This window comes from Rhinopithecus roxellana, chromosome 8 (assembly GCF_007565055.1).
Source record: "Rhinopithecus roxellana isolate Shanxi Qingling chromosome 8, ASM756505v1, whole genome shotgun sequence".
Taxonomy (NCBI): Eukaryota; Metazoa; Chordata; class Mammalia; order Primates; family Cercopithecidae; genus Rhinopithecus; species Rhinopithecus roxellana.
This window is the reverse complement of record NC_044556.1, coordinates 53,921,552-53,993,640: the sequence shown is the minus strand read 5'-3', so window position 1 is coordinate 53,993,640 and position 72,089 is coordinate 53,921,552. Positions and strand designations below refer to the sequence as shown.

Sequence of the window (72,089 nt, the reverse complement as noted above, 5' to 3'; positions counted from 1 at the left end):
TATTTATATTAAAAAAAAAAATAGGTGGGGCACAGTGGTTCATGTTTGTAATCCTAGCTCTTTGGGAAGCTGAGTTGGGAGCATCACTTGAGCCCAGGAGTTCAAGACCAGCCTGGGCAACAAAGTGAGACCCCCATCTCTACAAAAGACACCAACAAAAAAAAAAATAGTTAGATGTGGTGTCACGCACCTGTAGTCTCAGCTACTCAGGAGGGTGAGGCAAGAAGATTGCTTGAGCCTGGAAGGTTGAGGGTGAAGTGAGATGTGATTATGCTACTGCACTCCAGCCTGGGTAACAGAGTAAGATCCTGTTTCTCAAAAAATAAAATAAAATAAAATAAAACAAAATATTTATTTAATTGGTAAATTCTGTCTGCCTAAATTCCCCTAACACATTTTCTGCTGGATAGAGGCAAGGAGAAGTAAATGGTAGGCCACTTTGACACCCCCTAAAACACACACACACACACACACACACGCTAATATCCCTTACACTGCATTTATTTGTTTTGACATCATGTAAAGATTAGGAATATTTGGAAAAAATACTTCAGAGATGTAATGGCTCTTTTTCAAATATGTGCAGGGATTTCACTTCTTTAAGGAAGTCTTTCTTGAACCACACCCTGTGGTTCAACTTCATAATTTGTTGTGATGTCAACTTCATAATTTGTACTACCATAGCATCATAGCAATCTCAAAGTACAGATATGTACTTTGATTATAATTGTGCCTTAGCATTTATTAGTGTAATTACACTTGAATGTGGCCTCTCCTCTAGCTTCATTTGATCATGAACTGTTTCTGGCTTGGTCACTATTATATCCCCTGTATCAAATATGTTGCCTGATACACTGTAAGAGCCCAATAATTATTTGTCAAGTGCATATGTAACCACCCAATGGGATCATCTTGCCCACTGCTTAGACAGAGCCAATTTATCCAAACAGGGGAATTGCAATAGAAAGAGTTCAATACACGTAGAGCCAGCTAAATGGAAGACTGGAGTTTTATTATTACTTAAATCAACCTCCCTGAAAACTAAAAATTTCAGAGGCTAGGGCTTCTCAAGCTTAATTTAGTGGGCATGGGACTTCAGAAGAGGGAATGCTGATTGGTTGGGGATGCAATCATAGGAGTGTAGGAAACAGTCTTTTTCTGAGTCTGCTTCTGGGTGGGGGCCACAGAGGAGCCCCTGGTCTAGATGGGGCCATCTGGTTGTCAGAAATGCAAAAGTCTGAAAAGACATCTCAAAAGGCCAATCTTAGGTTCTACAGTAGTGAAATTATTATTATTATTATTATTTTTCGAGACGGAGTCTCGCTGTGTTGCCCAGGCTGGAGTGCAGTGGCGCGATCTCGGCTCACTGCAAGCTCCACCTCCCGGGTTCACGCCATTCTCCTGCCTCAGCCTCCGAGTAGCTGGGACTACAGGCCCGCCACCACGCCCGGCTAGTTTTTTGTATTTTTAGTAGAGACGGGGTTTCACCATGTTAGCCAGGATGGTCTCGATCTCCTGACCTCGTGATCCACCCGCCTCGGCCTCCCAAAGTGCTGGGATTACAGGCTTGAGCCACCGCCCCCGGCAGTAGTGAAATTATTTACAGGAGTAATTGGGGAAGTTGCAAATCTTGTGACCTCCAGAATAATGGCTGGTAATCATTTAACTGTGCTTACATCTTAGCAGAATTCAGGCCCCTCTCATCCTCGTAATCTGGTGGATTTTCATTGTTTTTTTTTTAAACGGAGTCTCCCTCTGTCACCCAGGCTGGAGTGCAGTGGTGCAATCTCGGCTCACTGCAGCCTCCACCTCCCAGGTTCAAGCAATTCTCCTGCCTCAGTCTCCCGAGTAGCTGGGATTACAGGCGAGCACCACTACACCCAGCTAATTTTTGTATTTTTTAGTAGAGACGGGGTTTCACCATGTTGGCCAGGCTGGTCTCAAACTCCTGACCTAGTGATCTTCCCACCTCAGCCTCCCAAAGTGCTGGGATTACAGGCGTGAGCCACCACACCCAGCCTTTCATTGCTTTTACAAAAGTGGTTTAGTTTAGGGAAGGGCTATTATAATTTAAACTATAAACTAAAATTCTGCCCAAATTAGTGTGACCCATGCCCAGGAATACCAAGGGCAGTTTGGAGGTTAAGGCAAGGTGGAGTTGGTTAGATCAGATCTCTTTTACTGTCATAATTTCTCGCCATTATGATTTTTGCAAAGGTGGTTTTAGAGAAAGGAACGGGTGGTTCAAGTGGTAGTATTCAGAAAAATGGGCAGAATCACAAGGGAGGCAGATATTCCACCCCCACCCCTCGGTTGTCCATACCCAAATCCCTGGAACCAAGGAACATGTTGCATTACATGGCAAAAGGGATTTTGCAGATCCAACTAAAGTTATGAACTTTAAGATAGGGAGGTGATCCTGGATTTTCCCTAGGGATGAGGATGTGGGGAACATTCAGTTACAGAAGCCTTTAAAGCAAATAGCTTTTTCTCTTTTTTTTTGAGATGGAGTCTCACTCTTGTTGCGCAGGGTGGAGTGCAATGGCGCAATCTTGGCTTACTGCAACCTCCGTCTGCTGGGTTCAAGCAATTCTACCTCAGCCTCACGAGTAGCTGGGATTACAGGAATGCGCCCCCATGCCTGGCTAATTTTTTTTTTTTTTTTTTTTTTTTTTTGTATTTTTAGTAGCGACAGGGTTTCTTCATGTTGAGTCAGGCTGGTCTTGAACCCTCGACCTCATGTGATCCGCTTGCCTTGGCCTCCCAAAGTTCTGGGATCACAGGCGTGAGCCATTGCACCCAGCAAAGCTGAGAACTTTTATGGCTGGGCACGGTGGCTCACACCTGTAATCCCAACACTTTGGGAGGCCAACGGTGGCAGATCACGAGGTTGGGAGTTCGAGACCAGACTGGCCAATATGGTGAAACCTCGTCTCTACTAAAAGTACAAAAATTAGCCAGCCGTGTTGGCATGCGCCTGTGGTCCCAGCTGCTCAGGAGGCTGAGGCAGAGGAGTTGCTTGAACCTGGAAGGTGGAGGTTGTGGTGAGCCGAGATCACGCCACTGCACTCGGCCTCGGCGACAGAGCATGACTCTGTCTCAAAAAATAAAAATGAAAAAAATAAAAACCAGAGAACTTTCTCCAGCTGGGGTCAGAGAGAGGTGGCAGAAGGTAAAGTCAGAGATTCAAATCATGAGAAGAACTCTACCTGCCATTGTTGGAAGAGGCCACATAGAAAGCATGAAAATAAATGTGGGCACCCTCTAAGAGCAAAGCCTGGCCCTGGCCTGACAGCAACAAGGAAACAGTGACCTCAAGAAACTGAATGTGGCCAACAACTTGAACAAGTCTGGGTGTGTATTCTTCCCTAGAGCCTCCATTAAGGAGTGCATTCCATTAAGGAGTGCAGCCTTGATGTAAGCGTTTTGTTTTTTTTTTTTCTTTTTTCTTTTTTCTTTTTCTTTTTTTTTTGAGACAAAGTCTTGCTCTGTTGCCCAGGCTGAAGTGTAGTGGTGCAATCTCGGCTCACTGCAACCTCCACCTGCCAAGTTCAAGCTATTCTCCTGCCTCAGCCTCCCAAGTAGCTGGAATTACAGGTGCCTGTCACCACACCCAGCTAATTTTGTATTTTTAGTGGAGACAGGGTTTCAACATGTTGGCCAAGCTGGTCTCAAACTCCTGACCTCGTGATCCACCTGCCTCGGCCTCCCAAAGTGCTGGGATTATAGGCGTCAGCCACCGTGTCTGATTGATTTTAGCCTTTTTGTACCCTAAATAAAGGACCCAATTGAACTTACCCAGCTTCCTGATCCAGAGAAACTGTGACATAACAAATTTGTGTGGTTTGAAGCCACTACGTTTGTAGTATTTGTTAGAGCATCCATATAAAACGAATACATCCATCCACAGAACAAAGAGATTTTATAACATTTCTATCTGACAATACCTAATTCATGATTTCATTAGCTCTATCTGTCAGAGATGTTGAAGAAATGATTCATGCATTGGTTGGGAGGTAGGATATGATGACTTAGGAAGTTTCTTCCAGGGACCTGGTGCAGTGGGTCGCGCCTGTAATCTCAGCACTTTGGGAGGCCAAGGTGGGCAGATTATGAGGTCGGGAGATCGAGACCCTCCTGGCCAACATGGAGAAACCCTGTCTCTACTAAAAATACAAAATACACCTCCACCTCCCAGGTTCAAGCAGTTCTCCTGCCTCAGCCTCCTGAGTAGCTGGGACTACAGGCATGTGCCATCACGCCCAGCTACTTTTTTGTATTTTTAGTAGAGACGGGGGCCAGGATAGTCTCCATCTCTTGACCTCGTGCTCCGCCTACCTCAGCCTCCCAAAGTGCTGGGATTACAGGCGTGAGCCATCGTGCCTGGCCCATTATTGTCTTTTTGAGATGTTACTCTGCAGTATTTATCTAAATGGGTGCTGGACAGAGTATTTACTATTTTGGAAAATAAATTGTTGGATATATGAATTCAGTGATTAAGAGTATGAAATTTGTAGTAAGAGAGATGTGTTTATATTCAAAATCTGCCACTGGTTGAGACCTTGAAAAAGCTGCTTAACATTTCTCAGCCTGTTTATTGAACTATAAGATGAAAATAATATCAGGGCCGGGTATGCTGGCTCACGCCTGTAATCCCAGCACTTTGGGAGGCTGAGGCGGGTGGATCAGGTGCTTGAGACCAACCTAGCCAACATGATGAAACCCCGTCTTTACTAAAAGGACAAAAATTAGCCGGGTGTGTTGGCACAAACCTGTAGTCCCAGCTACTTAGATGGCTGAGGCAATAGAATTGCTTGAACCCAGGAGGCAGAGGTTGCAGTGAGCTGAGATCAAGCCACTGCACACTGTACTCCAGCCTGGGTGACAGAGCAAGACACTGTCTAAAAAACAAACAAACAAAAAAAACCAAAAACACAAAACAAAACAAAAAAAAAAACAACAAAAATAATTATTAAAAAATGATCTTAACTTTTGTGGTAAAAAATGTTAAGCACATAATTGAAAATATTTTACATTGTTAATTTAAATATAGGCTTTCCTTATTCTAATAATTATCCAAATCAGCTATAATCAGGTGCTATATCAAAGAGTCATTCCAGCCTGGGCAACAAAGCAAGACCTTTCTCTACAAAAATTTAAAAAAATAAAAATTAGCCAGGTGTGGTGGCATGCACCTGGAGTCTCAGCTACTTGGGAGGGTGAGGCGGGAGGATCACTTGAGCCCAGGAGTTTGAGGCTGCAATGAGCTGTGATTGAGTCACTGCACTCTGACATGGGCTATATAGAACAAGAAAAAAAAAAATTCACAGCTGCCATTTGGAAAGTTCCATTTACTGTATATTTTCATATTCCTAAATTACTTTTTAGCAATTTTCTATTGTGTACTAAATTGTGGCCTAAAGTCATGTTTTTTATGGCTAATAATAAATAACAATTTTAGACAGTTATTTAAACAAAATGGCTACCTCCAAACCAACCATCACAATGTTTCTTTAGTAGTTACAGTAGAATCTTATAAAACCTACCATTAATGGAACAAGGTTCAATGACAAATAAATGAAGGACAAATTAATCTTTAAAAATATAAACAAATGCTGGGCACTGTGGCTCACACCTATAATCCCAGCACTTTGGGAGGCCAAGGCAGGCGGATCACGAGGTCAAGAGATCAAGACTATCCTGACCAACATGGTGAAACCCTGTCTCTACTAAAATTACAAATATTAACTGGGCATGGTGGCACGCACCTGTAGTCCCAGCTACTCGGGAGGCTGAGGCCGAATTGCTTGAACCTGGGAGGCAGAGGTTGCAGTGAGCTGAGATCACGCCACTGAACTCCAGCCTGGTGACCGAGAGATTCTGTCTCAAAAACAAACAAACAAAACAAACACCAAATATCAAAAAAAAAAAATTAATAATTGTAGATTTCCATCATGATGTAATTTAATGAGATAATCTGGCGAGGAAAAGAAAAAAGTCTGTATGTCCATTTCAATAAAAAGGATTTATTTTATTCTTGGGTGGCCTGTTTATATTTTATGCATTCATTTTAACTGTTGAGAATACAGTGCAATGAAATATATTCTATCAAAAGAAGAATCTAGATTGTCTCCTTAAAACAGCCTTACGGTCAGAAGTTACTTCAGTGAGATGCCAGAAAGGTCTGGGCTCATGAGCAAACCCCAGGGCGTCTTTTCAAAAACTTGTGAGAAATGAGCTCAACTGGGGCAGGGTGTGGTGTGCTACGTGAAGTCAGGATTTCAGAGAAGACACTGTTCCTCTCTCTCCCTGGGGAGGAACACTGCCAAGGATAGTAAATAAGTCTTTTAAAAGTATTTAGACTTTTTACTCTATAAGAAAAAATACTAGTTTGAATAGGAATTGTTTTATGTGCCAGGCTCAAAAGGTGATTTCCTTCCTTCTTTCCTTCCTTATTCCTTCTCCCTCTCTCCCTCCCTCCCTTCTTTCTCTCCTTTGTGTTTCAAGTTTTAATATTTATAATATCTGTAAAATTAAAAAATAAGAATCTATTTTATTCTTTTAAAAATACTAAAAGCTTCAGGTCTTTAACTGATTTTTTTTTTTTTTTTTTTTTTTTTTTTTTTTTTTTTTTTTTTTTTTTTTTTTTGCTTTTAATCTTTCTTTCATCACAAAAAGGAAGATAAAAAAAAGAGTCTCAAGTAACACCAGCTTGGCTACTAAGGGACCCTTTGTGCCCCTGCTGGGTCAGCAAGACCAATCAGAACAGTTTGATCACATAAGGGGCAGGTACTGTAGGAGGTGCAGGCCTGTGATATTAACTGTCTGTATTTTGTCCCACTTTATAGGCAGAGAAGATAAAATGGTGGCTTTTAAAAAATCCTTCAGGGGATCTGGCACAGTGGCTCACACCTGTAATCCCAGCACTTTGGGAGGCTGAGGTTGCAGTGAGTCAAGATTGCACCACTGGACTCCAACCTGGGCAACAGAGCGAGACTCTGTCTCAAAAAAAAAAACCAAAAAACAAAAAACAAGAAAAAGAAAAACCCTTCAAGAACTCCTCACTGGCCTCAGGACAAATTATAAGCTCCAGTGTGGCTGGAGTCTGGTGAACCAGGGCAGGCTATGGAGAACTTTAGGGAGAAGTTAGAGAAGGAGCGGGCCAGGTGGAGTGGGACAGCATAGATGACCTTGTGAGTCATTTGATGATTTTGCATTTTATTCTGGTTGAGATAGGAAGCCATCAGAGTGTTTTGAGCACAGGGGTACTATAAATCCACAGATCATCATTCTGGCTGTTGTATTGAGAATGGCTTTAAGAAGGGCAAGGGGTCTGGGTTTGGTCGTTGACGCCTGTAATCCCAGCACTTTGGGAGGCTGAAGCTGGAAGATCACTTGAGCCTGGGAGTTTGAGACCAGCCTGGGCAACAGTGAGACCCCATCTCAATTAAAAATAAAAAAGAAAAAAAAAAAAAAAAAAGAAAAAAAGGGAAGAAAGAAAGAAGAAAAGATAAAAACAAGGGAAAGGGTAGAAGCAAGACCAGTTTGGAGGCCATTAAGTAACCCAGGTAAGAAATGATGATGGGAGAAAGTGATAGTGAGAATTGGTCAGATTCTAGATGTACTTTGAAGATAGAGCCTATGGGATTTACTGTAGATTGGATCTGGTATGAGAAAAAGAAGTGAAGGATGACCCTAAGATTTTTGGCCTGAGAAACCATAGAGATAGGGAAGACTGAGGGAGGGAAGCAGGTAGTTTTGGAGGTGTATAGGAATCATTTGGGAATTCAGTTAAAGACATGTTAATTGTGTAAGTAAGTATTCAAGGCCATGCATGGTGGTTTACACTTGTAATCCCAGCACTTTGAGAGGATGAGGCAGGCAGATAGCTTGAGACCAGCCTGGGCAACATGGCAAAACCCAGTCTCAATTAAATTTTAAAATATTAAAGAATTCAAGCCCCAGAGTGATGTCCTTGAGTGAGCAAGAAAGGATGGGATCTAGCTCACAGGTAGAGGGATTGAACCATGGACAGTTTATCCTAAGCACATAGAGATAAGATAAGAATATGGGTGCAGATACAAGTACATGGGAGGGTGTGGTGGTGGGAACTTGTAAAAGTTCTCTTCTGATTGCTTTTGTTTTCTCAATGAAAGAAGCAAGGTTATCTGTTGAGAGTGAGCATGGGGGAGAAGATTATAGAGGCCTGAGGAAAAAAAAAAGACGTGAAATAGTCATCTAGGAGGATGGTAAAATGATATTTCTCTAGAGTAGACTACAGAAATATAGCATATCATATTTCTGTGGTGTTCATGAATTTAAAGTCAGACCAGTCAGCATGATTGCACATTTTTCTCCAATATGTTCATCTACCTGAGTATTCTGGTTCAGGGTCTCTCACAAGGCTGCAATCAAGGTGTTGTTGGCCCAGGGCTTACCTGGGTTTTTTGTTTCAAGGTCCCACCAGACTGTAGTTAAGATGTCAGCTTCACTGCATTCTCACCTAGAGGCTTGACTGGAGTAGACTCCAGTTCCAAGCTCCCTCTGTTTCCTTGCATTGCAGGATTGCAAATTTCAGGGTTTTGTGGTTGTTGTTTTGTTATTGTTTGTTTGTGTTTCGTTGGCTGGAGGCCACTCTCAGCTCCTAGAAGCTGCAAGTTCTCTGCCATGTGGTCCTCTTCACAGGCCATTCACAACATGGCAGTTGGTTTCCTCAAGGCCAGCCGAATTGTGAAAATAGTTTGTTGGCAAGAAGGAGTTTTACATAATGTAACATGATCTTGGAATTGACATCCACTCACCTTTGTCAAACAGCATACTGTATTCAGGGGAGTGACTATCTCCTTTTCCATATTCTGTTAGAAGCAAGTCACAGGTCCTGCCTGCACTCAAGGAGAGGGGTTACACAAACCCCCTCCAAATGCACACCATTCTGTTCTCAATACCTGACACTCACAAAGCCAAACTTAGCAAATATATATATATATACGTGTGTGTGTGTGTATACACACATATATAGGATTTATGTGCCAGGCCCAAATGGTGATTTAAGTCCTTCCTTCCTTCCTTCCTTCCTTCCTTCCTTCCTTCCTTCCTTCCTTCCTTCCTTCCTTCCTTCCTTCCTTCCTTCCTTCCTTCCTTCCCTCCCTCCCTCTATCCTTCCCTCCCTCCCTCCTTCTCTTCTCTCCTTTCTTTCCATCATGAAGTTCTATATATATATATATATATATATATATATATATATATGCACACACACATGTATATAGTGAGATGGAGTCTTGCTCTGTCACCTAGGCTGGAGGGCAGTGGCACTATCTCGGCTCACTGCAGCCTCTGCCTCCTGGGTTCAAGCAATTCTCCTGCCTCAGCGTCCCAAATAGCTGGGACTACAGGCACCTGCCACCACATTTGGCTAATTTTTGTATTTTCAGTAGAGACAGGGTTTCACCATGTTGGCCAGCCTGGTTTTGAACTCCTGACCTCAAGTGATCTGCCCACCTCAACTTCCCAAAGTGCTGGGATTATAGACCTGAGCCACTGTATTCGGCCAGCAAATATAATTTTTTAAACAAAAACTTACAGATCTCTTATTCGGTGTCAGAAACTGCTCTAAACACTTTATAAATATTAATCATCACAGCAACTCTAGTCGGTAGGTCTTATTATTAAGTAGGTCTTATTTCTTTTTCTACCTCGTTTTTTTTTGTTGTTGTTGTAGAGACGGGGTCTCACTATGTTGCCCAGGCTAGTTCTCAGATTCCTGGGCTCAAGGAATTCTCCTGCCTCAGCCTACTGAAGTGCTGGGATTATGGGTGTGAGCCACCACGCCAGGTCTGATAGGTTTTATTTATATATGCATTTAAGAATCAAGGCATGGAGACATCAGTTAACTTGTTGAAGGTCATAGTAACTGCAGAGCCAAGACTCCAACTCTTGTAGTCTGGCTTCAGAGTTCATATTCTTACCTATTATGCTAAGCAGTTAAAGACAAATTAAATGAAAAAATAAATGCTTTGGGGAGAAACAGGAAATAATTACCCAGCACCTCTGAGAACCCGAGTAAGTTTTGAAACAAACACGATTTGTAATTCAATTTTTTTCTTTTTTTTTGTTTCTGTAATTCAATTTTGATGTCAAGCCAGTTGCCACTGCCAGAGACTTTTATTGCAACATTGGTTTTTTTCTTCCACTAATATTCAGTAACATAGGCCAAGGGGAGATATGGGGTCTGGAGCAAAAAATGTTGAGGAATTTTTTGCTGTGCCTAACATATTACCTGGAAAATAAAAACAAAGTTAATTTGTTGTCTATTCATAAAGAAGGAATAGGCAACCAGGAGATATCTCCAACAAAAATAACTTGTGGTATATTGTATGTGTGAGAAGGATAAGAGATAAAATGCACAATAAATTCAGACATGTTCACTTAGAGTAGAGCTGAAAAACTGTATTATGAAAATCATATTCTGAGAAATCATCCACATCTGAGAAATCATCTTATGGAAGGTCAACAGCCCAGCAGAGATGGATGGCTGAACAATGACAAAATAGGTGGAAAGGCAGGTTTAGAATAAAGTATGCTGCCCTTCTGGTTTCAATGCAGGTCAGATGCCATTCTAGGCTAGGTTTTTGAGGAATTTCCCTTGGAGAGAGTAATACTGTGTGGCTGCCCGCCTTAGAAAGATCCAGTGAAAGCCAGGTGTATAATCTCAACACTTTGGGAGGCCAAGGTGGGTGGATCGCTGGAGGCCAGGCGTTCGAGACCTGCCTGGGCAACATGGTGAAACCCCGTCTCTACTAAAAATACAAAAAATTAGCTGGGCATCATGACGGGCACCTGTATCCCAGCTACCTGAGAGGTTAAGACAGGAAAATTCCTTGAATCTGGGAGGCGGAATTTGTGGTGATCTGAGACTGTGCCACTGCACTCCAGCCTGGGTGACAGTAAAACTCCATCTCAAAAAAAAAAGGAAAGATTCAGCCAACTGGACTCTCAAGAATATGCATTAAGTATTTGACCTAGGACTCATAATGGTTACAAGCCATTTACCTTTAAGAGAAGAAAATATATTGGAATCATTGATTATGGTGGTTGAGGTTTTTAATGACTGGGTTATTTTTACACTCATTACCTTCAGAGGAACTCTGTTATGTGGCAATAGATTGACTTCTGATCCTGCTGTTTTTTCTTAACTACTCGTTCTTTCCTTCAGTTAATCTCTTACGAGAAATTTTGTCTCCTTATCTATGAATTAAGGGAGGTGAACCAGGTAATTTCCAGTTAACAGCACAGGAATAAAATTTCAAGTCCACTCCTCCACACTATAAAAACCATACCTCAGTGTGGAATCCTGAGGTTGTGTACCTGCTCTAATTAGCACACAATGATACTCTTAATTTTTCTTTTCTTTTCTTTTTTTTTTTTTTTTGAGACAGTGTCTGGCTCTGTTGCCCAGGCTGGAGTGCAGTGATCACGGCTCACTGTAGCCTCAAACTCCTGGACTCAAGTCATCTTCCCACCTCAGCCTCTGGAGTAGCTGGGACCACAGGCACATGCCATCATACCTGGCTAATTTTTGTATTTTTTGTAGAGGCAGGGTTTTGCCATGTTGCCCAGGCAGGTCTCAAACTCCTGAGCTCCAGCTATTGGCCCACCTCGACCTCCCAAAGTGCTGGGATTACAGGTGTGAGCCACTGCACCTGGCACACCAACACTTTCTTGCCCGCTTTCTCTCCTGTTCATTCCATTTTGTTATTTATGTGATTCTTAGGTTATAATCAGTTTTGAGAGGTTGTACCTTTACTCATCTTTGTATATCATCCCCAGCATCCCACACACTGTAGATGCACAAATATTTTTCTGACAACTTAACCCTCTGAAGGACTGCATATACTTTAGAAGGGTGTGGAAAACACTGGGCAAAAAAAAAAAAAAAAAAAAAAAAAAAAATTTGTCATTTAATAGAGTGTACTGATCATTCCACAGAATTTCAAAACACACTCTGAAGTACAGAAAATTTATAGTGTGGAAGAAGTGGTAAGCTAAGTCAGGATGATCTCTTGGGAGAATGAAGTACTCATGTCCTAGGAAACTGTCAACAGGAAAGTCAAAACGCTAATCCCACCCCACCCATTTGTTTGAGGCTCTCAGAAACAGTGATCTCATGAATGCTCAGGCCTTGCATTGAACAGAGCCTTGAGTTGAGCCAGACTTTCTCCTGGTGTGTTGTCTATACAGCTGGAAATAATCTGGACATTTGCAGAAGTTCAGTGGACTAGCTGAGGCCATTGTACTCAGGACAATGGAGGGAAGACTCCTCTAGTGTATACTTGCTAATACCAGCCTACTGTTCAAAAAATCTTGGTGGAGCCAGGCAAATCGCAGCACTTTCGAAGGCAGAGGTGAGCGGATCACTTGAGGCCAGGAATTCAAGGCCAGCCTGGACAATGTGGTGAAACCGTCTCTACTAAAAATATAAAAATTAGCCACATATGGTGGCACATGCCTGTAATCCCAGTTACTTGGGAGGCTGAGGCATGAGAATCACCTGAACCCAGGAGGTGGAGGATGCAGTGAGCTGAGATCGTGCCACTGCACTCCAGCCTGGGCAACAGATCAAGACCCTGTCTCAAAAACAAAACAAAACAAAACAAAAACAAAAAACCCTGGGTGGTGGATCATTACTTGTTGTACTAAGCAAGAGAGTGTGGTCAGACTGGCACATATCTGTCATGACTTCAGGGAAGAACAATCAAGGAAGCAGCTTTTTAAGTTGTTAGCATACCTGCTCTTCTGAAATTAAAAAAAAAAAAAATTCTCCTAATTATAAAACAACTTCCTCTGGAGCATATTTAGAAAATAACCCCTCAAAATCATCCAAAAGAATATAAAAATCACCATAATTCTATTGTCCCTAAAAGACAAAACATAAAACCTACTCTTGTATGTCTTGAATTTTTTTGTTTGTAGTAATGGCCCTCTTAAAACATCTCTCCTGTAATCGCGGTATGATTCTGGTTTTTTTTTTTTTTTTTTTGAGACAGAGTTTCACTCTTATTGCCCAGGCTGGAGTGCAATGGTGCAATCTTGGCTCACTGCAACCTCCACCTCCTGGGTTCAAGTGACTCTTCTGCCTCAGCCTCCTAAGTAGCTGGGATTACAGGTGCTCACCACCATTCCTGGCTAATTTTTTGTATTTAGTAGAGACGAGGTTTTGCCATGTTGGTTGGGCTGGTCTCGAACTCCTGACCTCAGGTGATCCACCCACCTCAGCCTCCCAAAGTGCTGGATTACAGATATGAGCCACCTAGCCCAGCCTGATTCTATATTTTTAATAGAGGACTATTTCATTTCACTTTTTTCTTTCTTTCCTTCTGTCTTTCATTTATTCACCTAACATTTATTTATTTATTTTTTGAGATGGAGTCTCACTGTCACCCAGGCTGGAGTACAATGGCACCATCTCAGCTCACTGCAACCTGCACCTCCCGAGTTCAAGTGATTCTCCTGCCTCAGCCTCCTGAGTAGCTGGGATTACAGGCGTGCACCACCATGCCTGGCTAATTTTTGTATTTTCAGTAGAGACAAGGTTTCACAATGTTGGTAAGGCTGGTCTTGAACTCCTGACCTTGTATTCACCTAATATTTATTGAATAGCTACTGTGACTAGGCTTTTTCTCTTTTAATTCTCTTTCCAACTCCATATTTCAATTTTGTAGATGAGGAAACTGAAGTTCAGGGAATTTAGGTGATTTTTTTCCAGGTCTCACAGCTTCTATATACCTGTTCCTTTTTTTTTTTTTTTTTTTTTTTTTTGAGATGTGGGTCTCACTCTGTCGTCCAGGCTGGAGTGCAGTGGTGTAGTCTGGGCTCACTGCAACCTCTGCCTCCCAGGCTCAAGTAATTCTCCTGCCTCAGCCTCGCAAGTAGCTGGGACCACAGGTGCATACCAGCACACCAGCTAATTTTTTGTATTTTTGGTAGAGACAAGGTTTCTCCATGTTGCCCAGGCTGGTCTTGACCTCCTGGGCTCAGGCAATCCACCTGCCTTGGCCTCCCGTGTGCTTGGATTACAGGTGTGAGTCACCGTGCCCGGCTCTATCTATGGATCTCTCTATCTCTCTTATCTATCTAGATGAAATATTATCTTTTGGAACACCAAGCTGACATCATAACACTGCTGAAAATACATACCTTTCGGTAAATATTCCATTTTTGGTGTTTCAAATTTTACAGCTTATTTAATAGCAACCCTTAAGTAGATATATCACTTTTTTTTTTTTTTTGAGATGGAGTTTCGCTCTTGTTGCCCAGGATTGAGTGCAATGGCACCATCTCAGCTCACTGCAACCTCCACCTCCCGGGTTCAAGTGATTCTTCTGCCTCAGCCTCCCAAGTAGCTGAGATTACAGGCATGCACCACTACACCTGGCTAATTTTGTATTTGTAGTAGAGACAGGGTTTCTCCATGTTGGTCAGGCTGGTCTCAAACTTCCGGCCTCATGTGATCTGCCCGCCTCAGCCTCCCAAAGTGCTGGGATTACAGGCGTGAGCCACTGCGCCCAGCCAGATGCCTTACTTTCTAAGTTCTTTACCAACAGATATCTTACTTTCTAAGTTCTTTACCTGAGTACAAATACCTTGGTCTTTTTCATTAAGGAGGCAGCAAGAGTTAGAAAAGGTGATAGTGTTACAAGTAGGAAAACACATGAAAGCCTCAACCCAAAGGCTGCGTATCAAACGGCAGCCTCTTGTGAGGAGTGAGGCTGTCCTTTGCCTCCTGCCTCTTTCCCAAACCTTCTGGGTGTCCTTTGGGGAAACCTCTTCATTCCTTCATTCTTTCCCTCCTCTGAGCTCTGAAATCCTTTATTTGTGCATTCACTATGACGCTTATGACTCTGCATTGAAAAAGAAACATCTCTCCTATCTCTATTATTGCACTATAAAGCCCTTTAGGACACAGAATCTTTTGATATCCTAGGGTGTCTATCACGAAGTTTAGCACAGAGCAGCCAAATAAACATACTTTGAGCAAACATCAGTTTGTTCTTTTTTGAATGCTGAACATGTGCCAGTTTGTGCTTAAGAGAATAGTTCAACTTCAGAGACATCCAGATATAAACATGGAGGGATTCCAGGCAATGCCCTCTCTGTACAGGTTTCTGTGCTCTTCATCTAAGCCTCCACTGTATCCAACTAGAAGGCTGAGAATCACAGAAAAACATTTCCCTATCATTATTCCTGTACTAAGGAGGCATCTCCCTATCATTATTCCTGTACTAAGGAGCACATTATTCCCATACTAAGAATGCCACCATAAACAGGACTTGCTGGTGGCATTTATAGCTTCTCAGGTGATGTGGCATTCTGACCAGATGCCAGAAGGCTTGCAACATGGGACAGATATGCTGTTCTGTGCACTGTCACACCTTTCCTGGATCCTTTCCCTTCAGAGCTGTGTGCTCTATAGGTTAAAGATTTCCTTTTGTGTTGGACTGGTAATGAACAACTCCACTGTTGGTTGTATTTTAAAATTTTATATAATTTCAATCTTACTTGCAGAACAGTATAAAGTTCTAAATACCCTTTAAATTAACTAATTGTATTTTCCTCCATTTACTTTATTATTTACTTTGCCTCCCAAATTTCTTCCTTGCCTACCCCCATGTGTGTATGCACATATATTTCTTTCTGAGCCTTTTATTTATTTATTTTTTGAGACAGGGTCTCACTCTGACACCCAGGCTGAAGTGCAGTGGCATGATCACAGCTCACTGTGGCCTCAACCTCCTGGACTAAAGTGATACTCCTGCCTCAGCCTTGGGAGTAGCTGGGTCCACAGGCACATACCACCACCATGCCCAGCTAATTCTTGTGTTTTTTTTTTTTTTGTAGAGATGGGGTTTTGCCATGTTGCCCAGGCTAGTCTCAAATTCCTACACTCAAGTGATCCTCTCACCTTGGCCTCCCAAAGTGTTGGGATTACACGCGTGAGCCATCGCTCCTGATCTTTCTGAGTCATTTAAGAATTGCAGACATCATATGCTTTTACTCCTAAATATTTTGGTATGTCTTTCCTAGGAACATAAACATTCTTTTACATAACCATAGCACAGTGACCAAAATCAATTTATTTAGTCATTTGTTCATATCCGCAACATACATGAAATAGCTCCAGAATTTTTTCATTTGATCAAGTATCTTGTGTGGCTTTCAGGCATCTTTTACAACTCTCCTTATACAGGTTTTGCACATTTTGCACTGAATTTATACTTAATTTTTTTTCGTTGCTGTTATAAATGGGATTTTCTCCACCATCATGTCTTCTAGATGTTATAATGTGTGTATATGAGAGCTACTGTTACTGATTTCTACATGTTCATTTTATAACTTGCTACCTTACTGATATGGTTTGTCTCTGTGTCCCCACCCAAAACTCACCTCCAATTGTAATAATCTCTATGTGTCAAGGGTCAGACCAGGTGGAGATAATTGAATCATGGGATGGTTTCCGTCGTAGTGTTCTTGTGATAGTGAGTTCTCATTAGATCTGTTTTTTTTTGGAGACGGAGTCTCGCTCTGTCACTCAGGCTGGAGTGCAATGGTGAAATCTAGGCTCACTGTAACCTCCGCCTCCCAGGTTCAAGCAACTCTCCTGCCTCAGCCTCCTAAGTAGCTGGGACTACAGGTACATGCCACCACACCCGGCTAATTTTTGTATTTTTAATAGAGACGGGGTTTCGCTATGTTGGCCAGGCTGATCTCAAACTCCTGACCTCATGATTCACCCACCTCAGCCTCCCAAAGTGCTGGGATTACAGGCGTGAGCCACCGCGCCTGGCTGATATGATGGTTTTATAAGGAGCTTCCCCCTTCACTCAGTGCTCATTCTCTCTCCTGCTGCCCTGTAAAGAGGTGCCTTCCACCACGATAGTAAGTTGCCTGAGGCCTCTGCAGCCATGCAGAACTGTGAGTCAATTAAACCTCTTTTCTTTATAAATTGCCCGGTCTTGGGTATCTCTTGATAGCAGTGTGAAAACGGACTAATACACTAATCAAAATTTTATGGTTTGTTAGTCTTATCGTTGACTCTTTAGGGTTTTCCAGGTATTCTCTCTTGTCATTTGCAAGTCAAAGAAGTTTTACTACTTTCTAAAATTCTCAAAATGTATTTTTAACATTTTATATATATTTTTCGAATTCATAAGCCTCTTATGATTTCTGTTGTCTAACTTCATTAGCTGATACCTTTGGTGTAATGTCAAAAAATCATAGGTAGAGTGAGCATCGCTGCCTTGTTTTCTTCAATCGGCTCTTAAAAGACCATGTATATAAAAAGTATTTTGAAGGACAGATATAACTCTAGTGTGAGAAATTTCTGGACATTTAGCTGGCAAGATGAGATTATGGCCCCTCTTATGCCTACTAACCGGAATAACAAACAAACAAATGAAACTTCAGCAAAAAAGGGTAAAAGTACAAATTCGATTTTATAGTAGTTCATTAAAAACATTTGAGTCAGACCTCAGTTCTACCTTTTTTCTTTAAAGGATTACTAACTAATAATTTTGCTCTTTACTCAGTCATTCATCTAAGACTTATAGAATGCCTATAATATTCCAGACACTATCTTAGGTTCTTTCTCACTTTTTATTACACCCATGTGAAATAGCTATTAGCTTCATTTCATAAAAGGACATTGGAGTTTGGAGTCGTTAAATGACTTACCCAAAGTCACACAGTTAGTAAGTATAGACTGATTTTGAATCTGGGTCTCCTAGTTTGAATTTTTATAAGTACTCAATAATAAATAATAACTAAAAGTTATTGTTTACTGTTTTACATACTTCATTTATATCGATTGGTTTAATACAACCACCAAATGGCATTTCCATCTTTATTGTCTGTTTTTTATAGATGAGAAAACTGATCGCACAAGTAGCTTGCCAAAGATCACAAGCAATAAAGAAGCTGAAATTGTCTTTGGATCCCGTGGTTAAGAAACCAGTCACTACACTGTAAACCAATCACTACAGTATTCTTCTTTCAAAGAAACGAATGAAGTTCTAGGATCATGAGAGATGGAGAGTATTCAATCTCCTGAATGTAAATCTACAACCATTACTTACCAAGTTTAAGTTTTTCTGTTGTTACTTGAGGCAGTGGGTGATTATGCAACTGGTAAAGGGAACGAAAAGGCCTTTGCACTCAAGAAAGTAGAAGGCGCCTGAATCTCTTTATGATAGGTGGCATGTTAAATCTAGGTGTTTTCGTATTTCAACATATTCCGCTTCTTGCAAAAGCTGCAAAATGCAACACAACTTTAAATGTAAACATAGCTTCCAAGGGCACAGTGCTGAACATACAATAACCTGTGTGTGCACACCCACACTAGGTTATGTAACAGGACTGTAAATACTGGTCCTGGAAAGGCCTGGGAGGTCATCTAGGCCCTCCGCCATCTTTCTGCAGAGTACTGAAGCCTAGCTACGTTGTCTGCACTCACAAAGATGACCCCGGGCTTATACTACCTTAGGTTACCTAATACCTTTGCTTGCATTTCCTCTCTCCTTTCCTGTCTGCTTGTGCAAAAGAAAAAAGGCCTGGGCCGGGCGCGGTGGCTCAAGCCTGTAATCCCAGCACTTTGGGAGGCCGAGACGGGCGGATCACGAGGTCAGGAGATCGAGACCATCCTGGCTAACATGGTGAAACCCCGTCTCTACTAAAAAATACAAAAAAAACTAGCCGGGCGAGATGGCGGGCGCCTGTAGTCCCAGCTACTCGGGAGGCTGAGGCAGGAGAATGGCGTAAACCCGGGAAGCGGAGCTTGCAGTGAGCTGAGATCCGGCCACTGCACTCCAGCCTGGGCGACAGAGCGAGACTCCGTCTCAAAAAAAAAAAAAAAGAAAAGAAAAAAGGCCTGGCTTCACCTTCTTGGGAGCCAAAACACAACCAGAGAGCGAGTTTGGAGCTCGGTCAGGCATCCTGCGAACTGCACACAAAATAACTAGCCCAAGGTCAGAGAGCGCGCCAGGCCCGCCCTGAAAGTTCCTCCGCAGGAAAATCCGCCGCTCTTTCCCAACCATCCGCTTAGGTGGCTCGGAAATCCGCCACCTTGGGGACACAGCTCCCCGCCCATCTCTGTGGCCCGCTTGTGCCTCGTGGCGCTGGGCCAAGAGGCTCGGGCTCGCACGTCTCAGTACAACCTAGAGACGTCAGGAGTCCTGGGACCCAGTAGGCGCTCTCTGCCGGCCCGGGCGTGGCCCCTCCTAGCGGACCCAACTGATATCCTCCAGGCTCAGCCAGTGCGCTGGAGGGACGGGGCCGCCAGCCGACTGCGCTCCAGGACTATCCCCATTGGGCCAGAGAATGAGTGACGCACTAGGCCCCGCCCCGCCCCCGGCGGGTTACTCTTTTCATACCCGGCCCCCGTCCCTAGCTCCGCCCCGGCGCCCCTGGCTGCGTCCGCGTCGTCATCTGCGCCCCGGACGCTGACGTGTCTGGGCGGTCGGCTTCCACTCCTCCCGGCGCCGGCAGTCACTCGTGGCGAGAGGGGCGGGGTGGCCTGGGCTGGCGCTCCCCTTGGCCCCCGCTCCCGGCCCGCCCCGCCGCCGCGGCTCCCCGGATGAGGGTATATATTCGGAGTGGGAGCGGGACGCCGATGAGTGGCCGCGCGGAAGGAGCCGGAGACAGGCGTAGCTGCGGTCGCGCAGAGGAAGGTGAGGGGCTCCCAGCCCAGCGAGGGGACGGCGGGGCCCTGGACCTGGGCGGGCGGAGGACCTGGCCCCGCTGCACACAAGGCCACGCGCTCAGACGTGGACACGCGTCGCGCGAACGTGCACAGCGCGGGCAACCGAGCACACACACACCCCAGCCCGTGCGCCCCTCAGTCGCACCCGGTCCTCCGCCACCCGGCGAGAGGGTGTGTGGGCTGGGCAGCCGGGTGGATGGCGGGGCCAGGGATGGAATGATCTCGCCCCAGATGGACTGGAGGCTTTGTGGGAGGAGGTCTGGGCCAGTGTCTGGAGTCCGAGGGGGTTGTGTAGGCGTGTGGGGTTGGGAGTGGGGCCTCTCCCGTGTGGGCAGTAGAGACCTCGAGGCTCTCAGGCTAGGGCATTGTGGACAGTTATACCAAGTATGGGGGCCTCCAGTGGGACAGGAGATCGTTGGAACTGTCAGTTGGAAGCGAGTTCGTGTATCTTGAATATATGAGAAAAAGAATTGAGAGCTCTGACAAAGATGGGATACATTTGGAGGACAGGACAGTGGGACAAAACCTGTTTGCTTGCCACTTTTTTCTTTCTTTTTTTTTTGGTTTGGTTTGCCATGATACTGGTAGTGAGAGAATTGAAATTTCTGGGTTTCCCCTTGCTTGGCCAAACAGAAGGATGGTATTGGAGGGCTAAGTACATATGTGCTGAACATATGGCTGCTTGAACTTTGGCCTGACGCTGTGCTACACTTACTTCTACATGGTTTATGAAATCTGGAATCAGGTAATAGGATTATGATCATATGTGTGTGTCATTTGGTATTGCAAAAGTTTAAGGACTTTTAGGTGAAATTCACTGGGTGTGGACCCAAGAGTTCGCCGGAAACTCAAGGCAGTTGTCTATTCCTTCACTGTTAGTCAGTTGGCTCACTTAGGTGGAGCTAAGAAAGACTTCTTAGGCTGTGCTGCCAAGCATTTATAGGATTCAGTTGGGGGTTATGTCTCAACGCTGATACTATGTTTTAAAAGCTGTAAAAGGTTTACTTAATCATTTCGAGGGCATACATATACCAGCAGAGATAGGGGCCGGGTGGGGGAGGCCAGAAAAGGAGGGAGAAATACTGGATTTCTTTAATACTGGTATTTAATTTCTAATAAAAATATTTTGGTAATGGTAGATTATTGCCAAATTTGTCATATATTTTGATGCAGATGGATTAGGCTGTGGGCATGTACCAAGTTTTGTTATAATTTCTAGAGCAGATTTTCAACTTTTTCAGTTTTCGGTTGTCAAAATAAAAATTCTTGTCTTTTAACTCTTCTGTTCATTGCTGCTTACCATTACACACACGCCTCTAAACATCATTAATGGGAAATATGGTACTATTTTTGTGGCATGAAGATGCTTACATCTGCCTCAGATAAATATAATAGATGAATTGTGCTTGTCTAAAACTCAAGTATGGTTGTTACATTATAAACATTATACAACATGTAAATGAGTACATGTGACCAGTGGTTTAGGTCCAGATATCAAAGTGTAACCTATGAGGTACCTTTTTTTTTTTTTTTTTTTTTTTTTTTTGAGATGGAGAGTCTCACTCTGTCGCCAGGCTGGAGTGCAGGGGCGTGATGTCGGCTTACTGCAACCTCCACCTCCCCCGTCCAAGCGATTCTCCTGCCTCAGCCTCCTGAGTAGCTGGGACTACAGGTGCGCACCACCATGCCCAGCTAATTTTTGTATTTTTAGTAGAGATGGGGTTTCACCATGTTGGCCAGATGGTCTCCATCTCTTGACCTCATGATCTGCCCGCCTCGGCCTCCCAGAGTGCTGGGATTACAGGCATGACCCACCGCGACCGGCCCTATGAGGTATCTTATTTGCATGGATTCATTTTTCCAAGTGTCTGAAGGTGGAGGAGTATCTAATGACCTTTTAGAAAAGTTTGGTTTATATCTTAAAATGTTATAATAATATGTGTATGCCTTTTAGCAGACAGAGCACTCTTTACTCTTGACTCTCTTGAAGGCATGTGAGAAAGGTTGGTTGTCTTATATTCATGAGGAAGTATATGCACAGGGAGGTAAAATGATTGCATAGAATCAAATGATGGAGAAGGACCAAGAACAGGGACTTCCTATTCTTTGGTTATCTGGTTCCTTGCTGATCTTCCTATTACAATGTACTCTCTTAAATCAGAGGCAAAGCAGTAGCATGAATGAGGTCTTGGGAAAAACTACATTCCTTGGAAAATAATTTAATATAAATCTGTTCCTCTCAAGTGTCTTTTTTAATGTGATTTTTTAAAATTAAAAAATGATAGCATCATGACTCTTGAAACCTATATAAATCAATAGGAATGCCTTTTAATACGAACATTGAAAGCTAAGTGTTGTTATTACCACCTCAGAGAACACACAGATGTAGGTTCTCTAGATCTGAGCTTGTAAATGGTGTTTGATGTTTAATGATCCTGGTGAGGTAGATACTATTATTAATCTCATTTTACAGACAAGGTAACTGAGGCATGGGGAAATTAAGTGGCTCAGCTGAGCCTAGAATTGTGCTCTGAACTACCATGTGTATTACTTTTCACTGTTCTCGTAGGAGAAGACAAGTATCTTTAGTACCTACTTTTTCCCTCTGTCCCTCACGTCGAAGCAATTATAATGCAGTGATGATTCTTTACAGTGACCCTCAGATTTATTCCTTTCACTCTTATTTTCTCTGCCACTAATCTGGTTCAGACCTTTGGTATTTCATACCTGCAATTGTCTTTTAACTTCTTTTCCTGCTTCTAGTTGTCACTCCTTACAATCTATTGTATGCCATTGCTCCTTTCTCTGATCTCTTTAAAGCATGGTAACGCTGCCCTGTTTGAGAATCTGCTGTTCACTTTCTATTACTTATTCTCTAAAGTCTAAATTCTTTTGGTTAGTTTTCAGACTCTTGATGATCTAGCCCTACCCCAGGCCATTTTATGTCATTTGTCATACGTTAACCTTCTTACTGCTTTCCATCCCACACATACTTGCTCCTTATGGCCACCAGGCTCTGCTTGTTTCCTAATCTTTTATTTTTTTGAGATAGAATTTCCTGTCGCTGAGGGTGGAGTGCAGTGATGTGATTACGCTTCATTACAGCCTCGACCTTCCGAATTCAGGTGTTCCTCCCACCTCAGTCTCCTGAGTAGAGTAGCTGGGACTATAGGCATATGTCACCACACCTGGCTGATTTTTGTGTTTTTTGTGGAGGTGGGGTTTTGCCATGTTGCCCAGGCTGGTCTTGAACTCCTGAGCAGAGGTCTGTGCTGGGAATACAAGTATGAACTACCATGCCTGGCCTCTAATCTTATCTATGTAGTCTGCCCAACCCTTAACATACGGCTAGATCGTGCCTGTTTGTGAACTTTCTAGAAAACACCTATCTCCTGTTGCATTTGTCTATATTGGGCAAGTAGATTAAATATTTCCTCATTTTCTTATTTTTTAGCACAATGAAGTTTAACATTTTACTATATTATCACAGAATATAGCTCTTTAGAAAACATTTGTCTTATTCACTGATTGTTATATGTATATTGCTTGTCTCTTTAAGGAGGACCCAAGTTTTTAGTGAGTAGAGACAATAGATGTGTTATTGCTTCTTTGCAGAAGTTGCTAATGAAATGAAATGTATTTTTCCTTATTATAGGTAGTTCTGTCTTCCTGAATATTTCGGTATACTGACTACAACACTTAATAGTATTTCTATCAGTAGAGATACAAGGAAAACATTTAAATGTAAAATAGTCAGGTGTTCTTTCAGTGGTAGCTTAGTGGTCAGAGGACTAATACAGAGACAACTAAATGTGGTAAAGAGTGTGAGCCATGTCATCAGGCTGCCTGGGTTCCTATCCCAGCTCCACTCATTTGTTAGGTTGCTTAGCCTCTCTGCCTGTCTTCTCAACTGTAAAGGAGTGGTAATAATAGTGCCTATGCCATAGAGTTGTTGAAAATTAAACAAGACCATGAAGGTAAAGTACTTAGAAGTGCCTGGTGCATATTATTGTCTTACAGGTTTGATCTCTTACAAATATTGAGTGATGGAAAAGCAGAAGTTAATTTTTTTAACATCAAGTTTTAAAAACATTCTTATTTTAGAGGGGAAAACCCCCCTCAATTTTGGAGGTTGAATTTTGACGTGCCATTAATTATTTTTCTCTTTTTGGTTTATAGGTACCTACATTACACCCCTATTTCTACAAAGCTTGGCTATTAGACCATTATGAACATTAATGACCTCAAACTCACGTTGTCCAAAGCTGGGCAAGAGCACCTACTACATTTCTGGAATGAGCTTGAAGAAGCCCAACAGGTAGAACTTTATGCAGAGCTCCAGGCCATGAATTTTGAGGAGCTGAACTTCTTTTTCCAAAAGGCCATTGAAGGATTTAACCAGTCTTCTCACCAAAAGAATGTGGATGCACGAATGGAGCCTGTGCCTCGAGAGGTATTGGGCAGTGCTACAAGGGATCAAGATCAGCTCCAGGCCTGGGAAAGCGAAGGTACTGGGCATGTACATATTTCTTCTGAAGTTTATTTGAGATATACTAAAATTGTTCAGGTAGCTGGATCATGTCACTAATATTTTGATTCATACTACATTAAACCAGGTGATCTAGCAGAAAGTGACAAAAATTGTCTTTTTATTTTTGATGCTCCATTCAAGGCTTCTCTCACTCAAGTCTTAATTTGTCTTCAGTCTCTTTCCCTCCTTAGTTTCCATACTTCTGCTAGATTTCTTTTCCCGAAGCACAAGTTAAATACTTAAGTTTAAGCTGGCTTAATTTTTTTTTTTTAAGACAGAGTCTCACTCTGCTGCCCGGGCTGGAGTGTAGTGGGGCAATCTCAGCTTACTGCAACCTCTACCTCCTGGGCTCAAGTGATTCTCCTGCCTCAGCCTCCCGAGTAGCTGGGATTATAGGCATGCACTACCATGCCTGGCTAATTTTTGTATTTTTAGTATAGACAGGGTTTCACGATGTTGGCTAGGCTGGTCTTGAACTCCTGACCTCAAGTGATTCGCCCACCTCAGCCTCCCAAAGTGTTGGGGTTACAGGTGTGAGCCACTGCGCCTAGCCCAGCTGGCTTAATCTTTAATGCCTTAACCTGACCCTAACCCATATTTCCAGTCAACATTTTAGCTGAACCAAATAATTCACCTTTCCCCGAAATAATTCACCTTTCCCTGCCTTTGCTTATGTTTATCCTTAGCTTGATGTGCCCTTTGCCCTTTCTCTACCTAGCTAGGTCACCTTGTAAGGTCATTTCTTGGAGTTGTACGGTGCAGTAGTTCTGCCACTTGGGGAACTTACACTCATTCATTAAGGTTCACTACACATAATATTTGATCTGTGACCTTTTCTTCTGTGTCCCAAGTTAGAATTAGTTGTTCATGCTTTTATTTCATTCTAGCTTATCATAAGAGGTGTTTGTCTTCCTCAGTGCATTGTAAATTCTTGAAGAGCAGCCCATGTACTAGTTGTCTCTGCATGTTACGTAGCATTTAGAACAAGAGTTTTATAGTTATAAGTTGATCAATAAGTGTTTATTGAATTGCCCCAATGCTTTTCATTCTAAAGCATGTAAAAAAATCTGTCCCCTTAACCTAATACTAATTTGTGCTTTTGAGAATGACAAAATAGCTCAACTGTAGCTTTTGGTGTAGTTGAAAGCTGTGCTTTTTATAACCTATTACTCCTTTGTAAGTAAAATGTTGACTAAATATTGTAGATGATTCCCTGAGTGTTTGTACATGATCCTTGTCACATCTGGGCCTCATTTTCTCAACTGTGAATGAGAGCTTGGGCAAATACTTTCCTTAACTTTTTAAAATACATTATTTTATTGCAAAAATATTATTGAAATAACAGATTGCCCATCATCTCATCAAAGCTATATTTTTATTTGCTCACATTACCACCCAGTACTTGATTGTATACTTACTTTTTTGTTTCTTTGTCCTTTTTTTTTGAGACAGCCTCGCTTTGTTGCCCAGGCTGGAGTGCAGTGGTGTGTTCCTCACTCACTGCAACCTCTGCCTCTTAGGCTTAAGCAATACTCCTGCCTCAGCTTCCTGAGTAGCTGGGGTTACAGGTGTGAACCACCATGCCTGGCTAAGTTTTTGGTATTTTTAGTAGAGAGGGGGTTTCACTATGTTGGCCAGACTGGTCTCCAACTCCTGATCTCAAGTGATCCGCCCACCTTAGCTTCTCCAAGTACTGGGGTTACAGGTATGAGCCAGTGTGCCCGGGCAGATTGTATATATATTTGATTTCATAGATGTGTAGTAATGCTATACATACAATCTTGTAGTCTGTATTTATAACATGGCTATTTTTATTTTGTTTTCCACTCTTTGGCATCCCCTCACCCCTTGTAAAAAGAAAGATTACTGGCATTATCAACTTGCTGTATACCTCTCTCTGTCTTTCTCCAGGCTCACAAATTTACTGATTTTCAAAGGGTGTTCCAAAGAACCCAAGGGTTTTCACTGTTGGAGAAGCTGCCTCTTATAGGGAGGGAGGGAGGGAGCAGATACTAAACTGGTAGGTCTTCAACCCCTTTGTTCTCCACTAGGAGTAGTTCTACTTTTTTCTGTTCTGTGTATTTGATCTTTACGTGAGGTTTTATTTAAAAGAGTTTAGAGGTTTAAAAACAGTTTGAAAATAATTGGATCTTCTTCAAGGAGGTGCTTTTCAGATGTAAAATGCTTGGTGGTAGCTAACCTAGCTTTTTACCTAGGATAGGGCTCTGCCACTAAGATGTGAGAGAACGATGCCTAGATGAGTGCTTGTGAATGAAGAGTTTCAGTGATACCATGACTCCTGTTACTTTGGATTCACTAATCCTTCCCTCCTTTCCTGGGTTTCAAAAAGGCTACTATTCCAAACCAAAAACCACACAGGCCTTTCTTTACCCTCTAGTATCCCAGTTGCCTATATTTTTCCTTGGGATTTTAATGGGATGAAGTATTAGTAGTAACTCTTACGGAAAGTCAAAGCTTTGACCTTGTGTAATGGGGAACATAAGCCACAATTAAGATATCCTATAATTTGAGTCTTCTTTATAGCCTTTTTGTTGGACTATGTGAAGCCAGTCTACTTTTATGACTTTTCATGTAAACTAAAATCCGGAACTATTAGAACCAAGTATAGCATAACACGGTGTAAACTTCCTTTTGGCTTAGTGTCAAGGGAAAGGTATTTATCTGTAGCTTAAACAGTAAGGGTGGAGAAGGAGACTTTATGTTGACATTATATCCTTTTCACTTAGCCAGAAACTATCATGTATCTGCAAATTCATAACAAAATGAAGTTTCTGCAGTAAGTTATCAAAGGGAAGAGAAGCCATTGCGAAGATCATGGCATTGTATTTCAGGTAGTAGGAAGATCCTGGTAATTGTATCAGGGACAGTTTTTATTTCCCCACACCTCCACCTCCTCAGATTGGGGGAATGAAAGCATTGTCCAGTAGTTGCAAAGTATCTGGTGGTTATTCAGATGATAATGGACATTTTTACAACTAGAGTGGAAAATTATTTATTTCTGAAGGATGAATGTAAGTGACCACTGTATTCCTTGTTAAAGAGAGATCTTGCTTTATTTCTTGAAGTTTTCTAGCCAGTTGTAGAAAAAGGAATGTAGAGGAACAACTAGAAAATCTTTATTTTACAAAGCTGAGATCTTGAAAGAGAAGTAATTACCAGCTTTGAGAATGTTATTTTAGTAAAGATACACTGGGAAAACCTGTTTGCTTGATAAAAATTCCCATTTATTAAAACAAATGCATGCTTATTTGAACACAAATCTACCAATTTTATATTATAATATCTAATTAGTATTCAGTCTTAGCCTTTTTTGCCTATGAGACGTTTTCCTGTTAATCATAATGGTGCTTCTCTACCATATAGCACTATAGTAGAAAAGTAAGTGGATTGTTTAGAAGAAATGCATTCTTAACATTATCTCCCTCTACATTTTCTGAAATCTAGGATACTGATGTTTTTAATAGATTTGTTTTATTTTAAAAGTAATACAGCTGGGCACTGTGGCTGACGCCTGTAATCCCAGCACTTTGGGAGGCTGAGGCAGGAGGATCATGAGGTCAGGAGACCGAGACCATCCTGGCTAACATGGTGAAACCTCATCTCTACTAAAAATACAAAAAATTAACTGGGTGTGGTAGCAGGTGCTTGTAGTCCCAGCTACTCGGGAGGCTGAGGCAGGAGAATGGTGTGAACCCAGGAGATGGAGCTTGCAGTGAGCTGAGATTGCGCCACTGCACTGCAGCCTGGGCGACAGAGCGAGACTCCATCTCAAAAGAAAAAAAATAAATACATATTTATTTTAGAGAAATGGGTAAATACTAAAAATTACAAAGGAAAAAATACAAATCTCTGTGATTCCACCATCCAGAGATACTCACTAGTAATATTTTACAGTATTTCCTTTCGCACACACACACACACATGCATATATTGGGATTGTGGTGCGTTGTATAGTTTGTAGCCTGCACAAGAATTTATCATGAAAAATGTCAAGGATATTTTGAAACATATTTAGCGGCAAATTCAGTACAGTGAACCCCCCATAAGCCACCTTAATTAAAAATTGTGAAAGTTTTGCTCCTTTTGCTTTCTCTCTCCCTCTTTTTTTTTTTTTCCTTTGCTGCAGTATTTTCAGGCAAATCCCAAACATCATGTTATTTTTATCCTCATATCATACCTAATGAAATTCTTCTAATGTAATCTCTGCTACCTAAAACTGGTTCAGATAGAGATTTTCCTGATTACTCTGCTTTTTGTGCTTACTATTTTGGGGAAATACTGTAGTTTCAGCTATAATGTGATTAAAAATTAAAGACTTAAATTATTCTAACTTTCTTGGATAGCTTTCCTTTATTTGAAAGGCTAGCAGTTGAATAGCCTGTTTACCCAACTCTACTTGTCCTGGAGTTCTGATAATTTAAATGAAAGTTCTGACAGTGCTTTACTCCAAAAGGACCTGTGCTGTCTTCTTTGTTAAAGTCTACAGAAGGAACTAGTCTAAGTAGAAAGTTATCCAGGAAGCATTTGACCTCTGACAGGCCACTGTAAACTTTTCTGTTTCTTGTGAATGTTATCAGAAAAAGTGCTTAGATTCTCTTGGGCCCACAATGCAGGACTCTCCAAGGAGAGAGATATACTCCAGCCCTGGACATGTGTCAGTCTGGCTTTCTTTCTTTCTTTTTTTTGAGACAGAGTCTTACTCTGTTGCCCAGGCTGGAGTGCGGTGGCACGATCTCGGCTCACTGCAACCTCTGCCTCCTGGGTTCAAGCAATTCTCCTGTCTCAGCCTCCCCAGTAGCTGGGATTATAGGCGCCTGCCACCACACCCAGCCAATTTTTGTATTTTTAGTAGAGATGGGGTTTCACCATGTTGGCCAGACTGGTCTTGAACTCCTGACCTCAAGTGATCTGCCTGCCTTGGCCTCCCAAGTGCTAGGATTACAGGTGTGAGCTATCTCCCAAGTGCTGGGATTACAGGTGTGAGCCACTGCACCTGGCCACTTTTTTCAATTTCAGTTTCAGTTTTGCCTGTGTTGAGTTCCCTTGTGTAGGAAAATTAACCCTTATGTCTTACCATGGAGAGATAGAAAGGGTGATACAGTGTTGAACTTTTCAGTGTTTTTCAGTATTTCTGCAGAGGTAGATTTAGGATAGAAATTTATAATTTCCTAATTGTCACTTGGGTTTAAATACATTTATAATTAGTTAACATTTTTCAGGTAGGTGCTGTGCTGCCCATATAAAATTTATGTTATGACAAACGCAGTTTGAAATAATGTATAATTGCCATATAACCAAAAAACTTATTGAATTTTATTGGCCCACTTAATTCAAAACAGCATTTTATCTGTCATCAGAAGATGGATACTAATTTATGTGTTGCATACTTTTGATAAACATTGCAACTTTATTGTAGTAACAGAGCTGAAGTAGATGAGTACTGAGTACTTCAGCCAGTGTACACCAATTTGATACTGTGAACAATAGCTGTAGCTGCATTTCATTTGTGAATTATAGCTGGCCTTGGTTCTCCAGGGACTGCTGCCTTTTCTCTTGTTTTTCGCTGTTTGCTTATAAGTGAGGTGTGTAAACAGGAAGAAGTTAATGAAAAACCTTTTATTGCAAATATATGTGGATTGTGTTATAATTCATTGTAATAGTTGTGGTTAAATAGAGATGAGATGTAAATGTATATCTACCTGGTAATATACATCTGGTTGGCATCATCTCAGTGCCACTGTTAATTGATGACTGGACTGGTTATCAGGTTCAGAGATGGAAAGAAGCACTGAAGAGTGAACAGGAGTTTAGGAAACAAACACATGCCGTTTATCTGAATAAAGAAAGAATGAAGCCACTGTGAGCTGTTGGTTAGCAAAATTTTAAACGTGAAACAATTGGAGAGTAGGAATGAAGCAGTAATTTAGGGAACTCACCTAAGGAAGAGAAAAGTTTATACAGGACTATTTTGAACCTGGTTAGACCTATAGAAAGCACAGAATTGATGTTGAATGCCATCAGGTCAGCAGGAGCTGAGACCTGGAACTGGCTCTGGGAGTGTAGCTTTTACCTTTTTCAGGTCAGTTAGCTGAGGGAAATAGCTTACCTGGGACTGAGGGTGAAAGTAAGAAGTCAGGAAGAAGGCTAGCACCATGTTAAGAGTAAAACAACTTGAAACACATGTGCCATATGAAGGAAATGTACTGTATAAAAAGAACAGAGATCTCTGTGTCCAAAATATAGGTATCAGGCACTTCTTTTGAAGATGTTCAGAAATATTTTTTATTCTAACACCTTGGATTATATGCAAGTGTCCAGACAGCAGATCTTTATCTGCATTTCTAAAATGATACAAAACCTGACCTGAATAGACATGAGGCTGTTTGTCAACTTTATTTATCCCACTTAATGTGATTATAGGATGCTGTTTCAGATCTGCCGGGGACATATATTATTATAGCATATTATACATGTACTATAGTCTTTTTATACATTTTGAAGAGTTCTGTGTTCTGAAACAAATCTGACCCATGAGTTTAAGTAAGAGATTGTGGACTTGTACTTTAAAACAATGTTTTGTAGGTGACAGCAGAATTAAATTTATTTTCTAGAAACCATAGTTTATTTGATATAATTCAGGGAATAACCAAATATAGAACAGTTTTCAAATGTCTTAAAATGTTCCCTGTTCCCTTTACATTTCTTCATCTCAGTTTTTGTTATATAATGGTTATGGGTCTTGCTTAAGACAAATACAAACTCAGAATGACTGTTAAGAATTTCAGTGTTTGGGAAGTTTTGGAGAATGTTGGCTCTTCTTGCTCAACAGTTTTTTCATTTAGGATGGTGGGTAAGACAGGCTAAGAAAAAAGGCAGCATAACCTCTGGTGGCAGGGTGGTATGGTGCTGAAGAGGCCCTGGAGTCAGGTCCTAATCCTGATTCACAATTACTGGCTATGTGACCCTGGCTATGTGACTCTTAACTTTTCTGAGTTTATTATCTCTAAAGTGGTGAAAATTACACAGAACCTGCCTCTTAGATTATAGTTACTATTTTGGGTTCTATTTTGGTACACCTGATTTTATGTTCTTGTTTTCAAACTCTGATGAGGTCCAATTAAATACTATGGAGTTAACGAGGACAATTCTGGTTTTAGGGAAGGAAGAAAGAAGATTTAACTCTCAGGTAGCTAAGGTCAGCTTCATATCGAAGGTGAAATTTATGAAAATATGTAATGTGCTTTTGGGTTTTTAAATTGAAAAAATAGCTGGAATAGGCTGGGCAGGGTGGCTCATGCCTGTAGTCCCAGCACTTTGGGAGGCTGAGGTGGGCAGATCGCTTGAGCCCAGGAGTTCAAGACCAGCGTGGGCAACATGGTGAGACCTCTGTCTCTACTAAAAATACAAAAATTAGCTAAGTGTGTTGGTGTGCACCTGTAGTCTCAGCTACATGGGAGGCTGAGGTGGGTGGATCACTTGAACCCAGGAGGTGGAGGTTGCAGTAAGCCAAGGTTGTGCCACTGCACTCTAGCCTGGGTGACAGTGTGAGACTTTGTCTCCAAAAAAAGAAGAAAAAATAGCTGGAATGATTGCTGAATAATGTTCTTGGACTATACTTACTAATGAAGGAAAAATAGAATCAGAACTGGCTCTAAATTTATAATGGGTTTATTTTTCTTTATTTTTTTTTTTGATGGAGTCTCACTGTGTTGCGCAAATTGGAGTGCAGTGGCACGATCTCGGCTCACTGCAGCCTCTGCCTCCCGGGTTCAAGCAATTCGTCTGCCTCAGCCTCCCGAGCAGCTGGGATTACAGGCATGCACCACCACACCCAGCTAATTTTTGTATTTTTAGTAGAGATGGGTTTCACCATGTTGGCCAGGCTGGTCTTAAGCTCCTGACCTCAGCTGATTCACCCACTTTGGCCTTCCAAAGTGTTGAGATTACAGGTGTGAGCCACTGCACCCGGCCGGGTTTAGTTTTCTTTATGTTGTTGACCTACTAATGTATTAGCTTTAAGAAAACCCAATATGTCAAAAACAAATAAAGCACAATGTTGGTAAATGAAATAAACATTACCTAAGGATTTTAAAATAATAATTGATAGTTGCCGTCAGTTGCCGTCACTGACTGCGTCCTCTGACTTAGCGTACAATTGTGGGCAGTGGCCAGGTTTGTTCACAAAATTTCTAAGAATTCTAATGAAAGTATGAAACTCAGAAAACAAGAACAAAACTGTTTACCATGGCTTTAATTTTATAGTTTTTCTAGCTTGCCAGAAACCCAGTTTCCACATAGCCTCTTCTCACAAACTACTGTGCCTTGTGGTACTGAGACTGTCCACTTTTGAATGAGATCGGTCTTAGGAATGGATTATGGCAAGATTTTTTTTTTTTTTTTTTAAATTCAGACTGAGAGCTCCTTTGTAGTTTTTATAGTTACATTTATTTGCATTTGGATCTCAAATCATCTTGAATTTATTTTGGTTTGAAGAATAACATTTTTATTCAAACATTATGCTTGATGACTACTTATTGCTGAATATTCTACTGGCAAAAATTGACAGGCTTCCAGACTAAAGAAATAAATCAGTAGTGAAGACAGTCTGAGTCTTATATTCTTCTGAGCTGGTATAGATGGCCCATTTTTTAAAAAGACATTTTATTTATTTATTTATTTTTGAGACAGAGTCCCACTTTGTTGCCCAGGCTGGAGTGCAGTGGCATGATCTCGGCTCACTGCAACTTCCGCCTCCCGGATTCAAGTGATTTTCCTGCCTCAGCCTCCTGAGTAGGTGGGATTACAGGTGCCTGCCACTGTGCCTAGCTAATTTTTGTATTTTTAGTAGAGATGGGGTTTCACCATGTTGGTTAGGCTGGTCTCGAACTCCTGACCTCAGGTAATCCTCCCGCCTTGGCCTCCCAAAGTGCTGGGATTACAGGCGTGAGCCACTGTGCCTGGCCTACAAAAGGCATTTTAATAAATTAATATATATTTACATGTAATGAAATACACTGGTTTTACCTTTTGGTTTGGTTTTGTTTTTGAGACAGAGTCTTACTGTCACCCAGGCTGGAGTGCAGTGGTGCAGTCTTGGTTCACTGCAACCTCTGTCTCCTAGGTTCAAGCAATTCTCATGCCTCAGCCTCCTGAGTAGCTGGGATTACAGGCATGCACCACCATGCCTGGCTAATTTTTGTATTTTTAGTAGAGATGGGGCTTCGCCATGTTGGCCATCCTGGTCTAGTCTTGAACTCCTGGCTTCATGTGATCTGGCTGTCTCGTAGTTTTATGTTTTTGTGTTTTATTTGAGTCTCGCTCTGTCACCCAGGCTGGAGAGGAGTGGCATGATCTCAGCTCAGTGCAATCTCCGCCTTCTGGGTTCGAGCAGTTCTCCTGTTTCAGCCTACAAGTGTGTACCACCATGCCCGGCTAATTTTTGTATTTTTATTAGAGACAGGTTTCGCCATGTTGGCCAGGCTTCTCTCAAACTCCTGACCCCAGGTGATCTACCTGCCGCGGCCTCCCAAAGTGCTGGGGTGAGCCACTGTGCCCAGCAAATTTTATGTTTTAACAAATATATATCCATATAACTACCATCCCAATCAACATAAGCATATTTCCATCACCCTACAAAGACTTCTGATGCCCATTGCAGGTGATACCCCAGGCTCATTCTGTTGAGTTGGGTTTCAAACCAGAAATCCTAACTTCAGAGCCTGAGTTCTCACCCATTATACTTTACTGCTTTCCTAACTGAAGATTTATTTTCTTTACATAGCTTACCTGCTATATTTGCGTGCTCATTGATTATTTATTATAGGCTGGAGGTAATTTGATAGTGTCATCATTCATCCTGAAACTTTCGTATTTTCTTTATTTTATGTTTTCTTGACTTGCCACGTCAATCAGTCATCAAATTTTTGCGAAACCTTTATAATAACTCGCTTCTTACCTCCTGACATTATCAGCAAAAATATTTAGTTCATTAAAATACATCGTTCATCGTTTCGTGTTCTGTTGGGTTATGTAAATTTAATTGTTTTAATAATAGAAAAGTTTTTATTAGCAAGGTAGTCATCCACGATTCTATGTAGATTCTGTGCTGTCTGTGCCTTACGTTGATAAGCCCCTATCTTGTTATTTCAGTCCCATGTGATCAATAAAACAGCAAGCAGCCTTTGGTCCAAGCCAGATTCTCCACCACTAGCCTGTACCCCAAATCAGCAAATGACCTCAGGACAAGGCAGCTGTATAGCCTTACTTCCCCTTTTGATGAGTCTTTGCTGCTACCTATGTATATTTAATACTAAAGTGTTGAATTGTAGAGGTTTTGTGATACAAGTGTTTTCTTTTCTAGGACTTTTCCAGATTTCTCAGAATAAAGTAGCAGTTCTTCTTCTAGCTGGTGGGCAGGGGACAAGACTCGGCGTTGCATATCCTAAGGGGATGTATGATGTTGGTTTGCCATCCTGTAAGACACTTTTTCAGATTCAAGCAGAGCGTATCCTGAAGCTACAACAGGTTGCTGAAAAATATTATGGCAACAAATGCATTATTCCATGGTAAGATATGTCTCATTATTGGAGTGTGTCCGAACATATATTGTTTTATAATATTCAGAATGCATATATACACTTTATTCACTCGCAGACATATTTCTTGTTACTGAAGATTTTCTTGAGAGGTGTAATTTACTATATATGTTAAAAGTAATATATAATTATTGCTTGGTAGATGACCACTATTGACTTAATAAGCAATACGCACTCACCACCAACTTTTACATTCCTAACTGAGTACCTTAAAGTACTCAGTGAGCTCTCTGCATCTAGAAACCCTTATTTTCAAGTACCAGGTTATTTAGCTGTCCCACACCTCTTCCACATACACACTAGGTTTGGCTGACTGCGTCCTCTGCCTCCTGGGTTCAAGCAGTTCTCCTGCCTCAGCCTCCCGAGTAGCTGGCATTACAGGCGCCTGCCACCACACCTGGCTAATTTCTGTATTTTTAGTAGAGATGGAGTTTCACCTTGTTGGTCAGGCTGGTCTTGAACTCCTGACCTCATGATCTGCCCGCCTCAGCCTCCCAAAGCGCTAAGATTATAGGCATGAGCCACTGTGCCCGGCTGTTTTTTTTTTGTATTTTTTGTAGAGACAGGGTTTCACTTGTTACCTAGGCTGGTCTCAAATTCCTGAGCTCAAGCCATCTGCCTGCTTTGACCTCCCAAAATGCTGGGATTACAGGTGTGAGCCATTGTGTCCAGCCAGTGTCAGTTTCCTAAGTACCAAGAGATTACAGAAGATCCTGTTCTGCTTTTTACAAGTTTTTGGTTCAGCTCTTTAATCTCTTTGCCCGAGCAGTTTTGGAAATTAGCGTGTTTTGAGGGGAAAATCAGCTGTGTGTTTGAGGCCCCCCAAGTCCCTATCTTGTTATTTCAATCCCGTGTGATCAACAAAAGCTCCACTAGTTTCTGTCCCCCAGCAGCAGCCTTTGGTCCAGGCCATATTCACCACTAGCCTGTAACCCAAATCAGCAGATGTCCTCAGGACAAGGCCTCAGTTCCCTTTTGAAAGCCTCAGTTCCCTTTTGAAAGATTCTGTCTCTGGACTTACAGTTCCAATCTGTTTTGCCTCTGAAGCTCTCTGATGCCTTTAAAAATCTGCTTTTTGTAATTTTCCTAGCTTTTCTAGCTCTTCTTACCACAAGTACTGGCCTGCTGTGAACTATTTGGTTCATCTTGATTCCTGTGGGGAATTTGGAGGAACATCTGTGTTCTAAGTGGCCAGCATTCTACTTACAGCCCTGGCCTCCTACTATCATGTTGAATTTTCTTCTCTTTCTTTCTTCCATCTCCTCACAACTTAGAATTTCTGTTCTTATGCAGAGAAGTTTAGCCATTTCTTTTGTCGTCTTCTAAATATATCCAAACCTTTTGTACCTAAAGTTCAAAATATCCAGGATAATTTGTTAAACAGACAGATATCTCCTGTGGTATGAAATTATACCATTTTGTTTATTCGTTTAACAAATATTAATTGAGTGTCTGTTTCTAGGTGTTGAGGATAAATCAGTAACCAAAACAGGCAAAAATCCCTTCTTATATGTAGTTTACATTCTAGTAAGGGCAAAAGCTACCACAGTCACTAATTATAGTTTTAGATATAATTTTCTTCTTATCCACACTAGCATGGGTTGACTTTTTGTGACAACAGAAAGTATAATTATAGTTTTATGATTTTTAAATGGAGGGTTAGCAGAGCCCAGATTGCATTTCAAATTTCAATAAAAGGAACCCCAAGAGATCATTAAACTGTATTACAGTTACCCTTTTCTTCCTATTTATTCAGAATAGGCTTTTCAGATTTAAAATACACTTTCACAGAGTTCCAGAATGTTTCCTTAAGCCATTTTATAGGTTCTCTGGAAGGAGTTATGTTTAGTATGTTTAATATTGTTAAGTAGATTTAGTTCATACCTAAGAGGTGATGAAATTACTGAAAGAAATTTCCCTTGGGAAATAGCTAATGAATGTGTCTTACCCAAGAAAAATATGAAGGAAGTCAAAATAATAAGCAAGTACTTTCAAAGATATCTTTAGCTTAGGAAATAGACAAAACTTTATTTTGCCCTAGTCCACCTAGCACGATTGCTTAGAAGATCTAATTTTCTCTCGTAAGGTATATAATGACCAGTGGCAGAACAATGGAATCTACAAAGGAGTTCTTCACCAAGCACAAGTACTTTGGTTTAAAAAAAGAGAATGTAATCTTTTTTCAGCAAGGAATGCTCCCCGCCATGAGTTTTGATGGGAAAATTATTTTGGAAGAGAAGAACAAAGTTTCTATGGCTCCAGGTTTGTAATCATCCTTATTTAATGGTGACTAGAAAGGCTAACAACCTAAATCATCAAATGTTGATTTGCTTTTTAACATGGTGATTTGAGTATTTAAACATTAATATGTATGTGTTTTTTGCAGCTTGGAAATAATTTAAAAAGATGAAAATGCCCGTTGGTGGAATGGATACACTTTTATACTTGTTGATGTCTGCTCTGTGATGGAGCAACTTGAGGAACATTCAGGGTATTCATTCTCTATAATAAGTATTTTATTTTATTTTTTATTTTTTAAATTTTTGAGACAGAGTCTCACTCTGTTGCCCAGGCTGGAGTGCAGTGGTGCAATCTCCGCTCACTGCAATCTCCGCCTACTGGGTTCAAGTGATTCTCCTGCCTCAGCCTCCTGAGTAGCTGGGATTACAGGCACGCGCCACCATGCCTGGCTAATTTTTTGTACTTTTTTGTAGAGATGGAGTTTCGCCATGTTGGCTAGGCTGGTCTCCTGACCTCAAGTAATCTACCTGCCTTGGCCTCCCAAAGTGCTGGGATTACAGGTGTGAGCCACCGTGCCCAGCCATATAGCAAATATTTTCTATATACTGCAATGTTCGTGGCTACATTATTTATTATAGTAAAAACTTGAAACCATACGCTATGTAATAAATGAGAGGCTAAATTAAGTTTATAAATAGCATTAATTCTTAAATAGCATTAAAATAATTGGTGGCATTAAATGATAAACATTATTTCAGTAGGTTAAGTAAGGGAATGCAAAATGAAAAACTACATACAGTCTATGATTAGGGCCACTGCTTTGCACAGTTCCAGATAGTGCATGCACATCGTGGTTTGTTAATGGGACCTACTAGAATGGGACAGTGTATTGCCCATGTAGCCACATTCAGTGACCTTGAGTACAACGTCAACCTATAAAAATAGACCTATTGACAGATTTATATTTATGTGAATCTGTACTTGGAGGAAAGGCTGAAAAGAAATTAATGGTATTAACAGTGGTGCTCTCTAGATGTAGGCTTTTATTTCATCTTAATTCTTTTGGTTAATGGAAGAGTTACTATTCTTAGCTGTATTTTGTGAAATTGTCTAATTTTTCATCACTTAAGCTATAGCTAAGGTTGTTATTGGACAAAGTACATTAAAGCAACATTATAAATAGATGGAGAAACAAGGGGCTTTATTTATATCTAGTTTAAATCACCTTAGGCCTTCATATCAGTCTATTTTTTTTAACACGATTTGATATAAAATACTTACATATTTTTATTTTTGACATGGGTGAAATTGTTAGCGTCAGAGTTATAAATACAGAGCTAACTTATATCATACAAATGTTAATAAAGCTTGATATGAAATAATCATTGCCTGATAAAGGATTTTATATCATATAATATATTACTAAAAGGGGCTGAGTTAAAAAGAAAGATACGGTTTTTGGGGTTGCCTGATCTTACATTGATAGTGTTATTCTCTGGATACTTAATGCTAAGTAACCTTCAAAATCCTATAGTTTAATTTTTTGACACCTGATTCCTTCCTTATGGATGTTCTCTTTTCTTGCCTTTGTAAAGCGAATTTTGGTTTTTAGGGATCTTGACCCTAGTTTGGAAGCAATCTTTGTGTTGCCTTTATAATGGATTTTGATGTGCTACTAATGAGCTATTTTGTTTTTCAGATGGGAATGGTGGTCTTTATCGGGCACTTGCAGCCCAGAATATTGTGGAGGATATGGAGCAAAGGGGCATTTGGAGCATTCATGTCTATTGTGTTGACAACATATTAGTAAAAGTGGCAGACCCACGGTTCATTGGATTTTGCATTCAGAAAGGAGCAGACTGTGGAGCAAAGGTAATGCCTTTCTCAACTATGGTGAGGCTTTTGATGGTCTTTCTCTGTCATATATGCATTCCAGAATTCAAACCAAGTTTATTAGGGTGATTTGAATATTTTAGAACCATTTATCTCTCTAAGGTAACTAAACGGTCCCACACCTACTTTTTTCCTTAAATTGGCAAGACTTGATTCTAGAAGTAATGTTGTATACTTATCAATCACAGGTAAGAGTTTAAAGTATGTGAGGAGGATTTGTAAGTACTTGGGAAAGTGGTCATCACTAGACCTGGGTTGGATTCATTAATACCAAATTGTGTTCAATCAGATTAACCCAACTTTTTTCCTGTGACAAAGTTATTGGAGTAGGAAAGGAAAATGTGGTAGAAATAACAGATTTAGACTTCCTAAGTCAGGTGACAAGGTATCATGATGTTCTTTCGAATAATTTGGAAATAGGTAAGTTGGGCATAAGGACAATTAAAGAGATAAATACTTTCTTGAATGACCACACACAGACTGGTACTAAGTTGGAGGGAGGTTTGTAATGATATGTAATGATTCTGTTCTTGGCATTGTACTTTTCAACATGCTTTTAGTTGTATAGATGATATGTCTTTATGGTAGCAAAAAAATATGTATTATAGCTAGAAATAAAATAGATAGCAAACATGCAAACCTTTAAAAACACTTTGGAAGACTTAAAAATATTGATATAAACATTACTAGAAGTCTGTAAAGGTATCCATTCTCATCAAAAACAGTGTAATACAATCCAGTCAAAATTACAGTGAGACTATTTTGGGGACACTTGACAGAATGATTGCAAAGTTTAGAATAAACATGTAAAGGTGGCCAGGAAAATGTTGAAAAAGGATGAAGATAAGCGAGGAAAGGGGGCCAAAGACAATCTATCAAGCATTAAAAGGAATTGTAAATTAAAAGAGTGTGGTACTAGAACCAAAATAGAATGGCAGATTAATGAAAATAATGTAGGTCAGTCAGAAACACATCTGTGTATGTATAAGAACACATTTTATAAAATATGGTATTTCAAATCAGTGGAGGAAATGAATGAAATAACTGGCTAACAATAAAGATCTCTCTGTCAAAGTTCATACAGATATTAATTTTAGGTGAATTACAGTTAAGTATTTTAAAATGAAGCCATAAAGGTATTAGAAGAAAATGAGAATAATTTTACAATTGTGATGCAAAGGGAAGACCTTTCTACCAAAAGCAGTAACTGTATAGACTTCTGACAAAAACAAATTAGATTTCAAAGTATTTTGAAATATCTGTATTTAAAAAGAAGATCTGCCAAAGAAGTGATTTCTCTCAAAGTTAATCTAGAACTTTTATGCAAAGTCACATCTGAAGCTGAAATCTTAAATTTACTGATACAAGTTTTGAGAGATTAAGCTGATGGACCTAATAAGCCTCCTCTGGACTCTGAAAATAAGAGTTGGTTTAGTTCATTTATTTAAGACTTCTGTATACCCTCTGAGTATCTGAACTGTATTTTTTTTGTTTTTGTTTTTCGAGCCACAGACTCACTGTGTCATCCAGGCTGGAGTGCAGTGGCAGGATCTCGGCTCACTGCAACCTCTACCTCCTGGGTTCAAGTGATTCTCCTGCCTCACCCTCCCCAGTAGCTGGGATTATAGGCACACGCCTTCCACTTGGTGTCACTCTATTTTTTTTTTTTTTTTTTGAGACGGAGTCTTGCACTGTCGCCTGGGCTGGAGTGCAGTGGCATGATCTCAGCTCACTGCAACCTCTGCCTCCCAGGTTCAAGCAATTCTCCTGCCTCAGCCTCCTGAGTAGCTGGGATTATAGGCACTCACCACCAGACCCAGCCAATTTTTTTGTATTTTCAGTAGAGACGGGGTTTCACTATGTTGGCCAGGCTGGTCTCAAACGCCTGACCTCATGATCCACCTGCCTCGGCCTCCCAAAATGCTGGGATTACAGGCGTGAACCACTGTGCCCAGCCAGTGTCACTTGTTTTTTCTAAAATAGAAACTTAAAATTTTACTGTTAAGAGCTTCAGAACCAATTTAAACTTTATGCAATCGGAGAGTGTTCAACCTGGAAGGGACCCCAGAGATCATCTGGTCAACCTGTTTGATCTCAGCAATGAGAATCCTGAGTTCTAGTACTTTGTTTGTTTATTTATTTATTTGATAGGGTCTGGCTCTGTTGCCTAGGCTGGAGTGCAGTGATGTGATCTTGGCTCACTGCAACTTCTGCCTCCAGGCTCAAGCAATTCTCCTGCCTCAGCCTCTGGAGTAGCTGGTACCACGAGCGTGCACCACCATGCCTGGTTAATTTTTTTGGGTCTTTTTGTATTTTTAGTAGAGGCAGGGTTTTGCTATGTTGCCCAGGCTGGCCTTGAACTTCTGACCTCAGGTGATCTGCCCACTTTGGCCTTTTGCTGGGATTACAGGCGTGAGCCAACGCACCCGGCCAGAGTTCTAGTACTTTATAAGACCCAGGCTCAAGGTTCTTTATCACATTAGCAGAGCCACGATTAGAGTTCGTGTTTCCTAACTTCCTAGTCTTATATTGTATTACATTATAGAACCATACTCTTTAGATTAGTTAAGTTTTGCTGACAGCTCAAAAATCTTTAAACTGGTGTGCTAACTTTTGTGAGTACACTAATCACGCAAAGATGCAAGTGTTGTCACTCCTCTCCATTACCTGTGGGCTCTGTAGGGTAAATCCAGAATGAATCTTCCTTGCAAAGACTGTCACTGTTTAGTCCTGTGTCTGGCATGTAATGTAGTAGTCACTCAGTGAATGAATAAGTAAATATTCAGATGGAACCAAAATATAACTAGACTGGCATATATTGAAATCTTTTAGAAATGTTAGAAGCCGTTTATGTAATTGCTCCCCTGCCCTTTTAAAATAAGAAAATCAAAGCGTTAGAATATGTGTTTTAAAACACGTAAGTTAGGGGATGATTCATACTGTGGTAGTAGAATTATTTGCAGTACTTTATTTTTATTGTATTTATTTATTTTGAGACAGGGTCTCACTCTGCCACCCAGGCTGGTGTGCAGTGGCATTATCATGGCTTCAGTGCAGCCTCGACTTCCTGGGTTCAGGTGATCCTCTCACCTCAGCCTCCTGAGTAGCTGGGACTACAGGCACCCGGCACCATGCCCGGCTAATTTTTGTCTTTTTTGTAGAGATGGGGTTTTGCTATGTTGCCCAGGCTGGTCTCGAAATCCTGGGCTCAAGCGATATGCCTGCCTGAGCCTTCCAGATTGCTGGGATTACAGGTGTGAGCCATTGTGCCTGGCCTACAGTACTTTAATAGGCCCCTGTCTTGGTGCATTAAGTATTTTTTATGGAGTGAGGAACATGAGAAAAGACTGAAACGGTGAGGTAATTTGCAAAAGTGCAAAGTTAAAAAGGCAGGAACCATTGTTAATTGAAGATCATTTTGTAAAGCAATTATAGTAACTCTGAGGTTAAAGTGTTATTTTGTACTCAGCTTTTCTTTCAGCTCACTGCAACCTCTGCCTACCGGGTTCAAGTGATCCTCCTGCTCAGCCTCCCAAGTAGCTGGGATTACAGGCATGCACCACCACACCTGGCTAATTTACCATGTTGGCCAGGCTGGTCTCTTAACTCCAGATCTCAAGTGATCCACCTGCCTTGGCCTCCTGGAGTGCTGGGATTATAGGCGTGAGCCACTGCACCCGGCCCTGGACTCAGTTTTTCTGGATTAAACTTATGAAATAATGAGTAAACCTTTTAAGTTTATACTGTATATCTTTTCTTTGTGTGTGTGTTTCTTTTTTTTTTGAGATGGAGTCTTTCTCTTTTTGTCCAAGCTGGAGTGCAATGGTGCAATCTTGGCTCACTGCAATCTCCGCCTCCCAGGTTCAAGTGATTCTTCTGCCTCAGCCTCCCAAATCGCTGGGATTACAGTGCCTGCCACTATTCCTGGCTAATTTTGTTTTAAATTTTCTGTAGAGATGGGGTTTCACCATGTTGGCCAGGCTGGTCTTGAACTCCTGACCTCAGGTGATCTACCCACCTCAGCTTCCCAAAGTGCTGAGATTACAGGCATGAGCTACCACACCCGGTCTATGCTTTGTATCTTTTCTGTATAATATAAATTGATTCCCACTTCATGCAGTTTACAAATACTTTCTTCTGTAATGTAGACTTTTATAATATTTGGAGGTTAATAGCTGCCATAGAAGTAAACCTTTGGGAAATGTAAAATGTGAATATACATATTTTTATTTTTATGGCTGGTTGGGAGTAGGCGTATATAGCGGTGATTGGAAAATAAACCTGTGTGTGTTAAAAAAAAAATGAGAATAAGGGGAATCTATCCCAAATTCCCTGCCTAGTAAGATACCCACTGTAGGTAAAGTACATGAAGTAAGAGGTGGTGATGGGTTGGTAGATAAGAATTATAAATAGGCCCCTGATTGATTTAAATGATTTGCTGCATAATGGTCCCCTTCAGTTTAATCTAATTCCTTGGTAGAAAGTTTCTTTTCATTAAGAACTGTGTTCCTTTCAGGGTGGCAAACTGAACCACACAGCAGGCTTACTTATCCAGCAGCTCTGCCTCACCCAGCTAGACTCAGTGCCTATATCTCGAATTGCTGCGTAAATGAAGTTCTCAATAGTGCCTTTAGTTTTCTGGACGAGACTGCTACTGACTGTATTTATTTTAAGAAATCAGTTGTTGAAGAAAAGTTTTAACTTTATTAATATAATTTCATGTCCACTTAGGATAGACTTGTCAAATTGGGGACAGAGTTTTAAACATATTTTGAAGCATGCTGAATTGATAATTGGATAGGACAAATAAAACAATACCTTCAAATAAATATGTATTTTTGAGACAGGGTCTTACTCTGTTGCCGAGGCTGGAGTGGAGTGCAGTGGTGCAATCACGATTCACTGTAGCCTCAACCTCCCCAGACTCAGGTGATCCTCTTGCCTCAGCCTCCCTAGTAGCTGAGACTCCAGCATGCCACCACGCCTGGCTAATTTTTTTATTTTTTAAATAGAGACCAGGGTTTCACTTTGTTGCCTAGGTTGACAAATATTTTTTATTGTTTGATTCTTTGGTTGGATATTTATCTCATCTGAACCTTGATTTTATATTAGTTCATTGTATATAGTTCTTTTATAATTTTCTTGTAAACACTTAAGTCAGTGATGTGTGGGATTAGTGTGGTGGCACACCAAAATCACCTGTGAGGTTTTTAAAAATTACATATTCTTACATTTTCCCTCTGATTTTAGTATGCCCTCTTTTCTCAGCTCCCCATCAGCCCAGAGCCTTTGATAAATTGTCACATCACTGGTTTTCAAAATTAATTTTTTGAAATATAGAATCACTTATTTCAAACAAAATTGAGTATACAAAACAGATAAATATGGTTGGGTTTTCTGATTAAAGTTGGAGTGGGAGGCTAGTGACCTGCCTGCCCTAAACCCCTTTACCTGCTACTCAGGTCCCTGAAAAACAAGAAAAATGCCATATTCACTAATGAAAATTAAAGAAATGCTATTTTCAAATGAAATATTGGGGAATAGAAAATGAGAGACAAAATGCCTAACTTAGGTCTTTTGTCTTGTGAATCCCAGATAAATTTCATTTTGTTTATTATCAAAGTAATTGAGTGTGGTTAAGGATAAATTAAACAAAAAGTACAAGATACATGGGGAATGTTGACTCCTGATTTAGTTATTCCCAGTCCAATGTGATTTACTCTGTGCTATATATATGTGTATATATATATATATATATATATATATATATATATATATATATGATGGAATTTCTAGCCCATGGTTTAGTTAGGTGATAAGTAGGAAGGAAATAATGTACCTCATTTCCGGTTGGAAAATGCCTGTCAAGGTATATAAAGATGGATAGTTGATTGTCTAAAGTTAAAGATTCTTCTTGGCTTTATACCTTTTAGTGTAAGCAAAGTTGTAAATATCATCTTTGACAATGGCAAATCTCCAAAGAAACATTTAATTCCATTTCTTCCTCTACTGTTGTCTTTCTTTGGTGGACAGGTGGTGGAAAAAACGAACCCTACAGAACCAGTTGGAGTGGTTTGCCGAGTGGATGGAGTTTACCAGGTGGTAGAATATAGTGAGATTTCCCTGGCAACAGCTCAAAAACGAAGCTCAGATGGACGACTGCTGTTCAATGCGGGGAACATTGCCAACCATTTCTTCACTGTACCATTTCTGAGAGATGTTGTCAAGTATGGGCAAGATGGGGGCCTTTTAAAATTACATTTATTGTTAATCAGAAACTAAGACACTTGAGAGGGACGCAGATACCCCAAATCCATATCCCACAGAATTCATCTTTCCCGAGGATCACTTATCAAATGGACATGTATCTCATGTTGTGATTGTTTTTAGTAAGATGTATTGTAAGGTGGGAATCATCGGAGCCCATTCCCCAGCGCATTAATGGGAGGCCAAAGCATTTCTCCCTTCTCACCTTCCCACTCCCAGCTATGTGCTAGGTTCTGTTGAAGCAAAGAATAAGAAATGAAACTTTCTTTACCACAACTGTGAGCTTTTTAAAAATACAAATACTCACCCTACCCCAACTGAATTAGAATTTCAGGAGGTGGATTCAGGGCATCTGTATTTTTAGGAAGCTGTCCTCAGAGTTCTAATTCAGCTGATTCCCAAGCTGGCATTTAGAAACTAGTGTGCTAAAGAATAAAGAAAGAACTTGACATCTGCATGAAAATCAGTGGGTAGTGCTACAAAGGATAAAATAAGAGCTATTTTATCCCACCATAGTTTTAAATGAAGGACATTCTCACTATCAATTTCACTTAGCTTTTAGACATTCAAGATGACTGTCTACTTTTTAAAAAGTTAATACGCCTTACTTTAGAATATCAACTCCAGTTCCAGAATATTTCCCATTCTATGCCATTTGTAGCTGTGTTTTTGTTTCATCCATAGTAACTTAATGCATTTTTTAATGTACACGTATACAGTTTTAAGGCATTTGTAATGAATACAGTTTTAATGCACACGTACACAGTTTTAGTGGAGACCGTTATTTGATTTTTTAAGAAATAGATTATTCGGGGAAAGCTATTCATTTACTATTTAAATATGAACTGAAACTTAAATGCTCTTCACTTTGAAAATCTTAGTATTGGTTGTTGACACATTTGCTCCTGAGTGTTATAAGATTTTCTGGCATTTTAAATCTGAAACATGATTATATCTTTTCTCCTTCTACTTCTTAGTGTTTATGAACCTCAGTTGCAGCACCATGTGGCTCAAAAGAAGATTCCTTATGTGGATACCCAAGGACATTTAGTTAAGCCAGACAAACCCAATGGAATAAAGATGGAAAAATTTGTCTTTGACATCTTCCAGTTTGCAAAGTATGCTTTGAATAGTACCAGTAAGGTTAAATAAATGTCTTAAAGTGCTGCTTTTCACTCTCTTAGGCATGAAACTGTTTTCATGCCTAAGGAAACATTTGATAGCACATATCTCACATGGCATTTTGATTGTGAGTATGCAGTCTAGATTCATTATGGTTCTCTAGAATAAAACCAGGAGTGTGATCTGAGTTGCCTATGAGTACAACATTTTTTTTTAATCAACTAGTTTCTGGCTCCTATAAAGTTTTTTTTTCATATGTATGTATTTATTAAATGAGATGGGTTCTTCCTATGTTGAGCAGGTGGGTCTCAAACTCGCGGCCTCAAGTGATCGTCCCATCTCGGTTGCGCAAAGTGCTGGGATTACAGGCTTGAGCCACTGTGCCCTGCCTTGGTTTCCTGTAAAGTTGTTAAAGTCGTTTATTTTGGATGAGAAACTGAAAAGGTTAAGATAAAGAATTGACCCGTTTTGTATTTAGGATATCCTCTTACTGCCCTGTGAATAAATGTTTTAGTAAACATGTTTTTAGATTATATAGCTTTCTATAAAGATCACATTTGATGTTGAGATGCTTGTCTCAGAATTTGATGAGTGCAAAAATGAGGAAGACAAATAATCTGTATAAAATTAATGTGTGGTGGCTCATGCCTGTAATTCCAGCAGTTTGGGAGGCTGAGGCGGGTTGATGACTTGAGGCCAAGGAGTTGGAGACCAGCCTGGGCAACATGGTGAAACCCTGTCTCTACTAACAGTACAAAAATTAGCCGGGCGTGGTGGTGCATGCCTGAAGTCCCAGTTACTCAGAAGGCTGAGGTGAGAGAATCTCTTGAACCCGGGAGATGGAGGTTGCAGTGAGCTGAGATTGCGCCACTGCAGTCCAGCCTGGGTGACAGAGTGAGACTCTGTCTCAAAAAAAAACCATAAATAAATAAAATGAAATTAATCTTTCCATTTCTAAATCATCTTTTTTGCCTGTTTTTTTTTTTTTTTTTTCCCAGAACAGGCACTAATGTGATCTTTGTACATTAGGATTCCTAATATTTCTGACTTAAGATGAACTGTTCTATAGTTGAGGGGGGAAATTATTTCTCATTTTGCATTGAGAAAGAAAATTTCAACTTTCTTTAGTCCAAGGATGAGCAATATTTTATTCATTATTCAAATTGGAATAGGAAAGCCTGTTGTTGAAGACCAAAGGCTTAGCTATATTAAGGGGTTAGAAGCTGTGTATGCAGTTTCATAATAAAGAGGTCTTTATATGGTTTCGCTCTAGGAAGTTTGTGGTGTATGAAGTATTACGGGAAGATGAGTTTTCCCCCCTAAAGAATGCTGACAGTCAGAATGGGAAAGACAACCCTACTACTGCAAGGCATGCTTTGATGTCCCTTCATCATTGCTGGGTCCTTAATGCAGGGGGCCACTTCATAGATGAAAATGGCTCTCGCCTTCCAGCAATTCCCCGGTAAGTCAGTATCTTTTCTCTTTTGTATAAATGCTTTCTTGGACTTTTCCTCTTGGACTACTTCCTCTCTCTCTCTGTATTCCTAGATCTTTTTTAAAAAACAAAGTGTTAATGTGTGAACAGTTCCTGTTGTGAAATAACACTAGCTTTGCCTATTACAAAGAGAATGATTGTTTTACTTTCTTGTGAAGAGGAGTCTTTCAAATCTCTTTCTTTAATTTTTATTTTTTGGAAACAATGCCACCATGACAGCAAAAAGACTTCTACTAAATAACGATCAGAAGATTTTTTTTTTTTGGTGTGCCATTGGTTAAAGCCCATCGGTAACACTCTGTACCCCAGGGCAAGTCCTTCAGGCACAGAGGATTGGTTGTTGCTGCCCATGTATCTGTGGCCTCACTACTATTTTTTTTTTTTTTTTTTTTTTTGAGACAGAGTATCGGTTTGTCACCAGGCTGGAGTGCAGTGGCGCAATCTCAGCTCACTGCAACCTCCACCTCCCGGGTTCAAGAGATTCTCCTACCTCAGCCTCCCAAGTAGCAGGGACTACAGGTGCACACCACTACACCCAGCTAATTTTTGTATTTTTATTAGAGATGGGCTTTCACCTTGTTGGCCAGAGTACTGTTGATCTCCTGACCTTGTGATCCGCCCACCTTGGCCTCCCAAATTGCTGGGACAGGCATGAGCCACTGGGCCCAACCGACCTCACTACCATTAATAGTACTGTCTGTGAGACCCACTCATAGCCCCACCAACCTCAGGCTACCTACAAATTGTAGTCCCATGGCAGTTTTCACTGTCGCACTTTCAGATCACTGAGGAAGATGTCTAGAACAGAAGTAAATATCAATTACATTCACTGATACTTTAGAAATGGCCTTGGTTTTGAGCAGTTAAAAAAAGAAGGTATTGTAGCAATTTAAATCCAAGATAAAATACTTTTCAGCTAAATCTGGTTTTTTTTTTGTTTGTTTGTTTGTTTTTTTTTGGAGCCAGAGTTTCGCTCTTGTCACCCAGGCTGGAGTGCAATGGCACAATCTCTGCCCACTGCAATCTCTGCTTCCTGGGTTCACGTGAGTCTCCTGCCTCAGCCTCCCAAGTAGCTGGGGTTACACTTGCCTGCCGTAACGCCTGGCTAATTTTGTATTTTTAGTAGAGACAGGATTCCACCATGTTGGTCAGGCTTGTCCCAAACTCCTGACCTCAGGTGATCCACCCGCTTTGGCCTCTCAAAGTGCTGGGATTACAGGCGTGAGCTGCCATGTCTGGCCAGTCGTTTTTGTTTTTAAGACAAGGTCTTGCTCTGTCAGCCAGGCTGGAGTGCAGTGGCGCGATCTCGGCTCACTTCACCTCCTGGGCTTAAACAATACACCCGCGTCGGCCACCCAAAGTGCTGGGATGACAGGTGTGAGCTATTGTGCTCAGCCTAAATCTTGTATTTTATGATGAAACCTTCACTGGCACCTAGAATTTCCCCTTCTGAATCATCTGGTGTATCCGTACTTATGTAAAAATCATTCTGCCATTTAATTTATATTCCTAACGGATAAGATGGCTGGCTGCAAGAATGCCTCAATAAATGTTAAAATATTGGGCTGGGTGCGGTGGTTCATGCCTGTAATCCCAGTATTTTGGGAGACTGAGGCAGGTGATTACCTGAGGTCAGAAGTTCAAGACCAGCCTGGCCAACATGGTGAAACCCTGACTCTACTAAATCTACAAAATTAACTGGGCATGGTAGCACACGCCTGTATCCCAGCTACTTGGGCGGCTGAGGCAGGAGAATTGCTTGAACCCAGGAGGGAGAAGTTGCAGTGAGCTGAGACGGTATCATTGCACTCCAGCCTGGGTGACAGGGTGAGACTCCATCTCAAGAAAAAATAATAAAATGTTAGAGAACACATTGGAATTTACTAGTACATAACTGGTTTTCTAAGAAGCAGCAGTGGTAGCTTTCATCTCCCAGTCCAAGGCCACTTTTGGGCTCTGTATTGGTCAACAAGCTTGCTCTTGGCATGTCACGTTGTCCTCATGTTTCATCTTTGGCCATTGAGTTTTATTTTGATTTCTTTTTACCCCCTTTTGGTCTCCTGGGACAAATTTATGATTTACCATAAATACATACCATTCAATCAAGTATATTTTGCAACTCCATTTCATTGTTATTGTTTGATTTGCTTCCATTCCCATTAATGCTTATTTATTCCCACAAAGCAGTGCTACAAATGGGAAGTCAGAGACCATCACAGCTGATGTCAATCACAAGTAAATATACCAGCCTGCCTACAGTGCATGGTGATGGGGCTGTGCTTCCCTCCATACTAACTGGCATCGTAGTTTAGTGCTCTGCCTTTTGGGGGTCTGGAGGGAGGATGGTTGAAGCTTTGGTGTGGGTGCACTGCTTACTTGGTGGCAGGTATCTCTCTGGATAACACTAACTCAGAATCTTGTTGCATGCTGGAAATGGGGAGCATGCTTTACTAAAGAATCTGACCACAGGTGTTAGAACTGGAACTGACAAATTTTAGATGATAGATAAGATCCAGAGCAGGTTACAGGTCAGGGAGAACACATTTTGCACCTTTAACATAAGCTTGTATGGGATTAAAAATACCATTCTGAAGATGTGTCTTGTGGAATTGGGTGTATGCTCTCAGTATAAAAGCTGATTGTTCCTGTCGTGTTTGATGGCCCTTGATATGGTGAAAACTGTTCTGTTGATTTATTCTCACACTAATAGCTCTCCTTTTTGGTCACTGCATTAATTTTAGTCAGTTACTATCTTGCTTCTAAAGAATCTTTTAATCTTAATGGCAGATCATTTTTAGTTAGAAGTAACACATATCCTCTCCCATCTGGGTACTGACAGAGTTTGGAAAAGCCATTATCTTTATAGTTTAAGAGACAGCTTGGTGTTATTGTTACACTTTGAAAGTTAAAGTTTTTAAGGTTGGGTGTGGTGGCTCACGCCTGTAATCCCAGCACTTTGGGAGGCCAAGGCGGGTGGATTTTCTGAGGTCAGGAGTTGGAGACCAGCCTGGCAAACATGGTGAAACCTCATCTCTACTAAAAATACAAAAATTGGCCAGGCGCGGTGCCTCAAGCCTGTAATCCCAGCACTTTGGGAGGCCGAGACAGGCGGATCATGAGGTCAGGAGATCGAGACCATCCTGGCTAACACGGTGAAACACCGTCTCTACTAAAAAATACAAAAAGCTAGCCGGGCATGGCGGCGGGCGCCTGTAGTCCCAGCTACTCAGGAGGCTGAGGCAGGAGAATGGCGTGAACCCGGGAGGCGGAGCTTGCAGTGAGCTGAGATCCGGCCACTGCACTCCAGCCTGGGCGACAGAGCAAGACTCCGTCTCAAAAAAAAAAAGAAAAATTAGCTGGTGTGGTGGTGCACGCTTGTTAACTAGCTACTCAGGAGGCTCAGGCGGGAGAATCACTTAAACCTGGGAGGCAGAGGTTGCAGTGAGCTGAGATTGCACCATTGTACTCCAGCCTTGGTGACAGAGTAAGACTCCATCTCAAAAAAAAAAAAAAGAAAAAAAAGTTTTTAAGGTAATTTGGGAAATATATGTAGGGCAAAAGATCTGGAGATGGAAATTGTCTCAGAAATAGAGTAGCACTGACATCAGTGTCACCCAAGTGCTTTTTCCTGTTTGTGCCATTCCTCTGCCCAAATTCCTGTGAGTGTCAATGTTTCTGGGATGTGACTCTGTAAACAAGGAAGTGGACTCAAAGATCTGATCAATTTCTTATAGGTGCTGTAGATCAGTGGTCCCCAACCTATTTTGGCACCAGGGACTGGCTTTGTGGAAGACAAATTTTTCATGGACTTGGGATGGTGAGGGTGGTTTCAGGATGATTCAAGCACGTTACATTTATAGTACACTTTATTTCTATTATTATTACATTGTAATGACGTAATTATACAACTCACTGTAATGTAGAATCAGTGGGAGCCCTGAGCTTGTTTTCCTGCAACTAAATGGTTCCATTTGGGGATGATGGGAGACATCATCAAGCATTAGATTCTCATGAGGAGCATACAACCTAGATCCCTTACATGGGCAGTTCACAATAGTGTTCACATTCTTATGAGAATCTATTGCGGCCACTGATCTGACAGGAGATGGAGCTCAGGCAGTAATGTGAGTGGTGGGGAGCGTGTGTAAATACAGACGAAGCTTTACTCACTTGCCCACTGCTCATCTTCTGCTGTGTGGCCCAGGTCCTAACAGACCACAGAGTAGTACCGGTCCATGACCCAGGGGTTGGGGACTGCTGCCACAGATGGCTATTGCCCCTCATGCGTTGAGAACTGGGATGCAGATCCCTTTGTCACTTTCTGTCTCATCCACCATTTTTAATATATGGAAGCAAACTGTTTTTATATTTAAAAAATAAAACTTTGACTAAAATTTTTTTGTTATTGAACTGTAGCTTTTAACCTAAGAGTGTAATAGATTCTTAATTATATAACTGAAGACAGCATCTAGCTATCTTAGTTAAGATACAAAAAGCTTTAAACATTATTCTTACTCTTTTATTTAATACCCCCCATCGCCCAGTTTTCTTCATTTTAGTCGTTTGTAGAATAATTAAAGTGAAATCAAAGTTTGGCTTTAAATGATACCATGCACTGAAAAACAGTTCCTGCATAATCCTTAGCACCAAAGGATGAACTTACACAGCTGAAGAAAATCATGTAATAGTGAGAGATGAAAAGAAAGTATATTATGTAGAAGAGGGAAGAAGCAGCTAGGAGTATTCTGAAAGAATGGAAACAGCCATGCTGAGTTTTGACTCACTATTATTTTTATTTCTCACCTTAATGCTTACTGAATAGTGTTAGCTACCAAAAGGATGCATGGCTAAAGAATTGTGGGGCAGTTGGTATATTGGGCTAATTTGCCTATATCCTGAGATTTTACATTTGGTGATGGTAGCTTCTGTTTTCCCTCCTTCAGGGCATCCAGTTTTGTTTGCTAAAGTTGACTCCTTAGTTTCTTGGGGTATCTTTGTGGTGGTAGAATGGAAGTTATATATTAAGGCCAGCTGAATATGTGTTTCTTGGGTTCACAACCACCTTCTGTTCCTGCTACACTGAATCCTTCAGGGGTTTAGGTGGGACTGGGCTATATACATCTTATTAATGGGTGGGCCCTCATTTTTTCCTTGGCATGCCTACTCAAAATTCATTTGGTTTTGTATGACTTTGAGTTGTCCCGGAAGGTCTGGACTAGACCTCTTGAGCTCTTGTGGTAGAATCTGGCACGTATGTAGAGAGGTGTGTGCCCTACTATACCTCCTCTTTTTCCTTCATTAGTTTGTCATCTGTCTATTTTCATAGTGTTATTTGTTCAGACAACAAGCATTGGTAGGCCTGCTCACAGGTTTATAGGTGCTATTAGTATTCTAGGTGCTGAAGTATCTTATACAAGAGAAATAAGTCACTTCTTACAGCCTACTGGGATGTTCAAGATGCACATACATAAAAGTTAAGTAAATTTTCAGACAGTATGTGATTATGTGCCAAATGTGTGCTATAGCAATAATAACTTTAGGAGGCAGTGACTTAGCAGGTGTCTAATACATTTATTTTTTATTTATTATTGTTGTTATTATTTTTGAGATAGTGTCTTCCTCAGTCGCCCAGGCTGGAGTGCAGTGGAGCAATCTCAGCTCATTGCAACCTTCGCCTCCCAGGCTCAAGCGATTCTCCTGCCTCAGTCTCCTGAGTAGCTGGGATTACAGATGCTCGCCTCCACACCCAGCTAATTTTTTGTATTTTTACTAGAGACGGGGTTTCACCATGTTGGCCAGTCTGGTCTTGAACTCCTGACCTGAGGTGATCTACCCACCTTGGCCTCCCAAAGTGTTAGGATTACAGGCGTGAGCCACTGCACCCAGCCACATTTATTTTTTATATGAATAAATGGATGGAGACAATTACTATGAAATGCAGTGGTCAAGAGAAGATTGGGGCTTGAGCCAAATCTTGGAGGATGAGTATGGTTTTTATGGAACCATAATTGAGAATGACTTGGAATAATCCAAAGAGTGTGACTGGTCTGATTTGAGTGGAGAGTCTCAGGATAGGTAAGTTGAAGTAGGATAGAGAGTGCTTTGAATGCTAGAGAAAGGTTGACCTGTAGCTGAACTCAGAAGCCCTCTGATTTTTATTCACCCCAGCAAAGTTTGAGACTATGTACTTAGGGAAAGAAAAGAAAGAGCTATGGTTTGACAAGAGACTAATATTTTTGTGCCCTGTGTCTTATTGGTAAGATTCTTGAAGCGGCAAGTAACGAAGTCTGATGACTGCAAATGCATTGACTATTTATTGACTTTTGTGTTAGATAACTTGGAAATTCATTGCTATAAATGTTAGGTTGTGACCTAGATGAAGCAAATGGGGACTTTGACCTTGACTTTGCTTGAGTGCCTTCTGCCTTAGCTCTTTAGAAAGGGACTTTTGGTAACAGAGAAGTACTTTGAAACATACTGAATAAATCAGCTCAGTTAATCTAGAATATTTGGGATGTACAGAAAAACATGTACTGGGAAATAATTTAATTGTCCGATAGAACTTTCTGCAGTGAAGGAAATGTTGCATATCTTTGTTGTCCAATTTTGTAGTCATTGGGCATTCATGGCTTCTGAACACTTGAAGTGTGATTATTATGACCGAGAAACTGAATTTTAAATTTTAAATAAATTTTAACTAAGTTTAAGTAGCCCTGTGTGGCTACTGGCTTCTGTATTGGAGAGTACAGCTTTAGAATGTTTGTCAACCTTAGTAGTACCAAGGTAGTGGTGAGAATTAAAATGCAATATGAAGGCTCCAGAGCACCTAGCACTGGGCTTGGCATATAGTATATACCTAGTAAGTAGTTGCCTTTTTATCAAATTGAAACTTGGAAATGGTAAAAAATGAAATGTAGGTAAGGGGACAGTGTATAAAAACTATGAAGTGCTGTAAAGAGCTACCCATAATTATTGGCACTTGCCCCAAATAGTGTCCTTCTGACCTGAGAATTTCATATTAACTTAATCCTCAGGGAATTTAGTGATCATCAGGGTAGCATCTGTTCCATTTGTTTAACTGGAAGAATTGTTATCTGTAAGCTTCTCAGAGGAAAATTGATGGTTTGTACTTTTGCTTCGGCAAGTAACATGGGAAACAAAATCTTTAATGCACATTTGTTTTTTTTCTTAGCTTGAAGGATGCCAATGATGTACCAATCCAGTGTGAAATCTCTCCTCTTATCTCCTATGCTGGAGAAGTAAGTCTGCTTTACTTTTTCCTCTATTCTTTTGCAAAGCTTTGTATATTTCAAAATAACGAAAAGGTGGATTTTAAATGTTCTCACCACAAAGAAAGGATAAGTATTTGAGGTGATAGGTATGTTAATTGGCCTTATTTGATTATTCTACAGTGTATACATGTATTGCATCATCACATTGTGTCTCAAAAATATATACAATTATTGTCAATTAAAAATGAAATAAAGTTGCGCACAGTGGCTCACTCCTGTAATCCCAGTACTTTGGGAGGCCGAGGCAAGAGGGTTGCTTGAGCTCAGGAGTTTGAGACCAGCCTGGGCAATATAGTGAGACCTTGTCTTTATAAATTAAAAAAAAAAACAGAAAAAAGCAATAAAACTTTTTTAAAAAGTAGAATTCTGGCATTGTTTTATGTTTAAGTAGGGATGCCCTTAGAGAAGATGCAGCATTTTCTGATGGTCCTGCCCTGAGGAGCTCTTCCTGGGAACAAGTTGAGAAGCTGCATTTGTTCTGAATTCTTCTCTTTGAGAATTCCTGTTATGGCTTTGCATCTATTCCATAAGTGAGTTAGTTGCCATTTACAGACATCTACAATAGCTAGTCCATTTCACCCACTCATTGAAATGCAGTAGGCTTTTGAAAAATATATAATCACCCTTGTTTTTTAGATAAATCATCTGGCTTTTTAAAAATGCAATGTAACTTTCCTTTCAAGGAGTCTAACTTGTTCATGTACTTAGTACTGTCACTTTTAAAACTTGGGGATTTAGAGGTCTCTACTCTTTTAATTATGTAATATTTTTCCTGGAGATCTTTGTATTGCTTTGTTGTAGCATTAGAGACAACTTTCTTGCTTAGAAAGTTAACTCTATTGGCCGCTTGTGCTGGCTCATGCCTGTAATCCCAGCACTTTGGGAGGCCAAGGCAGGTAGATCATTTGAGGTCAGGAGTTCGAGACCAGCCTGGCCAACATGATGAAACCCTGTCTCTACTGAAAAATACAAAAAATCAGACGGGTATGGTGGCAGGCGCCCGTAGTCCCACCTACTCAGGAGGCTGAGGCACGAGAATTGCTTGAACCTGGGAGGTGGAGGTTGCAGTGAGCAGAGGGGTGAGACTCCTCCGTCTCAAAAAAAAAAAGTTAATTTTGTGAGAGATGATTGTAGGAAAAATGATTATCATCTTATTAACTCTAGAAATGATAATCAGAGTAATTTTCTTTTTATATTTTTGTTTTATGCGTTTACAAGTCAGTCATTAAGTCTACTCTAAAATGTATATTAAATAGATTTTGACTTTTATATTCTGCATCTCAACCTTTTTTGGCATTTGTGCTTTAAATCATCATTATAGCAAGTCCAGCATTGCATGACAAGTGCAGATTTTCTAATTGTGTTTCATTTCAATCTTCTTTTTAGGGATTAGAAAGTTATGTGGCAGATAAAGAATTCCATGCACCTCTAATCATCGATGAGAATGGAGTTCATGAGGTGGTGAAAAATGGTATTTGAACCAGATACCAAGTTTTGTTTGCCACAATAGGAATAGCTTTTATTTTTGATAGACCAACTGTGAACCTACAAGACCTCTTGGACAACGGACGTTTAAATATCCACAGGGTTTTATTTTGCTTGTTGAACTCTTACAGCTATTGCACACTTCCCAAGATCCAGATGACTGAACTGCAGATAGCATTTTTATGATTCCCAACTCATTGAAGGTCTTATTTATATAATTTTTTTCCAAGCCAAGGAGACTATTGGCCAACCAGGAAATTTTGTACAGCTGAAATATAGGCAGGATGTTCAACATCAGTTTACTTGGAGCTGGAAGCATTTGTTTTTGAAGTTGTACATAGTAATAATATGTCATGGTACATGTTGAAAGATTTCTATGCTACTAAAAGTTTGTTTTATTTTATCAAACATCAAGCTTTTTTAAGAAAATAATTGGGCAGTAAAATAAATGTGTCTTCTTGTCCCTGGAGTGTCATTTGTACTTGAAGAAATTATTTCATTGAGAAAATGTGAAACTTGGGAGAAACTTTAAGATAATGCATAAAAACAAATCGATAATTCAATGAGGCTGCGGAGTCATAGAACTTCTTTCAGTGAATGTCTAACTTTGGGCTTTCTCTTCTTACCACTTTACAGTAGTAGCTCTCATTCAAAGATTATTTTGTCCCCCTCCCAAAGGGCTATTTGGCAATGTCTGGAGATATTTTTGGTTGTGACAAGTGGGAGGTGAAATGGTACCACTGGCATCTAATAGGGATTAGGGATGTCACTAAACATCCTACAAGGCACAGGACAGTCTCCTACGACAAAGAATTATTGGCCTAAAGTGTCAATGGTATCAAGGTTGAGAAACCTTGTTTCAAATTATTCATTTACTCTGTTTTGCTCAAATATTTGGTGGCACTTAGGAATTCAAAAGAATATAGTTTCTGAATTTTCTCTGGCAGGCTATTCCAGTTTTTTGTTACTGTAATTGTTTTGGAGGATTAAAAAAAAAGACAAAGGTGGTTCTTTAAATATGGGCCATAGATCATTGGTCATTAGTAAGGGTTCTGTGTGTCTAAAATGCTGTTCGTTTGAAAAGACTGAGCTTTATAAATGCATCTTAAATAGTATTTAGGTATTGACAAAAAGTATAAAAATGAATATCTGGATAAATGATTATGAAAATTATATCTAGAAAAGAGATGAATAAATTTTATTTTCCACTAACAAGTTGTCACAAGATAGGATGCCATTCATGGGGTGGGTCTTTTGTTTAAGGATCACTGTTTTTTTTGAAGAGCATGTGATGTTGATATCCATCAATCTTATCTAAATTTTTTTTTTTAACTAAGGCCTAAATTGTTCATTTAGCATATTTTCTATTTTATTTCAATAACAGCTCAATTTTGCTATTGTTATCTATTCTAGTTTTCAGAAAGATTAGTGAAGTTTGACTTCTTTTTGAAATGAGCTCCAAATGGGTTGTAAGAATGGAATTGCAGAGTTTTTAGCTCCTGAATGCCAAAAACTGGTCCTAATGGTGTGATCCATTTCTTTTTTTCTTGAACCTTGCAATTTCCACTGTTATTTCCACCTGCTATTTCTCCTCCCCCTGTTGTAAGAACATACTAGTGACACCATGAAAAGGGAAGAATGGAAGCCTGGGATTGTGTAGTGGTTTTGTTGGAGAGGAGCAATGGCTGGGGAACATTGGGTAGTTAAGAACAAACTCTGAGAGCCTCTGAACCATGGAATGATGAGGTGATAGCATTATGTATCTTTATGAGTTCTTGTTAAATAATTGTCACAATTCAGAAAATATAGAATTGGGTAAAATGTTTATGAAAATAAAAGCTAGAATAATTTGGCAGTAACAGTATAGAATTTATGTGAGAGCTGATAGTCATTTTGAGTCTGGCTTGATTGACTGGCTGTGATTTAATAACTTTTTTGATAGTCACAAGTGAACATATAAGCCCAATGGGTATGTTACTTGAATATTTGATTTTTGTTCAATTTCCCTCTTACCTCTCAAATTTAATCCAGCTTTGATGTCCACAAAGGAATTATTAGTGACATCTATCGGAAGGTAAAGAAAAATTACAGTTTTCAACTTCTACCTCTTCTATTCCTGGAAATTTTGGCATTTATTGGTAATTTTGATTTTGTTTCTAATTCCAGCTTACTATTGCTAACTTTTCCTCTTTATTCATCATAGTACAGTCAGATTTCAGTTATCCGGGTAAAAAGAGGGAAGGAAAAAGCATGCATACTCTAGAAGAGTGACTAAAATGCAAATCATTCAGTTAGTTTGGAAATCTGTTTTTCTGTTGGCCAACGTGGACGTTTTTGCAATTCATGGTCCTGTTTTGAACCCTGGTTTAGGAAATACATATTGGGAAGTGATGAATGAATGAGTTAGCCAATAAGGACTGAGTGCTTGCTTGTCATGTGGTCAGCAGTATTAGATGGGATATTAAAAAGTATAACACAGAGACTTGTCCTTGAAAAACTTACATTCTGGTTAAAGAGACAAAATTAACCCACATAAAACGAAAATATAATTTATTACTAAAATGTAAGGAATTAAGCTCAGTAAGAATTAAACAAAGGCAATAATAAATTGGAGTTTAGCATGTCCTCATCGAAGGATCTCATTTTATTAGGGTTCTCTAGAAAAACAGAACTGATAGGATATTAAAAGTAATGGGAAAAACTGCAATTACTTTTGCACCAGCTGAAATATATAGATATATGAAAGATTTAATCACAAGGAACTGGCTTGTGACTATGGAGGCTAAGACCCATGATCTGCCCTCTGCAAGCTGGTGGTGTGATTCCAGTCCAAACCCGAAGGCCTGAGAACCAGGGGAGCCAATGGGTTAAGTCTTAGTCTGAGTCTGAAGGCTGGAGAACCAGGAGTGCAGATGTCCAAGGGCAGGAGAAGATGGATGTCCCAGCTCAAGCAGAGCCAGTTCACTCTTCCTCTGCCCTTTTGTTTTATTCAGGCCCTCAATGTATTGGATGCTGCCCACCCACACTGATGAGGGCAGTCTTCTTTACTCAGTCTCCTGACTTAAATGTTAATATCTTCTAGAAACACCCTCAAAGACACACCTAGGAATAATGTTTTACCAGCTGTCTGGGCATCCCTTAACCCAGTCAAGCTGACACATAAAATTAACTATCACATCCATCATTTTGAGAGTAGAGCTATTCCCTTCCCAAATTGGGGTTATATGTTTATATATACTAACAAGAAAATGTACCTCAATAATTCTAACATGTATTATGAAAAATCAGTGTGGTTTTTAGTAATCAGGCCATGTTTTTCTCATAGTAGGCACTCAAACATTTTAATCAGGGTTTATTGGATTTATTTACCTTTTTTCTTTTCTCTTTTTTTTTTTTTGAGATGGTGTTTTATTCTTGTTGCCCAGGCTGGAGTACGATGGCATGATTTTGGCTCCCTGAAACCTCTATTTCTCGGGTTCAAACAATTCTACTGTCTCAGCCTCCCTAGTAGCTGGATTACAGGCACCTGCCACCATGCCCAGCTAATTTTTTAGTAGAGATGGGATTTCACCATGTTGGCCAGGCTAGTTTTTAACTCCTGACCTCAGGTGATCCGCCCACCTTGGCTTCCCAAAGTGCTGAGATTACAGGTGTGAGCCACGGTGCCCGGCCAGATTTAATTACCTCTAAGTGCAAATGTGTATTGTGATTTAGAAGTGGATCATGAAGGAAGATTTATAATTATTTTGGGGAGGAAAGGGGTCCCTGAACTGCATCAAGTTGCCAGGTGATTGATGCACAAAATATGGGGTTCATTAGGAAATCTATAACTGATATTTCTAAGTGTGGTCGCCTGACCAGGTACATCAGCATCACCTGGAAACTTGTTAGAAATACAGATTCTCAGAATTACTACATTATGCATTTGGGGGTGCAGCCTAGAAATGTGTGTTTTAACAAGCCATCTGGGTAATTTTGGTGTACATTAAGGCTTGAGAATGAGCACTGTAAGAGGATTTGGGGAGGCTGACGGAAAGTTGAGAGATGTTCCTGTGTTGATTTGTTTAAAATAATGGCCTCCAGCTGCATCCGTGTTACTGCAAAGGACATGATTTCATTCTTTTTTTTTTATGGCTGTGTAGTATTCCATGGTGTATATGTACCACATTTTCTTTATCCAGTCCATCTTTGATGGACACCTAGCTTGATTCCATGTTTTGCAATTGTGAATAGTGCTGTGATGAACATACAAGTACATGTGTCTTTTTGGGTGAACAATTTATATATTTTTTAGATATATACACAGTAATGGGATTGCTGGACCAAATGCCACATGTTTTCACTTATAAATGGGAGCTAAACATTGGGTACTCATGAACATAAAGATAGCAACAACAGACACTGGGGACTGCTTGAGAGGGGAGGGAATGAGAGGGGAAAGGGTTGAAAAACCAATAGTTTTCCACCAATAGTTGAAAAACTAAGCTTACTACCTGGGTGACAGAATCAATTGTACCCCAAGCCTCAGCATCATACAATATATCCATGTAACAAACCTGCATAGGTACTGCCTGAATCAAGAATAAAAGTTGAAATTATTAAAACACGTTCAGGGATGATACTAAAAAGGAAACATAAATTAGGCAGAGAGACAGGCCAGCGTTTCCAGAGCAATAATAAATTAAGCAAGAAACCAAATAGATAAATCTTATGTGAGCTTTATTCTTTCAAACACCTGAGGGGGTGGTAAAAGAATGAAAGATGGGCTGGGTGCGGTGACTCAGGCTTGTAATCTCAGCACTTTGGGAGGCTGAGGTGGGCAGATCACGATGTCAGGAATTTGAGACCAACCTGACCAATATGGTGAAACCCTGTCTCTACTAAAAACAAAAATTAGCCGGGTGTGGTGGCGTGTGCCTGTAATGCCAGCTCCTCAGGAGGCTGAGGTAGGAGAATCGCTCGATCCTGGGAGGTGGAGGTTGCAGTAAGCAGAGATTATGCCACTGCACTTCAGTCTGGGTAACTCCGTCTCAAAAAAAAAAAAAAAAAAAAAAAAAGAAGAAAGAAAGATAAAACTAGCAAGACATGACCAGGAGAATTGTAATTACTAGAACAATGGTTTCCAACCCTTAGGATCTTCTGAATTACTTGGAGAGATTTTAGAAAAATCTTGAAAGGTTTTGACTTCAGTCCTAGAGATTATGATTCTCAGTCTGGTAGAAGGCCAGAGCATCTAATTTGTAAAAAGCATTAGATGATTCCAAAAGGCAGCTAGGAGTGAAAATTACTGACTTGGAGGCATAGACTTAGCTTAGAAATCAGCAACCAGGGATAAGAGGGAAGAGACTGGATGTGTTCTGGCTTTGAAAGCTTAGATGAGGGGAAGAGTGAAGAATATTTCACTTGAGAACAGTACAAGCAAAAGATGAGTAGATGGGGCCAGGAAATAGGCATTCTGGGGATAATTCCACTTTGCAAATATCTCAGACTGCTAGAAAAAACCAGCCTAAATAGGGGTCTTTCTAAATTTTATCCCTCTCTGACTCAACATTTTCTGAAACGAGGGTGGGGTGGTAGGCAGGGAAGAGAAAGGGGAAAGTTAGTGAACAATTTGGTTTAAAAATATTACTGGCACTTTTTTTCAGGCTGAATGAGAAGTAAAAAGTATAATAATGTGTTAAGGCTGGGCACGATGGCTCACACCTGTAATCCCAGCACTTTGGGAGGACGAGGTGGGTGGGTAACTTGAGGTCAGGAGTTCAAGACCAGCCTAGGTAACATAGAGAAATCCCATGTCTACTAAAAATACAAATATTAGCTGGGTGTGGTGGTACACGCTTGTAATCCCAGCTCCTCAGGAGGCTGAGGCAGGAGAATCATTTGAACCCGGGAGGCAGAGGGTACAGTGAGCTGAGATTCCGCCACTGCACTCCTGTCTGAGCCACAGAGTGAGGCTCTGTCTCAAAAAGGAAAAAATGTGTTAAGGTGATGACGTTATGGGTAGGTCTTTTTCTCTCTATAAATTTTTGGACAATGCATTCTTAATTTTATGATAAAAAGCTTTATCTTTTATAAAGGCTCAAAGGAAAAATTAACCAAAGTTGTTCACATTAGCCACTTTGGTACAGCTGTGAAGGAATTCTGAGGTCAAATTGGCTGTGGTACAGTTGAGGTGGGGGATGTAAATATACTTTCAGATAGCGGAGTGTGCATCGTTGCAGTATAAGAAAGCGTAGTCTTCATTATGCTATTGTCTTTAGCATTGGGCATTTCATAGAGTGTCTTCATTTGTGAAATATGATAATGCCTTATGATTCAGAGGAATATATGAAGAAAATATATAGAAATTTAAGGTAATGCAGTTTGAGATAAAGCCTTTCTGCAAGAGGTTTAATATGAGTCCTCTGATGGAATGTATACCTTCAGTATTATGTCTTTAAAGTTGAAAGGTCTAAAAGGGTTGCCAAAAAGTGCAGTGAGTCAGTGCTGACACAAAATATGTTTATATGAACAGTGTTTTCCAAATGCTCAACAAAGTTAGGATACCATAAGAACAAAAAGTCTATCCTGATAGCTTCATGACTCATCCTTTCCATATCAGTTCTTCAGTTTCTCTCTCAGTGATTCCACTTCCCAGGAAATGATCCTTCCCACAGATCTCATTTTATTCTGATAGGCAAAGTTTTTTTTTTCCTTCTTACGATGTGTACAACTCATACTGTATGTATTTTATAGAGTAAAATATGTAACATAAGTAGTATGGATAAGATTGAAATGAGACAATATATTTCCTTTTAAAGTTTAAAATATACATTTTATTTTTTTCTGTTTTTTTTTTTTAAATTTATTTTTTATTACACTTTTAAGTTTTAGGGTACATGTGCACAACGTACAGGTTTGTTACATATGTATACATGTGCCATGTTGGTGTGCTGCACCCATTAACTCGTCATTTACATTAGGTATATCTCCTAATGCTATCCCTCTGCCCTCCCCCCACCCCACGACAGGCCCTGGTGTGTGATATTACCCTTCCTGAGTCCAGGTGTTCTCATTGTTCAATTCCCACCTATGAGTGAGAACATGCGGGGTTTGGTTTTCTGTTCTTGCAATACTTTGCTGAGAATGATGGTTTCCAGCTGCATCCATGTCCCTACAAAGGACAGGAACTCATCCTTTTTATGGCTGCGTAGTATTCCATGGTGTATATGTGCCACATTTTCTTAATCCAGTCTGTCATTGATGGACATTTGGGTTCTAAGTCTTTGCTATTGTGAATAGTGCCACAGTAAACATATATGTACATGTGTTTTTATACCAGCATGATTTATACTCCTTTGGGTATATACCCAGTAATGGGATGGCTGGGTCAAATAGTATTTCTAGTTCTATCCTCGAGGAATCGCCGCAGTGTCTTCCACAATGGTTGAACTGGTTTACAGTCCCACCAACAGTGTAAAAGTGTTCCTATTTCCCTACATCCTCTCCAGCACCTGTTGTTTCCTGACTTTTTAATGATTGCCATTCTAACTGGTGTAAGATGGTATCTCATTGTGATTCTGATTTGCATTTCTCTGATGGCAAGTGATTATGAGCATTTTTTCATGTGTCTGCTGGCTGCATAAATGTCTTCTTTTGAGAAGTGTCTGTTCATATCCTTTGCCTACTTTTTGATGGAGTTGTTCTTTTCTTGTAAATTTGTTTGAGTTCTTTGTAGGTTCTGGATATTAGCCCTTTGTCAGATGAGTAGATTGCAAAAATTTTCTCCCATTCTGTAGGTTGCCTGTTCACCCTGATAGTAGTTTCTTTTGCTGCACAGAAGCTCTTTAGTATAATTAGATCCCATTTGTCATTTTTGGCTTTTGTTGACATTGCTTTTGGTGTTTTAGACATGAAGTTCTTGCCCATGCCTATGTCCTGAGTGGTATTGCCTAGGTTTTCTTCTAGGGTTTTTAAGGTTTTCGGTCTAACATTTAAGTCTCTAATCCATCTTGAATTAATTTTTATATAAGGTGTAAGGAAGGGACCCAGTTTCAGCTTTCTACGTATGGCTAGTCAGTTTTCCCAGCACCATTTATTAAATAGGGACTCCTTTCCCCATTTCTTGTTTTTGTCAGGTTTGTCAAAGATCAGATGGTTGTAGATGTGTGGTATTATTTCTGAGGACTCTGTTCTGTTCCATTGGTCTATATCTCTGTTTTGGTACCAGTACCATGCTGTTTTGGTTACTGCAGCCTTGTAGTATAGTTTGAAGTCAGGTAGCGTGATGCCTCCGGCTTTGTTCTTTTGACTGAGGATTGTCTTGGCAATGCGGGCTCTTGAACTTTAAAGCAGTTTTTTCCAATTCTGTGAAGAAAGTCATTGGTAGCGGAGGGGCGGAGCAAGATGGCCGAATAGGAACAGCTCCAGTCTCCAACTCCCGGCGCGAGCGACACAGAAGACCGGTGATTTCTGCATTTTCAACTGAGGTACTGGGGTCATCTCACTGGGGAGTGCTGGACAATCGGTGCTGGTCAGCTGCTGCAGCCCGACCAGCGAGAGCTGAAGCAGGGCGAGGCATCGCCTCACCTGGGAAGCACAAGGGGGAAGGGAATCCCTTTTCCTAGCCAGGGGAACTGAGACACACAACACCTGGAAAATTGGGTAATTCCCACCCCAATACTGCGCTTTAAGCAAACGGGCACACCAGGAGATTATACTCACACCTGGCCGGGAGGGTCCCACGGCCACGGAGCCTCCCTCATTGCTAGCACAACAGTCTGCAATCTAACCGCAAGGCAGCAGCGAGGCTGGGGGAGGGGCACCCGCCATTGCTGAGGCTTAAGTAGGTAAACAAAGCCGCTGGGAAGCTCGAACTGGGTGGAGCTCACAGCAGCTCAAGGAAACCTGCCTGTCTCTGTAGACTCCACCTCTGGGGACAGGGCACAGCTAAATAACAACAGGGGAAGCAGCAGAGACCTGTGCGGATGCGAACAACTCTGTCTGACAGCTTTGAAGAGAGCAGTGGATCTCCCAACACGGAGGTTCAGATCTGAGAATGGACAGACTGCCTGCTCAAGTGGGTCCCTCACCCCTGAGTAGCCTAACTGGGAGACATCCCCCACTAGGGGCAGTCTGACACCCCACACCTCACAGGGTGGAGTACACCCCTGAGAGGAAGCTTCCAAAGTAAGAATCAGACAGGTACACTCGCTGTTCAGCAATATTCTATCTTCTGCAACCTTTGCTGCTGATACTCAGGCAAACAGGGTCTGGAGTGGACCTCAAGCAATCTCCAACAGACCTACAGCTGAGGGTCCTGACTATTAGAAGGAAAACTATCAAACAGGAAGAACACCTATACCAAAACCCCATCAGTACGTCACCATCATCAAAGACCAGAGGCAGATAAAACCACAAAGATGGGGAAGAAGCAGGGCAGAAAAGCTGGAAATTCAAAAAACAAGAGCGCATCTCCCCCTGCAAAGGAGCGCAGCTCATCGCCAGCAACGGATCAAAGCTGGTCAGAGAATGACTTTGACGAGATGAGAGAAGAAGGCTTCAGTCAATCAAACTTCTCAGAGCTAAAGGAGGAATTACGTACCCAGTGCAAATAAACTAAAAATCTTGAAAAAAGAGTGGAAGAATTGATAGCTAGAATAATTAATGCAGAGAAGGTCATAAATGAAATGACACAGATGAAAACCATGACATGAGAAATACGTGACAAATCCACAAGCTTCAGTAACTGACTCGATCAACTGGAAGAAAGAGTATCAGCGATTGAGGATCAAATGAATGAAATGAAGTGAGAAGAGAAACCAAAAGAAAAAAGAAGAAAAAGAAATGAACAAAGCCTGCAAGAAGTATGGGATTACATAAAAAGACCAAATCTACGTCTGGTTGGGGTGTCTGAAAGTGAGGGGGAAAATGGAACCAAGTTGGAAAACACTCTTCAGGATATCATCTAGGAGAACTTCCCCAACCTAGTAGGGCAGGCCGACATTCAAATTCAGGAAATACAGAGAACACCACAAAGATACTCCTCGAGAAGAGCAACTCCAAGACACATAATTGCCAGATTCACCAAAGTTGAAATGAAGGAAAAAATCTTAAGGGCAGCCAGAGAGAAAGGTCGGGTTACCCACAAAGGGAAGCCCATCAGACTAACAGGAGACCTCTCGGCAGAAACTCTACAAGCCAGAAGAGAGTGGGGGCCAATATTCAACATTCTTAAAGAAAAGAATTTTAAACCCAGAATTTCATATCCAGCCAAATTAAGTTTCATAAGTGAAGGAGAAATAAAATCCTTTACAGATAAGCAAATGTTTAGAGATTTTGTCACCACCAGGCCTGCCTTACAAGAGACCCTGAAGGAAGCCCTAAACATGGAAAGGAACAACCAGTACCAGCCATTGCAAAAACATGCCAAAATGTCAAGACCATCGAGGCTAGGAAGAAACTGCATCAACTAACGAGCAAAATAACCAGTTAATATCATAATGGCAGGATCAAGTTCACACATAACAATATTAACCTTAAATGTAAATGGACTAAATGCTCCAATTAAGAGACACAGACTGGCAAACTGGATAAAGAGTCAAGACCCATCAGTCTGCTGTATTCAGGAGACCCATCTCACATGCAGAGACATACATAGGCTCAAAATAAAGGGATGGAGAAAGATCTACCAAGCAAATGGAGAACAAAAAGAAGCAGGGGTTGCAATCCTAGTCTCTGATAAAACAGACTTTAAACCATCAAAGATCAAAAGAGACAAAGAAGGCCATTACATAATGGTAAAGGGATCAATTCAACAGGAAGAGCTAACTATCCTAAATATATATGCTCCCAATACAGGAGCACCCAAATTCATAAAGCAAGTCCTTAGAGACTTACAAAGAGACTTAGACTCCCATACAATAATCATGGGAGACTTCAACACTCCACTGTCAACATTAGACAGATCAACGAGACAGAAAGTTCACAAGGATATCCAGGAATTGAACTCATCTCTGCACCAAGCAGACCTAATAGACATCTATAGAACTCTCCACTCCAAATCAACAGAATATACATTCTTCTCAGCACCACATCGTACTTATTGCAAAATTGACCACATAATTGGAAGTAAAGCACTCCTCAGCAAATGTAAAAGAACAGAAATTATAACAAACTGTCTCTCAGACCACAGTGCAATGAAACTAGAACTCAGGACTAAGAAACTCAATCAAAACCGCTCAACTACATGGAAACTGAACAACCTGCTCCTGAATGACTACTGGGTACATAACGAAATGAAGGCAGAAATAAAGATGTTCTTTGAAACCAATGAGAACAAAGATACAACATACCAGAATCTCTGGGACACATTTAAAGCAGTGTGTAGAGGGAAATTTAAAGCACTAAATGCCCACAAGAGAAAGCAGGAAAGATCTAAAATTGACACTCTAACATCACAATTAAAAGAACTGGAGAAGCAAGAGCAAACACATTCAAAAGCTAGCAGAAGGCAAGAAATAACAAAGATCAGAGCAGAACTGAAGGAGATAGAGACACAAAAAACCCTCCAAAAAATCAATGAATCCAGGAGTTGGTTTTTTGAAAAAATCAACAAAATTGACAGACTGCTAGCAAGACTAATAAGGAAAGAGAGAAGAATCAAATAGACGCAATAAAAAATGATAAAGGGGATATCACCACTGACCCCACAGAAATACAAACAACCATCAGAGAATACTATAAACACCTCTACGCAAATCAACTAGAAAATCTAGAAGAAATGGATAATTTCCTGGACACTTACACTCTTCCAAGACTAAACCAGGAAGAAGTTGAATCCCTGAATAGACCAATAGCAGGCTCTGAAATTGAGGCAATTATTAATAGCCTACCAACCAAAAAAAGTCCAGGACCAGATGGATTCACAGCTGAATTCTACCAGAGGTAGAAGGAGGAGCTGGTACCATTCCTTCTGAAACTATTCCAATCAATAGAAAAAGAGGGAATCCTCCCTAACTCATTTTATGAGGCCAACATCATCCTGATACCAAAGCCTGGCAGAGACACAACAAAAAAAGAGAATTTTAGACCAATATCCCTGATGAACATCGATGCAAAAATCCTCAATAAAATACTGGCAAACCGGATTCAGCAGCACATCCAAAAGCTTATCCACCATGATCAAGTGGGCTTCATCCCTGGGATGGAAGGCTGGTTCAACATTCGCAAATCAATAAATGTAATCCAGCATATAAACAGAACCAAAGACAAGAACCACATGATTATCTCAATAGATGCAGAAAAGGCTTTTGACAAAATTCAACAGCCCTTCATGCTAAAAACGCTCAATAAATTCGGTATTGATGGAACGTATCTCAAAATAATAAGAGCTATTTATGACAAACCCACAGCCAATGTCATACTGAATGGGCAAAAACTGGAAAAATTCCCTTTGAAAACTGGCACAAGACAGGGATGCCCTCTCTCACCACTCCGATTCAACATAGTGTTGGAAGTTCTGGCTAGGGCAATCAGGCAAGAGAAAGAAATAAAGGGTATCCAGTTAGGAAAAGAAGAAGTCAAATTGTCCCTGTTTGCAGATGACATGATTGTATATTTAGAAAACCCCATTGTCTCAGCCCAAAATCTCCTTAAGCTGATAAGCAACTTCAGCAAAGTCTCAGGATACAAAATTAATGTGCAAAAATCACAAGCATTCTTATACACCAGTAACAGACAAACAGAGAGCCAAATCAGGAATGAACTTCCATTCACAATTGCTTCAAAGAGAATAAAATACCTAGGAATCCAACTTACAAGGGATGTAAAGGACCTCTTCAAGAAGAACTACAAACCCCTGCTCAGTGAAATAAAAGAGGACACAAACAAATGGAAGAACATACCATGCTCATGGATAGCAAGAATCAATATCGTGAAAATGGCCATACTGCCCAAGGTTATTTATAGATTCAATGCCATCCCCATCAAGCTATCAATGAGTTTCTTCACAGAATTGGAAAAAACTGCTTTAAAGTTCATATGGAACCAAAAAAGAGCCTGCATTGCCAAGACAATCCTAAGTCAAAAGAACAAAGCTGGAGGCATCATGCTACCTGACTTCAAACTATACTACAAGGCTACAGTAACCAAAACAGCATGGTACTGGTACCAAAACAGAGATATAGACCAATGGAACAGAACAGAGTCCTCAGAAATAATACCACACATCTACAGCCATCTGATCTTTGACAAACCTGACAAAAACAAGAAATGGGGAAAGGAGTCCCTATTTAATAAATGGTGCTGGGAAAATTGGCTAGCCATAAGTAGAAAGCTGGAACTGGATCCTTTCCTTACTCCTTATACGAAAATTAATTCAAGATGGATTAGAGACTTAAATGTTAGACCTAATACCATAAAAACCCTAGAAAAAACCTAGGTAGTACCATTCAGGACATAGGCATGGGCAAGGACTTCATGTCTAAAACACCAAAAGCAACGGCAGCAAAAGCCAAAATGGACAAATGGGATCTAATTAAACTAAAGAGCTTCTGCACAGCAAAAGAAACTACCATCAGAGTGAACAGGCAACCTACAGAATGGGAGAAAATTTTTGCAATCTACTCATCTGACAAAGGGCTAATATCCAGAACCTACAGAGAACTCAAACAAATTAACAAGAATAAAACAACCCCATCAAAAAGTGGGCAAAGGATATGAACAGACATTTCTCAAAAGAAGACATTCATACAGCCAACAGACACATGAAAAAATGCTCATCATCACTCGCCATCAGAGAAATGCAAATCAAAACCACAATGAGATACCATCTCACACCAGTTAGAATGGCAATCATTCAAAAGTCAGGAAACAACAGGTGCTGGAGAGGATGTGGAGAAATAGGAACACTTTTACACTGTTGGTGGGATTGTAAACTAGTTCAACCATTATGGAAAACAGTATGGCAATTCCTCAAGGATCTAGAACTAGATGTATCATATGATCCAGCCATCCCACTACTGGGTATATACCCAAAGGATTAAAAATCATGCTGCTATAAAGACACATGCACACGTATGTTTATTGCAGCACTATTCACAATAGCAAAGACTTGGAATCAACCCAAATGTCCATCAGTGACAGACTGGATTAAGAAAATGTGGCACATATACACCATGGAATATTATGCAGCCATAAAGAAGGATGAGTTTGCATCCTTTGTAGGGACGTGGATGCAGCTGGAAGTCGTCATTCCTAGCAAACTATCACAAGAAGAGAAAACCAAACACCGCATGTTGTCACTCATAGGTGGGAACTGAACAATGAGATCACTTGGACTCGGGAAGGGGAACATTACACATCGGGGCCTATCATGGGGAGGGGGGAGAAGGGAGGGATTGCATTGGGAGTTATACCTGATATAAATGACGAATTGATGGGTGCTGATGAGTTGATGGGTGCAGCACACCAACATGGCACAAGTATACATATGTAACAAACCTGCACGTTATGCACATGTACCCTAGAACTTAAAGTATAAAAAAAAAAAAAAAGTGTTCCCTTAAATATTTAAAAATATATGCAGGTCCTCCTTCCTCTTCTTTTTTTTTGTTTGATATTTGTTAGAGAAAACTGGTTACTTTTTCAACATAGATTTGCAGATTTTGGGTTTTGTTTCCATGACGTCGTGTAACATGCTCCTGTAGCCTCCGTATTTCCTGAAAATTATAGTTACAGCTGAACCTTGATTAAATTCAAGGTCAATTTTTTTTTTTTTTTGAGACATCATCTCTCTGTTGCCCAGGCTAGGGTGCAGTGGCATGATCTCGGCTCACTGTAAGCTTCGCCTCCCAGGTTCCCACCATTCTCCTGCCTCAGCCTCCCCAGTAGCTGGGACTACAGGCACCCACCACTATGCCCAGCTAATTTTTTAGTAGAGACGGGGTTTCACTGTGTGAGCCAGGGTGGTCTTGATCTCCTAACCTTGTGATCTGCCCACCTTGGCCTCCCAAAGTGCTGGGATTACAGGTGAGAGCCACTGTAATCAATTTTGTAAAGTTAAAAATATTTCATAGGCTTGGCATGGTGGCTCACAGTAATTCCAGCACTTTGGGAGGCCGAGGGGGGCAGATCACTTGAGGTCAGAAGTTTGAGACCAGCCTGGCCAACGTGGTAATATCCTGTCTCTACTAAAAATACAACAGTTAGCCAGGCGTGGTAGCATAGGCCTGTAGTCCCAGCTACTTGGGAGGCTGAAGCAGGAGAATCACTTGAACTCAGGAGGCAGAGGTTGCAGTGAGGCAAAATTGCACCACTGCACTCCAGCCTGGGCAACAGAGCAAGACTCTGTCTAATCAAAACAAAACAAAACAAAACAAAAACCCAAAAAGCTTCATAGATAGTGTGCATACTTCTG

General features: G+C 40.6%; 1 protein-coding gene across 3 annotated transcripts; it reads left to right on the top strand.

The window, feature by feature from the left end:
- Nucleotides 1-19,452: 19,452 nt before the first annotated feature.
- On the top strand, nt 19,453-57,251 carry UAP1 (UDP-N-acetylglucosamine pyrophosphorylase 1). Of its 3 annotated transcripts, none has more exons than XM_030936633.1 (11): nt 19,453-19,718; nt 23,930-24,258; nt 34,663-34,867; nt 36,984-37,159; nt 38,838-39,010; nt 45,065-45,258; nt 46,276-46,416; nt 47,694-47,882; nt 50,103-50,150; nt 55,108-55,174; nt 56,594-57,251. In XM_030936633.1, the coding sequence occupies exons 2-11, from the start codon at nt 23,979-23,981 to the stop codon at nt 56,684-56,686; spliced, it is 1,566 nt and encodes a 521-aa protein (XP_030792493.1). In that variant the 5' UTR covers nt 19,453-19,718; nt 23,930-23,978; the 3' UTR covers nt 56,687-57,251. The 3 variants fall into 3 exon arrangements, with proteins under 3 accessions (XP_030792493.1, XP_010354784.1, XP_010354786.1); XM_010356482.2 differs by having other exon boundaries at nt 50,100-50,150; XM_010356484.2 differs by lacking the exon at nt 50,103-50,150.
- Nucleotides 57,252-72,089: the final 14,838 nt, after the last annotated feature.

Coding starts and splice junctions, on each gene's coding strand:
- UAP1 (XM_010356482.2), top strand. CDS start 23,979: ATGAACATTAATGACCTCAAACTCACGTTGTCCAAAGCTGGGCAAGAG. Junction 37,160..38,837: donor CAAAGTTTCTATGGCTCCAG/GTTTGTAATCAT, acceptor TTTGTTTTTCAG/ATGGGAATGGTGGTCTTTAT. Junction 50,151..55,107: donor ACAGCTGATGTCAATCACAA/GTAAATATACCA, acceptor TTTTTTTCTTAG/CTTGAAGGATGCCAATGATG.